Source organism: Perna viridis, chromosome 9 (assembly GCF_037379345.1).
Source record: "Perna viridis isolate PV_CMFRI_1.1 ecotype Kerala chromosome 9, ASM3737934v1, whole genome shotgun sequence".
Taxonomy (NCBI): domain Eukaryota; kingdom Metazoa; phylum Mollusca; class Bivalvia; order Mytilida; family Mytilidae; genus Perna; species Perna viridis.
This window is the reverse complement of record NC_142453.1, coordinates 3,178,240-3,250,328: the sequence shown is the minus strand read 5'-3', so window position 1 is coordinate 3,250,328 and position 72,089 is coordinate 3,178,240. Positions and strand designations below refer to the sequence as shown.

The window sequence follows — 72,089 nt, the reverse complement described above, 5'->3', positions numbered from 1 at the left end:
GAACTGGTAGATGATAAATATGAATGCGGCTTTGAAAATAGAGAAATTAGGAGAGTGGACCGTTCATCCCACGGGACGGCTTTATCACATTTTTGTAACATCTTTTTTATGGTAAAGGATATACATATGATTTAAGTTTATATATTGTAATAATTATGTACTGTACCATCTACCATTTTAAGTTGAAAGTATTAGGTTTCTAAATATCCGCCGCCTGATTTTGTTCGAAAAGTGCAAGCATTGACATGTAGCCCAAAGTAACTTTGTAATTAAGCACGTGATTCAACATAATTCGTTTTATTGTTGTATTTTCCCACCAGTGTCTAAATTAAGAGGAGGTTTGGGCGCTCGCAAACACGCCTAATGTGCCCGTCCCATGCAAGGAACATGCAGTAAAGTTGTTGTTTGAGTTAGGGTAAGAGTTAGGGTTAGTGTTAGGTTTTTTTTTAATGCTCACGGTTATTCATTTTACGTTTTCTTATAGTTAAGGTCAGTTTTCATCTTTTATGAATGGTTTCACATATTTTTTTCTTGGGCCTTTTACAGCTTACTTTATGGTTTTGTCCATCATTGAAGTCCGTGTGGTGACCTGACGATGTTTAGACGTTCGTCGCTTGACATTAAGTGAATGACTAGCTCATTGGTAATATTGTACAGACATAAAAGTAATTATTTATCACCACTTTTCAATAAAAGAGTGTATTTATCGTTTATGATATTTTATTCAATATCTATTCTTATTTATCCAAACAATATTCATGTTTTAGGTGGTTCCTGTTAAGCAATGATACTCGCTTATTGTACATGTATGCAAATAATAGTTACCTGTATAATATACAATGCCAAAAGTAAAATGAATTTGTACATTGTTGCCATTTAAATAAAGGGCATAATACCGTGAACAATATCTGACAGCGAGAGATCGAGGAGTACAACAGTGTAACTTGTACTTGCAAAGTTCAACCGAAATTATTGTTAAAATCCTGTATCTGTCATTAGTTTTATTTCGACCTTAATATGCAGATTATATTATTTATAAATGACACAGAAAAATACAGATGAATATATATCTTTTTAAGTTGACAGTGGAAAGTGGTTCCTACCCATATCATTGCGCACATTCATTCATTTGTACGACACATGCGTTCTTTTTTAAATGTATTGGTTTAAGATGATAGATATTATCTGATATTTGTTCTAGCTGAATATCAATCGCTCAAATTTTAACTAAAGTGATTCCTTTATATTTACCTTTTATAATTATAAACTATACCATATTAAGGACGTAAATGAAAGCACAGTTCAGATGTACAATTCAGCTATAAAGCATATTCTATTCTTATAAAAGAAAAAGATAGTCAATTAATTTTATTTATATCAAACATATATATAGTAAAGGCTTCTACCAATATGACTCTATGCTTCTTATACTAATTTGAACCGTCAATATCAATGCAAATATTCCTTACAGCTAAAATGAGGAAGATAAGTTCCTTCGGATACTTAATCTGAAATAGGTAAAGAAAAAAATGTTATTAATTTATAAATTCATGATTTTGTGTGCAATAAAAATTAAATGAATATGTACTTGTAATATATATGTTGCATTGTATTTCCAGAGACAACATCATTTCCTAATTATGATTTCTAACCTTTATCCATTGCAGTTTAGTCAATTCAATTTAATGGGATACTTTGTGCATAATTTGTGATGTTATAAGTGCATATCTCGAGTGTGTATTCTACAAACCTAGTTATGAGGATACATGATATTAAACAAAAAAGATATCATTTTAATTCTGTCTCTCTTTTATCCTATTTTGTGCTTTTATAGTAAAGGAGTTACCTGACTCGTACTCGTTGTAACATGTTTTCAGGCATGCATCCCTTGTCTTGAAATTATTGTCATTTCCATCACAGCCTCTAAACACAAACTGTTTACATGTTCTTTGTTTAAAGTGATAAAACCATCTAAGGCTATGATACACACATCGCCCTATTCTCAGTGGTTGGTCACATACATCTTAAACCATAACACAATATAAAATTATGACAGAGCACTATTCCGTATACAATCTTACTGCCATGTAATTACAACAATTAAATTTACATTTTTGTCATACTTCAAAAATATGTTATAGGTTTAATTTCAAGTCAGATTAGAAGAAAAATAAACAATCGTGTTTTTGTTCTATTTTGTACAAAACTTCTATCTGCATGATATCTTGTTTTTATTTAATGGGGAATTAAGTGCACAGGGTTAAGCTTGGTAATAAAAATTACAAAATCAAGAGATAACGATTTGACAAGGAAAGAAAACACATACAGCAAGGAACATGAAGTAACCAATAACAAAATATTTCAATTCGGGTTTTGATTTAAATGATTTGGTTTCAAAAGCAAAACTCTTTCAGTAAACGGACTTTTATATCACCTCCCACAAGAACATGTACCAAATGCAAGTCTCACATTATATCTTTTACATTTGCCTTATTCCTACGCGATACTTACAATATCGAGTAACCTTTGCATCAAGTTTACGAACTGACTTCTCCAAAACATGGTATTCTGGGAAGAGTTCAAGGATCGAGTCCTGTTTATGAGGTAGCCCACATATAATTGCAACGGTGCCAACAGTATGATGAGCTTCATTGCGTTTTTCTTGAAAACATGTTTTCGTTAATTCAAGAGGGTTTCATACAGGTAAAATATATACAACCGATATTTTATTTCACTGATAAATACTTAGAAATGTTACGTACAAAACAAGTTTACATGCATTCAGCATGCATTCAGCAGACTTATAATAACAACTGAAAAAAGAACATGCATAAAATCAAAATTTAGATCTGTTTACAGTGTATGTGAATAAGGAAAGAAAATTTGATAATTCAACACTTCACATGCAATATATTAAAAATGTTGAAACAATGTTTTTTTAACAGACACAAAAAAAACCTAATCATATACTCTTTAAAAATATAACTTACCGATTTAAATCACAATAAGTCAACAGTATATGAGATACTGATGTTATATCCCTAAACATATATTTTGAATATTCATATATTAATGTCGTTTTATATGTCCAATCACAGTCGATTCCGACTCAAATATGTATTTTTATAAATAGACTTTTCTATTTTATTTGAAGTTGATAGTTTTTATTTCGATAGGAAACGAAAATGTGTGCATTCAGCAAATCACGACTCATTCATCTTTCGCGTTTTTTCTTAAATGGATTTGAATTCCGTATTTCAGAATAAAAAATTGGGTTTGTCTCATGTTTTACGCGCTTAAGTTAGGAAAAATTGATACAAAAAATAAAGCCATGCAAAACAAAAAATGAATTTTAAAATGTTGTCAAAGAGTAAACGGTTTATTGAAGACAATTTGACATTTCATTCATCTGAGAAGTGCCAAAGTATACAGTGATTACCTTGTTTACATTATCTGATCCTATTTAATAATATTTTAATTTCAATATTTGCTGCCGGCCTATAAAAGTCAAGTACAAATTATATTGGATTGCTGTCCAATGAATATTTAAGGAACTCTTAAACATGTTGTGTTTCAAGGTCCTACACATGATACAGACGGTGAATTTCACATTTTCTACAATTCAATGGGAAAAAATCAGTTTCCTTTTATTTGTTTTGCAGTGTGTTTTAGATATCTTATTTTTATTACCGCTAGTGTTCGACTTTCTGATTTGAAAAATATTGTCACATTCATCTCTGTAAATACCATAATAATATTATATACCACAGATATGTCTGATCTGGCCCTTCTGAACTGTAATGATGGTAACCCTAGATAAAATATGTCTGATTTGGCCCTTCTGTACTGTAATGATGGTAATATTAAATAAAACATGTCTGATCTGGCTCTTCTGTACTGTAATGATTGTAACCCTAGATAAATATAATGATTTATCTCCCCTTAAGATGAAAATACAATTCAATTTATGAAAATCATACCTCGAATTACTGACACTTAAACATATATGTATGTAATTTTTGCATTTTAGATATCTTATGATAAGATTTTATCGACAGCATTTTGTCTTTTGTTCCCTACCATAATTTCTGCATAATATGTGATGCTCTTATTCTGTTATACGGTAATTCTGGGTAATAAATTTCTACCTAGTCTACAATAGTAAGATACATATGACGATACACTGCTTTTACAAATCGGCTGATTTATGTTTCATGTGTAATCTGAAACACACATAATCATGACTAAGTTTTTTTTCAAATTTGATGTACAAAAGCGCGTTTCCGATACAACTTGACCGATTTATTTTCGCTAGAGGCATATTAATTTATAAAATCATATATATATATGTGTGTGTGTGTTGTACATTTTAAAATCGAAAATTTAAAACAATAGAATCTATCAGAATTTTCGATCAAAATTTTATAGACGATTGTTTGTTCTGGATTCATGTACATCCGTGCATTCGTGTACTACTTAACCAACACTTTTCGATTGTTTATCTTGACATTAGCTATGAACAGTGTACCAAGTCGTAACGTTGATATAGGATATAGCTGTGATTTATTCTACGAAATAGCTTCTTTCACCTTTCATATCCGTAAATGTTAGTATTACTTTAATATGTACTAATTTTATATAAACATATTCAGGGACTCTTTTTTAATAGTATAGTACCAAAGGATGAGGGTCCATAAGACCTTATTTCTGCCCACTGAAATAATTGGAAAACAAATTATCAAACATTTTGAAGAACACTAAATAATATAAAATTCATATTGTAAATTGTGTGCATTTAGTTCGTAATTTAAAACGTAACGATAGAGAAACGAATGCACAAAAAAGCCTGGAAGGCTATTCTGTAAACAGAATAGCTTTTTTTCATTATATTGCCACTTATTTTATAGTGAGATCCAGTGTTAACCAAAAAAGTTTGAAACTGAAAGTCTGCATTTATTCAGTCCTACTACAGGGAAAAGAATGTTTTGGTTACAGTGGATCTATATGTGCATTTAACAAACATTTTAATTTCTTCTAGTAGGCACTACAGCGACTTATGTATCTTCATTTCCTATTATATAAAATATTATTGATGTAACTTTTCAAATGCTTGTTGTTCGTGTCTGTTTATTTATGGTTGACCAAGGAGTTGTGTTTTTATCAATGGTACCCCATCCCTGCACAAATTTGTATTTTCTTTTCATAATTTCGTCTATAGGTGAGACATGTTATTCCGTAAATTTATACTTTTTCTTACTTTTGTTCAAAATTAATGATCTATGATTTTTTTTTGGTTTTTGATGATACATTAACGCATTCATTGTTGAATTCAAGTAGCACTTCAGATAAGAATCAGGCAAAATGTGATTCATGATTGAAAAGCCTACATGTTTCTTTTTTGATATTTCGTTTCAAATATTATAGTTAACCGAAATTAAAATGTGATTTTTCATATAAATTTTGTTTTTATGAGATAACAGTTACATATAAGAACTATAGAATTCACAATTAAGGGAGATAGCTCTATAAAGAAAATGAATACAATAAAAACGTTTGGATTTTCAATTTGAATTATCTCCTTAGAACAGACAGATTTTAACGAATTACTAAAATCATTTACATATACAGCAACTTAACAAAAATTCAAAAGAATGTGTATTTTTTTTTTATATAAACATTCGGTTTTTCATAAAACCCGTGTACTAATGAGATCAAAAAAAATATAGAATGCAGTGTAGAATGCAAAATTCCCTCTGTAAATGACACTAGGTTGGAATGATTCAAACAAATTTCATGATAAAGACCCATAAAACAACTGAATTACCAAATTAAAAAAATGTAAACTTTAGGGGGAAATCACTTTTTTTCAGATTTTGAATGAATATTACAAAGACAGCTACTTAACTTAAGAAAAGCTTATAAAGACAGTTTTCATTATCTTTTTGTGGATTTGCAGGTTTCAAACTTTATTCTATACCCTCACTATACTACACTTCCTTTACAAAACAAGTCTTGTCACTCCTGTTTCCAACCCCACCTCATCATTATGCAGACATGTTGCCATCATCTTGGACATTTGTTTCCTCAGACTCTTTTTAACCATTTTTTTTGAAAAGTCAAGATGAAGAAAAACGATCATTGCTTCCACTACCGTTTCCAAACAAAGGTACAAATGCAATTAATTTGACTAACATCCTCCATCACAAAAACATTACCAACAAAATTTTCTTATATTTCAAAGACGAATCTATACCAATTATTTCATGTTCCTATACTTCACCCATTGCATCCAAAATTTTCAATTATAAAAGGCTATTGCAGAACCTCGAGATTGAGGACTTCAAGGTTAAACAAGCAGACTGTTCTTGCGAAAGCTTTCCATTTAAAAATGGTATTTCAAATCACGTCGTTACGAGAGATTAAAAAATCATCGAAAACCAATCTCTGCGTAATATCCCTTTTAAAGGTTCCAAGTACCGTGAACCACGCTCCATAAATTGGAATTACAACTTTAAAGTTCTTATGGATACAGCGGAGGACTATGTAAGAAAATGAAAAAAAAAAGAACAAGAAGGCATTGATTCTCTGTCAGAGTGGGTAAAGGCCTTGAGGTATTTAATTATGAAATGAATGCAAGCTTTAAGTAGGTCAGACAGTGCCAAGGCTACATCAGTTTTTAAAGACCCCGGTGTAGCATAAACATTGTCTACTATACATGACAAATATGTTGTCGTACCAGCAGACAAAGCCCAAAACAACATTGTTTTTGTCTGCAAAACGTTTTCCATCCGGTGTTTATTATCGGAGGGGCGTAGAAATAAATTAGCAGTGATAATACCTTTACTGCTACCGCACTCTCCAAAGAAGAGATTGTAGAAAACCATAAAAACCATAAATCTGTGCTATCCCATTTTGATCTCTCTACCAAGGACGATGATTGTGATTTACCGTCTAAAACTTTTAACTTCTATACTCACAACTGTCAAAGCGGGTATACAGTCCTACAATAACACTTGTTACCCCCGTAGTGGTATTAACTCAATGTGAATCATGGAAAATTTGAAAGATCCTTTGGAAAAAAAAACAGTTCAAGACTATTATCTGAATATAATAGCATTAAAACATATGCTTTTTGTATACTTCTTTTCCCCATCCTCAGTTAAAATCCCGACTAAAAAACATTATGCATCGTTGATACAAAAAAAGATGATACACCTAGATACAAATATATAGTTCTTGGTAGAGATTCCTCTTACTTTGTGAGAAATATATTCCAAATCATCTTCCAAATATACAGAATAATATATTTACACAATGCTGGAATTTGTAATCGACAATATATTTGTCAACAAACGGTCGGCATTCCAATGGGAACAAATTGTACTCTTTTACTTGCTGACCTATTCCTTCACGCTTATAATGCTAACTGTATGGATGATCTGATCCAAAAGAAAAAAAATATCATTTGGCTAGATCCTTTAATATCAGTTTCCGCTATATTGACGATGTATTATTTTTAAACAATCCTAATTTTGGGGATTTGATACATCGCATCTAACCCAAAGAACTTGAGATAATGGATATTACAGACACTGTGAAGTCATACTCATATCTTGACCAACACTTAGAAATCGATGGTAAAGGAAAACTATTGACCGAACTTTACGACAAACGTGATGACTTTTAATTCAGAATTGTCAACCTTCCTTTCATATGAGGCAACATCCCTTCAGCACCTGCGTGTGGAGTGTTCATATCACAACTCAGACGTTATGCCAGAGCATGCCAAAACTATACAGCCTTGTTGTATCGCGCGAGAACTCTAACAAATAGGCTTCTGAAACAGGGTTACGTTGCTACAAGATTGAAGTCATCACTAGAGAAGTTTTATGGTCGTCATTATGAACTCGTGGATAGTTATGGTGTATTCATCTGCATCATGAAAACGGATGTATTCGACGGGTCATAGTTTTCCTTTCCTCGTTTGCGTTACCCGGACTTGACTTTTTATGAGCAACAAGGCGGGTTTTTCTAGAAAAGCAGAGGACGCTTATCCTTCCGGTGCAACTGATCCATGCTCTCAGTATTTAGTGAATCCGAGTTGCTCATTTGCTTTTGTTACTTTGTATGTATGATTTTGGTGACTTTATGTTCTTTGTTGTGTATGTCTATTTTCCATATCTGGTCTTTGTCCCTGGATAACATTCATTTGATTAATGCTTTAACCTTGGTTCCCTTGATTACTTTTGAATTAACGACAAAAGTTTGCAATTGGAAATCTATTTAAATAAACTTTTCAACTAATCCGTAAGGGTTACCTTTGCCGTATCATTGTTAAATCTTTTATGTTTTATTGACTCTTATATTTAATCTTTTGTCAATAAATCAGATATTAATTAACTCTAAACAAAGATACTCTATTCCTAGTGTGCCACTAATGTTCATTTTTTTATAGTTTGTTTTGTTATTATATTTTACCACCACTGTTCCTTGTTCCTGGTTGGGGGAGATTAGTGCTCACAAACTTGATTAACCCTTCAACATACATCATTTGCCTGTACCATACCAGGAATCTGTAATTCCGTGTTTTTTGTTTTTGTTTTTTTTTTAAACATTCCTTGTTATGCATTTCGTGTTTAACTACATAAGTTAGAGTTTCGTTCTTAGTGAATATTTTTTTCTTCATTTGTTTTGTTCTTTTTACAAATTGAGTTTGCCCATCATTGATGACCGGAAGGTGAACTGTAGAAGTGTTATTATTTGTTTCCAGGTATTTGGTGGGTGACTGTATGATTGGCAATCATACCACTTCTCTGAAATTATTTATATAAATTTCGAGTGAAATTACATTGTCAGATTGGTGAGGTTTCGACATGCATGTTTGTGAATTTTCCCATTTTGCACGATTCTTACAAACACGTACACTTAATTCACTTTTTGTTATTTTTGATTTTATAAACGGTACTGCCGACACAATAATTTTCACTGTTTTAAAAAAAATGTGTACTAACATCAGCGGGCTATTGGTGGTAAATAATTTTTTGTATTGTTTTAGTAAACTACTTACCAACAAAGTTTAAAAAAATCGCCTCTTGATTGTTTTGGCATGGGTACAGATCACATTAATTGACAGTTTAAAGATCGTACTATTAAATGACCCTGAGTGCCTGATGTGTGTACACATCAATTAATACCCAACTATTGACAGAATGTGATGTTTGGATTGAATTTGTTGTTTAAACTACTGTCGATAATTATCTGTCCACTGACGGTCGGTGAATGAATTATTAATTACGTAATATTACGTAATCATTTACAGTTGTGTTGACACATTTATTACAGGTGAACAATGACCGGTCGACCGGAATTGAGAAGTTGCTTAACTTGCATTATTTAACTAAAACTGTGAAAACCGGACGATGTACGGTGTTATGGGGTGTCAGGTCTATGAAAGACAAAACGAACAGGTTTTTAGGTATATCGGCTGGGAATTTTGAAAACAGTCGGTTTGAAGGGAAGACCGTTTTTTTCTGAAAGTCCGGTTGCAAGATTCAATGTATATTTGAATTCTGAATATTTATATATAAAGTATTGACATGTACTTATCTAAATGCAAATTTGAATTCAACAGAAATCAAGTGTTTCAGTTTTCAAAATAGTTTATTTTGGCTAAATACTAAATGAAGAAATAAAAGCATTACAGTAGTTACATTGGCTTACAAATCAAATGGCAATATAATATTTGTGCTGCGTTAGGGGTTAAACTTTGTACCCAACATACTGTTCTTGAAATATACAATAAAATAGTAACCAGGAGAATTTGATCATTTGGAAAGAAAAGAAAACAAAAACAAAAAACAAAACAAAACAAGTCATAACTTAATCTATATAGTAGAAAGGTTATGTAAAAGTTTCACCATTTTCAATAAAGGTATGAACCGAGCACAGCTTGGTGCACAGGGGATTTTTACTTTCAAGTTTCGTCATCAGGTACATGAGAAAATGTAAGAAAGATAATATTTTCTCATCATGAACTAGACAGCTTTAATGTCTCTAAATTGAATTAAATATCAAAAATTAAAGCTGGCACTTATTTTTCAATAGTTATTAATGACAAATGCAAATACATAAAAAACATACATTTTTAAGTAATGAAATTCTGCATGCATAGCTATATTTAAAAACAATAATATTACACTGCAAATGTAAACGAGAACTATCGATTTCAGAACAAGCAAGCAATAAAACTTCTGTGAAGAGAAAGAAAAAAACATATAACAAACTAAAAACTACATTGTTGTACATTTTTTTTTTATCAAATCTAATATGCTTTTTTACATTTTTTTATCAAATTTTTAAAAGTAAACGCGTTTTTAATTGTTTTTCTCTACATACATAAAGGGTTCCTCGACAAAAAGACTGGACGTTATATAAAAAAACCGAAAGTTCCACAAACATGTTAACCGGCAGTGGAGGGTTCCTCAAAGAAAAGACTGGATTTTATAAAAATAACCAAATCACCACATACATGCTTACTGGCAGTGAAGGGTTCATCAGAGATAAGACTGGATTTTATACAAAAAAAATAACCAAAGTAGTGCATATATTTGAGTGTAAACATATTGTATAACATCTGATGATTAATTCAAGACGTCTAAGATAAATTATTTGTATATAAATGTTACACATGTTTCAGTGATTCAACCAATGAGCATTAAGAGGTACTCAAAACTAGTCATTGAACAGTTATAATGCGGAAATAAGTAGAAAAGAATCATCGTTGTATTATTTGACTATACATTTTCACGTACGTTTAAGTGTTATTTGAAGGCTTTCGTATGTGGAATGAAGTGAATTTCTCATTCTATTCTAGCACATTGATTTTTTATGACTTGTGTCTCATTGAAAAAAACGACTTTTGGTGATAACATTTAGTGGGTTTTACCAAAAACAAAAGAATACGAAGAAAAAAAAACAAACAAAAGAAAGAAAACATTAGAGAAACATTAGAGAACCAAACAAACAAAGGAGAAGGAGGAACAAATACAAAACTCAACCAACTTCTACAAGGAGTTGAATAATAATTGTGAAGGAAGAATGATATTGATATTAAAAAATTAAAACAGCCCACCCTTTAAAAAACAAAATTAATAATAAAAATAAGGCAAACAAACAACTACACAAAAAAGAAGCAAATTGAGAAACAAGAGAGGTTGTAAATAAAACAAAAGGAAATCAAATTAAAACCGGAAAGCACACAACACAACCCCAGTCGCCAAAAAACGCATAAGCAAACAAACAAAACAAATAAAAAAATAAAAACAAACACAAACAGAAAGAAAAACTCCAAAAAAAAACAACAAAACAACAACCAAAAAAAAAAAAAAAAAAATATACAAAGAAGCATAAGACAAGCAGGAAAAAACTATTAATTTAAAATAATATTGCATGGAGAAAATAAAATATAGATATATGCCAACCAAAGCATTATTTGAATAAATGAAAAAAAAAAGCTAGGAAAACAATTAAAAAAATCTGGAAATCTTCATTATTAATTTCTATTTTATATGCCAACTGAATTATATTCAAAAGCACTTATTTTTTCTTGACTTGCTTGGTTGCAATACGAAGCCATTCTTTTTTCAGAAATAGATTATAAATGAAAAATACTGAATCACTTAAAGAAAAGTACAAATGTCCCAATCCTTATCTATAAAAAGCAAACTATAATCCCTTTAAGCGGTGAATACTGCTTTACAGTGAACAAGTCTAATACCATTTGTCTTTTTGCATTTTTTTTTATTACAATCATTTCTGCTTGTTAGAGAATCAACATTCGAGTCCTGAAGCCAACCACAATCGCATGATTTTTGCCCAAGACTGCGTGCTTCCAGGAGGAGTTGTTTAGATGCAACAGTTGTTCCATGTTGTTGACATATTTGGACTGCATCATTGTATGTAAAGGGACCTTTCATGCTGATGGGGAACCGGATATCGATTACCTCGCCTCCAAAAGAATCAAAGTATAAAATATAAAAATATTTGAATGTGTATGTCACAATTTATGTTAAACAAAGTATATAGCCCTAGAGCTAGTTTTAAATGTTTGAAATCGATAAGACATCGTCTTACAAATTTACGAACGGAGGTGTACACACAGTCCTTAATTGATTTTGTTACGAAATAAATAAATGCTATTGCAATGAAAAAATTATGTGTAATTACAGTTGATAAGTTATTTCAATAGAATGTAAAAGAAAATATAGAGTTATCTACCCTAAAATATTCATTATCAGTTCGCATAAATGAAATATAACTCGATTTACCAAAATGACATGAAAAATCTTGTTTTTAATAGTTTTAATCTGATGATGCAAACAGTCAAATTAAACTTTAAAAAAGGTGGATTTTGTTCATACCCACTGCCTGAGCCTTATAGTGACTGACACTTACAAATACAACGAAACAATCTGTCGGAAGTTAACATGTTGAGTCTTATAAACCCATTTGTAATAAGTTGGTGAGCATGCTCAATGTACACTTCCGCGAGGTAGGGCTTGGGTAGAACAATAGAATTTTTCTCGCGGAAGTGTATATTGAGCATGCTCTACGCATGCTCATTGACTATCCTACATTAGCAAAAAAGGGTCTATTAAATGTATATGATATTAAACACAAATGTATTGAGTGGGAAATAACACTGTAAAAAATACATACCACAAAACAGACTGTTGTAGTAACTTTTTGAACCAACAGGGCACTGTTCACATTTGCGAGTACTTTCAGAAAAGTACTGTTTCTCATTCGGGCAACATTTACTTCCAATACTTCGTCTGGAAGGAAAAACTATATTTTATATTGCGTCTAACAGCCTATACTTTTACAAACAATGACTTGTATATATATTGAGAACATTTCTAACCAGTTTTAACCTCATCTATAATTATCATATCATTATCTCATTGTTTTTGGTTGTTTTTTTTCTAATTTTTGCCATGGTAATTGAGAATATAGTATGAGTGGTTAATAAAAAAAAACCAAAGGATTAGCTGTTAATGAAATCAATCTTTATATATATAAATATTTAAAGCAAATAACAATGTACGTTTTATTTGCCTGACTGTATTTTTTTTTGTTTTAAACTATTTTTTGTATATATTCATTTCTCCTTTTGTCACCACATGGTATTCAAAATGCTTATATTAAATTTGTTTAATATTACATTTCCTCTAATGTATCTTATTTCATAACAGAATATTCATATGTGTATACCCGATTAAAATTACAATACATTTATATACGCAGAGACCTATATATCAAATTCAAATACTATTATGCCCAATAGTTGTTTTTCATACAAGGCCAAATAAATTTGGTGATCTAAATCCTCTCTAACCTCAAAAAGTAAAAACAATGATAAAAGTAAAATCAATTTGGACGGGAAGGGGAAATCAGGATTTTAATGTTTACACGTCAGTTTCTAGAATTGAGATACTATAACTTGCAAATCGTTCATTTCTTTGGGACTAAAATGATATTTCTTCTCTGGAACTGTTGAGGTTATGAATATAATCTTAATAGCTAAAATTAGGCTAGTGAATAAAAGGTAATAAAAATGAAAAATAAAATTTTCCCAGCAGCCCCATATTTTCGGGTACATATCATTTGTCAAGTTTATTCGGCATAAATTAAACAAATGTACCTTCCTGCGTATCCGATAACGTGATTGTAAGAGCTACTCTCAAAAGGATTAACTGTACAAATCCGAATACCAATATGTACAGGAACATCCGTCGTCGGTTTACTGATATGGAGGTTTTCGTAGCCTTCGAGTAGTAGGTGAAACTTGGTATAGACTGAAGGAAGCAATGTTTCATCATATCTTTTTGTACCTGTAAAACATAAAAGAATCTGTATAAAGTATATAACTGTGTGTTGTTTTCATGAATGTTAAACTAATACGTAGTCAATAATAAAACAACTTGCCAAAACAATGTCACCATTTGTGAAAATCTGTAGTCTATAATAATCTTGGTACATAGAGTCTTTTATGCTTAAAAATAAAGGTGTAGCTCAAAGCGTGTATTTTCTACACTTCGTATGGTTTTCAGAAACTGAAAACTCACCCTGTGAAACTGGACATATCTTTGGGAATTCTTGACGTTTATTTCGACCACAAGTAGAGTATGGATTGTCTATCTTTGATTGCATACATCTACTTCCGTACCCCTCAATGTACGATGAATCAAGGCTCTTTAATGGCATTACGATGTAGTTAATGTTGGAATCCTCTCTTAGTTTGTTGTCAACGTTTGTTGGGGTAAGGTGGATTTTGACCTTAGTAATTAATTTAATAAACAATAAACAACCTTGGGGTAATGATTTATGTGTATATTTGTTGACTGATGTCTTCGCCATTTTTGTGATAAATGGAATCTGTGATATGTTTATTTTTATTCATTCATGTCACGTATTTCAACCGTTAATTATAAAGAAAGTATTTTCTGCTTCGTTATAGTTATCTAAGAAAATCAAAAGTGTTTATATCATTATCCATTATCACAAATATATTCAAAAGGTACAAAGAAGTTAACACAATATAGACATATACTTAAATATCTTACATGACGTTCTTTTTCACTTCTAATGGGCATATACATTACGAAGGCTGCAAGAAAAATACTATGATGCATCTGTGAAGGGAAAATGTTGGCATGTTCCATCAGCCATTTACTGTTTGGTACTTGGAAGGGAACAATTTCACCTTTATACAGTCTTTCCATATCTATCCAGGAATAATTTGATGTTTTGCTGGACTTTTTAGTTGTAACAGTCATGTATTTAACTTCGTATCGACATTTATGATTTCTTTGTGCTAGGAGTTTGTCGATGTTTGTTGCCAAACCGTTACATGCTGTTGGCCTTATCCCTTCCAAATACTCCATTTCATTACAAAGATTCTCAACATTGGTGGTCTGAAGTATATCATAAGACATAGAAGAAATGGCCATTAGAATTTTAATGTTATTTATTGATAATTTCTCAGGATATTTTACTTTTGCACCACTACCTAAAATCTTAGCACTTTGTATTTGAGTAAGACTTCCCATTAAGTTGGCCATGGTTTCCATAAGTACAAATTGGAGGCCATATATCTCTTCTTGTGTTGCTACTAGTTGTGACGCTCGTATTTTAGCTTCCCTGCATATCCATGCTGTTTGTGTAGCCCCTCTTATCACATTTGCAATTATGCTAGTTGATGATGCAATTCCATCACATATATCCCCAATAAACAACTCCCAGTATGAATTCAGTTTGACTAAATCTTCCCTGGTGACTTGTGGAAAGTATTCATAATTAAGAAAATACGACTGTTGGGCTTCAAACTGATCCCCGGATGAGTCTACAATACGTTCGGCATTGTCTAGGATGTCTTTAACAGATTTAATAATTTTCTGATTATTGTCAATTTTTTTGCTAATACTTTTACTGTATTTATGAAGTTTGTAAAAATGCACTATACTTCCCAATGCTTCGAATAGACGTCTAGTTGATTCTGCTATTGCAGTTGCGGATTCTAAAACTTCATCAGCATTTCCACTGTCAAACAACCATTTTAAAGGATTTCCTGACATTGCTAATTTAATAACTAGCATTGTTATTGCTTGACGCAGATCTGCAAAAGCTGTCCCGATATATGTACTTATAAGAACGATTAGCTTATATGTTAATTGTTTAATGTTAATTTCAAATCGTCTCTGGTACATTTTGATACGTCCTCTTATGTATTCGACATCGCCTTTAAGTGTTTTCCTTTGATAGTTGGCAACATTTCGGAAGTAGGTCCCTAGTTGCTGGAATCGCTCTTGGACGTTGTTTTGTATATCAGCTGCTACGACCTGCAAGCTGAAAGAATTTTTTTCTGCTAATTCTTTTATTTGTGACGTTTTAATGTTTTTGATATACTCACGGAGATCAATATCAGACCTTAACAATTTTTGACGGCGAGTTTTTCCATTTGTATTAACATACGCTTTTATGTAAAAACGAAGTTCCTCCATTGATTTTGCAGTTGAACAGATCAACCATTCAAAAGATGGAAATTGGGCTGTAAAATCGCAAGGAAGGTCCTTGGAATTCGGCAAAACATCTAACAAATCCTTTGCTAGAGAAAGGTCGTTTGCTTTAAAATCGATATACAGTTTTTCGAAAATCACATGAAGATAGTTCTTTATAGCATCTTTTGACGTGTGCTTTGTGTATAATTTGCTAATCTCTGGGGGCATTTTAGACCTCAAACTGAAGAAATTAATATATACTGCCGATTTTAGATATGTTAATTTTTCCGAACCATCTCTCCAGTCCTTTTCAGTGAACATGGAGCAAAGATTCCCTATCTTGTCAACTAACTCGAAAGTAGACTCTAGGCGACAAATGGGCTCTTTCACTCCATCGTCTTTTTTGTCACAGGTTTCCTTCACTTCTTGTCGCAAGTTTATTGCAATAGTTTTGTGTAAAACTTTTGACCACGTGCAAAAGTTTCGTTTGGATAATAAATGCTTGCTCCATTTAGCCATTGTTTTCCACTGAACAACTGGAAGTGGATTAGTTTTATTCACGGGACCACAATCTAGTTTTAAGAACACTTCATCCATATACCACGTGGAGAGAAGTGTGATATACAAAGAATTAGCATTTTTAAAGTTTGGGTTCATTTTTACATGATTTTCAAGACGTTTTAAGTCTTCAGTTAATTTCTTTCCAATAATTGCTATTCGTTGGTAGGCACATTTTGGTTCTGAACTACTTTGCTTGAAACAAACCTTGTCCGCTTCTTTCATTCTTATTTCATGCTCCTTGATCCCGAAAAGATGCTCCCCCACTTTATCAAGTCCAGTGTTTAACCGATTTATAAACAAACTGATTTTCGGGCCATGCTCTCGCCCTGGCAAGGCAAGAAAAAGACAAAACGACCGAAGGTCGTAATTTTTATCTTTGGAAAGTGTATTCTTCGAACTTTGGGTAACAGCAATAATAGGTATTAAAAGAGCAACCACAATTGTCATTGATATTAACATACCACGAAAAGCCATTTCCTACAACCGATAAAGAAAGAAAAGAATTTGTAATTTAAAAAGCAATGGGGAATGGGAAAATATTTTTAAAATTTAATTTATTTACATAATATTAAAAAAAAGCGATCCGCATGCCATCTAGTGTGTTAAGATAAACTAATATAAAATGATAGGAGATTATGTGGAAAGACAGCCATTCACAAAATGCCAAACACCGAACACGTACAATCCAACAGGTTACAGCACGGCCTTAAACGCTGTAAAAAGGCCCTAAAATACAAATTTCATTAACAATATGTTTACAAGTTTTGCATTATGTTTGAATAGCAATACTTCAGATATTCAAAGAAACGAATAAAGGAGAAGAGTTCCATAATATGAATATGTCTTACCTTTCCGTTTTGTCTGCATGCAATGTATATATTTACTCATTTTTTTCACATAAAATACGAATTTTGAAGTAGCAGTTTCCTTTATTTAGTTTTGTTTCCTTCTTGGACCTTATTGTTATTTTATACAACAATAGGTTTCTGTGTTACTAGCTTTAACTAGTTTTTATTTCCTATGTATTCAATCATTCTTTTATCAAACCTTTAACAGACACACACTCTCACATGTGCGAAAAACTATAATGGTAATATAGAAATATTACTTGGTGTTGTTGAAGTATATATTCATTCACTAAATATATCATACACCTGTTTTTTGTGTGACGAAGTACACACACACACACACACACACATATATACAACGTCTCATAATGTGATGACTCTATTCGCTACACTGCACCATCGGGTCAAATTGATACAGGGAAGATATGTAAACGTACAGAAAGGTCTGAAAAATTCCAAACGATGTTAGAACTGTCAAATTTGCGATGCAAATTTTTGGTCGTTCACTCCGTGGGACTCGAACTTGTACCGCCGTGACATCTATGGCAACACCGTCTGCACAAAGTCCAGCGCACCAGACCCCTCGGCCAGCTAGACTATATAAAAATATAGCTTTCGCTGGCCGGGTCATTCCTCCTCGTAGGATTAATCTAGGGCTGTAACTTAGTAAACGATGTATGGTAGTATTGGAAAGTTCATTTAGGTCTTATTATGTAGGATAGAGGATCAAATTAATGGTGCATGTCACAACAAATCAATATTATACAACGTCTCAGAATGTGACGACTCTATTCGTTACACTACTCCATCGGATCAAATTGATACAGGAAACGTATCACAACAACGTATAGATAGGTCTGAAAAATTCCCAACGATGTGGTCTAGGGCGCTGGACTTCGTGCAGGCGGTGTTGCCATAGATGTCACAGCAGTACAAGTTCGAGTACCGCGGAGGGGACGACCAAAAATTTGACAGTTCTGACATCGTTGGGAATACATATATTGACATCATTGTCACCTCCAATTAAGTTCATAAAAGCTCCAGTAGAAAATTCAAAGCATATTAGCTCTTTCATTTTCGTTGCTGCGGAACAAGCAAACAAACAAAAATATCAAAACACAAAAATACAAAATGGATTACCTGCTTACTTTGAAAATGTTTACCTTATAAAACTGATTACATGAGTTTCTTGATATAGCGACCTCAGTGTAAATGGAGATCATATATTGTTAACTGAATCGTTCAATCAAATGAGCCATTATCCGTAACAAATAATGCTGATGCTTCAGCAACAAAATCATTATGTTGGTACACACAGTTTCGAAATTGAAGGCGTTTCTAAATTATATCAGTATACATGTTTGAAAAAGAAGTGTCATCAGTTGAACAAAAAATGTTTCGATGGTAAAAAATAGTTATAATAGATGAAAATAAAACTAAGTTCTATGAATATACTTTTGATTTAACCAATAAAAATAAAATGAAAATTACATATTGATTAAAATACATTACTAGTATGCAATCCTCTGTATTGTCCTGTTAATTTTAAAAATTGAATTGAAGGTTTTGGTAATAAATGGAAGCAAGGTAATATGTATGTTTTGTGCACGAAAATAATATATTTTTTAAATATATTTGTGTTTCTATTAATGTGCTATTTATAATAATTTTGCGAATGTGTCTGGCAAACAAATCCCTTAAAAAATAGTAATGAACTTACATGGATGGCGTTAGGATATCAAGGTCGTTGTTTGAATGCTATTTGACAAATAGCTCAATCTTGCAAGATCAACACATGATTTTCATTTTAACGTTATCTATATTTAGCTTATTGTTTCGTTATTCTCTCTTAGTACAAGTTTATTCCATTTTGAATTAGCAGTACTAATATGTGACGATTTTTACGTGATGCGAACACTTTTGAAATGTATATTTATTTACTGTCAAATAAATTGACACAACTGTCTCAATATATGTTTGAGTAACGTTGTGGTTATATGGTGTAACTCTTATAATGCCTGTATATCGGTACAATAAAAGAAAGGACTGAAAACAAAACATAGAACGCAATGTACCCCAAATGGCGGGTTGTTTATGCCTTTATAAGTTTCTCATTTCAACCAACAGACATATTTGAAGTGTGAATGAATCTGAAATATTCATATAGAACTATGATAAACCTTTACTGTGCCTTTAAATTTTTTCCAATACATGTATTTTTTTTTTTATAAAAAAGAATAGATTCTTCATAAATTATGTTTAATTTTGCTGAATAAATACGTTATTGTTTAATGTTTCATTTTAAATGACATTTAATATAAAATGGCAAAATGTACCTCTCAACATTACATTTTTTTGAACAATGTCGTGCATCTGGCACGTTTTACAATTTATCTACAAATCTACAATTATTTGATTGTTATCGGAAATAAACAATCTAAATTATATATTGCCAAAGACAATAAAAAGTGTTTGCTTTCGAAAGGACCGATGTCTCTGAAAACCAAAGTCACCATATTGACTGTTGGTTGTTGTGGTAGGCCACTGAAGGGAAATTGATTTATTCCATAGATATATTACAACATGTTTCCTTACTTAATTGTTGATCTCTTGTCACATGATTAATGTGTGATGTGCGGACGTTTCAATATTCAACAAATAGTTCATAATTGGACCGGTTGGGTCCCAAACAAATAACACAGACTAAATTGCAGCTTAGATCTATTGAAACTTTAGGGCCACAAACCGATCCATATATTGCCGTTTGACATAAAGTAATATTATACAGAATTATCGCCTATTTATACTTTATGCTCATTTACTTTTGTTACTTTGTATGAATGATTTTAGTTACTTTATGTTCTTTGTTGTGTATGTCTATTTTCCAAGTCTGGTCTTTGTCCCTGGATTACATTCTATTGATTACCGCTATAACCTTGGTTCCCTTGATTACTCTCTCCTAACGTCTTAGCGCATTAAGGACAGAGCAGAATTTGAAAACAAAATTTATTTTTAACTTGAGTGTATGAACATACATTAAGTAATAATATTAGTTTTTGTATCGTGTACAATTTTATCTATAAATAAACGGTTTGTCTTATTATAAGTCTTGTTATGCCATAGCATGATCCAGAACTTGAATGGAATTAAGAGTCTCAGATGATTTTTGCTTAATTATATACTTTGATAATACAAATTATATTATTTAAACTATATCATTTAAACTATGGTTTTCAATTTTAGCAGATTGATTGTTTTTTCAAATAAATATCTTAAACAACTTTCCCAATTCCACCAATTCAACAAAAATCTTCGTCTTGTTTATATAGCTAATGTTTTAATATTTTGTATGACGTCTTGTTTTTGTCATTTTAGATTTTTGATGCAAATTATTTATTTTGTTAGCTGAACTGTATATAGAGACCGACTTTGTTCCTGTTTTACAATCAGGCCAAGCACTTATTTGAATTATTCCATTATTGACGTTCCGTTGTTTCGTCCCTGATATATGCTATAAACAATAGAATCGGAATTTTATTCATTATAAATACAATAACAGGCTTTTAAAATAAACAAAATATGCATTTACATCTCAGCTTTGCTACAAATTTATTCATGTGCATAAATCTAAAAAAAAGATACGATTTCTCAATCATTGGAAATGGCCTTTAGAGCATGTTTCGCTTTGTACATGTAGTTAAGTCATTCGTCACCAGTACTGATATTCTATAATTCTAAATTGTAGAATTTACGAGCATTGTCTTTATAAAGTTTCCATTTTTCGACTTGCGTCAAAGTAGGGAAAAAGGCATTCGACAGAGTGTAGATATCAGCAAAACTACACCCCGCCTCCATACATACAGGCCAGTCTGAACCAAACATACATCGATCTATTCCAAAGCATCTTAATGCATGCTGAAAGATATTAAATATTATATAATGAAAAATCACTTAAACTATCTGAAACAGTTCAATATTTGGGTAAAGCATTATGTTTAAACCTCTGTTACTCTAACTTTTCATGCTTTATGTCCGATTTAATTTAATACTTTGCATCAACTAAAGTAAGATGTTTCTGGTACAGGAATTGCCCTATTTCGTATCGTATTATTGTATAAGCTGAACAAAGTATTCATGAATTTTTCACTATTTATGCTTGCTGATATGACTCTAATCGATTTTTTAACTGTTTAAAATGACTGCTTTTTCATTTATATAACCGGTGCAATCCATCTTTATCAACTCTGTTTTGTCCTTCATTTTCTCCATAAACTCTGTATCAATTTGTTCAACTGAAACGACATGTGAAAATGTGTTGTCAATTGGTCGAATTGGTACCAATCACTGTCGATGCTCCTTATTGTTTGACAACATATTTGTCCAGTGTGGTGGACGTATTTTTCAACAAACGGTCGGCATTCCAATGGGAACAAATTGTGCTCCTTTACTTGCTGACCTATTCCTTCACTCTTATGAGGCTGACTTTATAGCTGATCTGATCAGAAAGAAAGAATATTGTTTGGCTAGATCCTTCAATTTCAGTTTCCGCTATATAGATGACGTATTATCTTTTAACAATCCTAATTTCGGGGATTTGATATATCGCATCTACCCAAAAGAACTTGAGATAGAGGATACTACAGACACTGTGAAGTCAGCCTCATATCTTGACCTACACTTAGAAATCGATGATAAAGGAAAACTATTGACCAAACTTTACGACAAACGTGATGACTTGTCATTCCGAATTGTCAACTTCCCTTTCATCTGTGGCAACATCCCTTCAGCTCCTGCGTATGGAGTGTTCATTTCACAACTCATACGTTATGCCAGAGCTTGCCGAAACTACGCAGACTTTTTTGTATCACGCTAGAACTCTAACAAATATTCTTCTGGAAAAGGGTTATGTTGCTACAAGATTAAAGTCATCACTATGTTGTTTTAAGTTTTATGGTCGTTATCATGAACTCGTGGAGCGTTATGGTGTATCCATCAGCACCATGAAAACTGATTTATTCAACGGGTCATAGTTTTCCTTCCCTTGTTTGTCTACCCCGGACTTGACTTTATATGAGCAACTCGGCAGGTGTTTCTAGAATAGCAGAGGACGCTTACCCTACCGGTGCACCTGGTCCATGCTCCCAGTTTTTAGTGGAGTCCGAGTTGCTCATTTACTTTTGTTACTTTGTATGTATGATTTTAATTACTTTATGTTCTTTGTTGTGTATGTCTGTTTTCCATGTCTGGTCTTTGTCCCTGGATTACATTATTTTGATTACCGCTATAACGTTGGTTCCCTTGATTACTCTTTCATTTGAATACATTATTTGACTCGCTCATAATTCGATTTTGTGTGTTAAATGAAAAATATAGCTTACATCCACATACGGCTGTATATCTTCTTTTTTCCAATGCTGTAAATCTGCCTCTGTCACTAAACCGGATCTGTGTAAATAATAATTCACAAATGTGGTACGAAACGTGCACAACAATTTGATGCTCTACAAGATACAGAAGTCTGCAACAAGTTACATCTATGTTTAAATCATAACTTATGGTGCAAATTAACACAAAGTAGCAATGGAAAGAGTAATCAAGGGAACCAAGATTATAGGTGCAATATCACTATTTCGAAAACCAGTCGCCTGCACATACAAAAAGTAGTTCGTAATGACACAAAGTAGTCCCAATAATGCACAATATCATTCTCATTGCTTAGTAAAGGTATACACACTTGGTGTCATCTGAAAGCTAAATGAATCAGCAATACTCTAAAAACTTCATTTTCTTTATTCAGTGTATGGTAAAACTATTATGAACAAAAACTCTAGGCCTTTCGATATGGCTAAATTTCAAGACGAAAGTAGTTATTTCTGCATATGTCTACTTTCACTTTAACGTTCTTTCTTAGAAGGCACATTAGGTATATTGATATTTTATGAGAGTTAAGGAAAAGGGTGACCATCATAATGATACCCCTCTAGCACCATCTGTACTGATGTAAAAAAAATGTTTGAGCCATATATAGAAAGCTTAAATTCAAATAGAAAATAATGGAGACACGAAACAGTGGTATGACACCTATAGCAGTAATCAAAAGAATGTAATCCAGGGACAAAGATTAGACATGGAAAACAGACATACACAACAAAAAAGCAAACAGTAACTAAAATCAAACATACAATGTAACGCACGGACTAGGTGCACCGGTAGGGTAAGCTCATCAAAAGTCAAGTCGAGGGTAGACGAAAGAAAAGAAAGGATTACGAACTTAGAAATATGAATGAAGTAGATGGTTTTAAGTATTGGTCTCTGTAAGAATCAGATATTGGTAAATAGATCGAGTTATAATTTGTTGGAAATACATTGTAAATAAACATCAAGGACAGATAGCTGTCAAAAATTTCATTTTTGAGAACAGTTTTTGAGCAAATCCAGTGATGCAGAGAACAAATAATTGTCTTTTCAAATAAGGAAGCAGATCGGTGCGTTTTTGACATGCACGTTTCTACTATCCCAATGCGCCTGATTCTAACAATTAAGCGTATATTTTATGTGAACGACTAACAAATTAAAATATGATAACTTGCATTTTACAATGGACATTTTTAAACTGTGCAATGGTCTGTAATTCTTTATCCCATGGAGAAAAAGCTTTGTCTTTGATACATGGCATGGCGATGTGATCAACAACTATTTTCAAACTGTGAAAAAAAAAAAAACAAAACAAAAAAACAAAAAAAAACAAAAAAACAAAAAAACAAAAAAACAAAAAAAAGCAAAATCATTATAAAGTACTAGTTCCGGCGCAAATGAAGAAAAAAGGAGATTGGCCAACAATTTGGTAAAATGTGCTACATATTTCAGAATATTAATGATACAACTACACGTACCAGTACAAGTAGAATCTAGAATTTGATATAGAAGGTTGTATAATCAGACAACAACAACCCCCCCCCCCAAAAAAAAAAAAAAAAAAAACAAAAACAAAAACAAAAACAAAAACAAAAAACAAAAAAACAAAAACAAAAACAAAAACAAAAAAACAACTACAATAACAACAAGACAAATAAACAAAAGAATACAAAAATAAATCGAAAATAAACGAAAGCTAAAACATAATGACTTCTACTGACAATCCGTTCATGTCATCTGTGTTTCTTGTATTATTGGGATTTTGCCAAATTCGTTACCATCACTGATATACGTTAGACATGGCAAATAGCAAATAGACGTCACTGTCTTTTAAAACACACTGAAACACAAATGATGTCCAGATTTTCATGTCTGTTTTAATATGTTAAGATATGTTTCAAGTCCGTGTACCTGTAGGCAAGTCACAATATATCTTGTCAGTTGTCCTTATTTTCATTAAAGTTAACTATATGATCCTTTAAAACAGAAATACAGAATAAGTACTTCGGATTTCCATGGTAAGCTAAACAAACATAAAGATTTTTTTTTGAATTACCATACTAAATGGGTTACATGTAATAGGAGCTGATATAACACCGTATTTGCGGCATTACTTCGAATACATTTACATTCCTGAATTGCCTGAATTACAATTTAACTGTTTATTGTAATTTGAAGTTCTTGTACAGATACCTGTATTGTTCAATTAATACACAATTTGGGATAAAATTGTTCGATTTTTTTCCCAAGATATATACTAAGAATATATTTCGAATTGCGGATGCTATAGCTGTCTGTATCCAATAAGTCTGAAAGTAAAAACATGTTGTATCATAGGTTTCACAATATTTTGAAACACAGATTACATTTACACGGCGCACGATGTACATTTGTTTTGCAATTTGATTTGGCATTAGATTTCGTTATTCCATTTTAACGTTCGAATGACTCATTAAACAAGCAGTGCCGTAGTTCCAGGAAAAATACAATGAGCTGATCCTGTGTAATAGTATTTTATGAAACGAAAATAACATAAGCAAGCAAAATATAGGGTCATTTTAAATGGTTATAACTAATATCTATTATAAGCATTGAAAAAAAATATCATGGTGGGTGGATACAGCAATGAAGGTTGTTTTTGAGTCCAGGGTATTTATTTTTGACACTTCATTCTTTCATTACGTGCAGTAAAATGTTTTGTTTTTTATTTCTTGTTGAATTATTTCTCCGGCGATCAATTAACATAATTATATTTTTTTCACAATCGGCAGGGTCATAATTGCAACTACTTGAACCGACAATGAACCCCCTGTCATCCATGTTATTCAGTAGCTCTTAGTTAAACATTATCAAATTACTTCTATTATAGTTAGTTTTTTGAGCTACCAAGAACCTATATAGCAATTTTGGGAAAAACACAGGACGGTATCATCTTGAAAATTGGCAGTCACTTTAGGGTCGTAATATGCAGGATCCGTGAATACTTGTAGGCCAGATAACACGAATTCCGTTGTAAGTAGAGTGATTGCAACTTATCAAGAAGATTATTTATTTAATAAAATGTAATGGGAAATAAGTGATAAAAACTGGTTCTAGTTGGAGTGTAAAAGCAAGGAAGCTAACGACAGGAATAGTGTGGCACGTCAATGATCGAATTTGCACCATTTTCTTCAATGCCGTTAAAGTCGTCCATATTTACCGCTTTGCTGCGTTCACAAGCTGAAACTAGATCACAGTTACTTTATAACAAACAAAACAGAAACGCATAAGCATTTAACTTGCTTATATTCCTTATTAGGGTTTTCAACGACCTTCAGCTTGCTAGAATTAACGTAAAAGACACACATGTATCTTGATTTATAATATGCAGTGTAGACAACCGAACAGACAAACAGACAGTGGTGCACCATATTTAACTTTTCAGATGGCAACAGTATAATTAAGCAGATATCGAGTATTGGACATTGTGCAGGTGCGTGCACTATAGTGTATGATTGATTTGTATATTGGTTCATTATGGTTTAACATCAATTAGCAGATATTTCATGCATTTCATGAAGAAATTATTCTTCTATTCAACCTTTGATCATGTTATGTACTACTCTAACACGCTAAGCGGGGCCTTTTTGTGCTAGTTTACAGACACAACGCTGGTAGGCTATCTATCCCACTTGGATACCTTTTTTCAAACTCCGAATTATCTGATCGTCACTATTACTCCTAAATATCAAATGATTTGCGGGAAATGGGTAATTTTCAGTTTTGTAATCTTCTTGAAAACGAAGCGGTTGATATCAATAATGACAAATAACTTACTTTGGTAATTGTCTAATAACATCCGGGACATACTTCATCAAATGTGGCCTGCAAAACACAAAATATAACGAAAATACAACTACAAAAGTCTTTGGAGTTTTGTCACCTGTCTCTCATGAAACTTCAAATATTAAATCTTAATTAATTCTAGTACTTTGTTACAAGGTCGTCATAGCTGGCACTTAATTCAAACACAAATACGTTCTTGTAAAGTTATGTATTTATCAATACTTTTGAAGTTCACACTTCCATCGTCTATAAATAAGTTTTAATAACTATAAATACTACTATACTTATAGAGTATACTGATACCTATTCAATAGATGATTTACTTGGATAGGTGGTTTATTTTTTAATTAATTCAACTTCCATACAGGGGATGTTAAACCGAACAGCTGATTTTTGGCTACGCCTAGGGAAATTTTTTTTTCACAAAAATTACCGTATTTGTCATATTATCTTGGTTCCCTTGATTACTCTTTAATAACATGTCAAACCCATAAAACACTTCTTATTTTACCATAAGGTTTACGAGTCTTATACATATTCTTAGAAGTAATATCTAAACCATTTCTGTGATAGCATTTTATCCATTATATAATTTTAATTTAATTTTATCGACAATTCTGTTTACATGTAGGCTGCAACAATATTTTTTTTCTGAGAATATTTGTTTAAAAAGTAACACCTCAATAGTAGATCAAAAGTAAGTCCTCTAGATTCTAAGAGTTGTAGACCACGAAACACATCTTTTCTGGTAAAAAATATGTCATCCTCGACCTCCAGTACGTGGCGACAGCCTTTGAATAATTTGCTTTTCTGTAAGTCATCCAAAATAGAAGGTAGCTGCAGAAAAGTATCACAAAACTTTGCAAAACCAGATTAAAAAATTAATGTAATGGCTTGTGAAATATGCACTTGTCTATCACATTAGCTTATTTTATGAACTTTTAAAATTGTGTTTTACATTATTACTTTTTTATGAGTTATCTACCTTTTGGACGGCTAGATAGTAGCGATATCACGCCATGGACGATTTGATATGAACTCAGGGTATGGAAAATTCGCCGTTGCGTTTGCTTGTTGTGTTATTGAGCATCAGTTTTGTTATAAAAAGTTGAGTGCCCAAAATTGTCAAACGCCCAAAATATTCCAAACGAATCATAGCGAAATGGTTAGATAACTCGTGGAAGTTGGATACAAACTGTATGATAGCAAAATATCAGCTCTCTGTATTCTGTTATTTAATTCCAATATCACAACAACCTTACCAGGGCTCGTACGCGTTTGTAATGATGAAGAAATTCAATAACTCGAGTTAATACTTTGCAATAGTCAACTTTCACTCATCATGAATCTTAAACCTTTATTTTTATACATACTTGTCTGAAGTGACTTTTTATGTATAATTTTAGTTATTTTATAGTCTTTGTTGTGTTTGTCTGTTTTCCATGTCTCGTTTTTGCCCTTGGATTACATTATTTTGTTTTCCATAGAATCTGTGTTCCCTTGATTACTCTTTCATCTAAAAAACGCTTGTCTTAAGTTTAAGAAAACATATGATACAAGAGACGAACATAAGCGTGTATAATACAGTTCACAATTTAAAAAAAAATATACGTGTTGGCGATTATATTAACCCCTCTCTATTTACCTCATGGCTTGTTAAATCTACACCAGCTATGATTCCCTTTATAAATGGGTGTTTCTGTGCTATCTGTATAACCCATTCTGAAATGCATGAACCCATCAAAGAGTTAGTAAAATGCCGATTTCATTGGAAACGGTGTGTAGTTGAAACCTATTTGTACGTATGTTTTGAAAGGTACATTTGTATCTGCAGCATTTGAACTAAATGCATTAAAAGATCGCAATCCGTCTATAAAAAATTGACATAAAGGTTATCATGACGATAAATCACTAGTTAACAGCTGTTATATAAGTCAAATATCTTGAAGTACATATTACAGTTTATTATTTGCGAAATGTCTAAAAATAGACAGTATGAAATCACAAATAACAGAGCACTAATTCATGAAATTATAAAATTGTCTTAACCACTCACTTGCTTCATCAGGATTGCCATTTAAGATTTGTATAAAAACTGCATGTTTCACCGGCGTCTCCCTTATTTCTAGTTCGTACTCTTCGATACTTATATCTCTGAAGAGTTTTGGAGATTCAGCATCGGGCCAGTCATACTGAAACTTCTCTAAATCCCAAATATCTGATAAAAAAGAGATTGCAATCACTAATGATCAGTTTAGTGTTAATTTCTATATTTATTTTAATTGAACGAGTAGTTTCATATGTTGCATTTACAACATATTTAAGGAAGATTATGCAACGTAATGCATGGCATCCATTTCAATATCAATTTAAATAATATATTAGCATTTAATTGCATTTCTTAGAGTTCTTTGCTGTTTGAAATTTAGTTGATAAAATTCCAATGTGTGTTTTTAATTTGCACCTAGTTTTGTGAATACTTATGTAAATTGGATTAAGATTTAAGAACCTTACAACTCAATATACACAATTGCCAACAAATTTTGTGTGGATGGAACATATGAAGTATCTACATGTACTAACCACGTTTGATGTAAACGAAAAAATCTCATAAAATATGAACAACAAGCTCCATAAATAGAAAATAATGATCAAATGTATTCACCTTGAAACAATTGAATAAGGAGTACACAGGCGAATGTGCCACACATGAGAATCAGATGGTTTGCATCATATGATTATCATATGAATCGAGCACCATACGATAATCATATATTTCAATTAACATATAATAATCGCATGGTTATCATATGATAATCACATGGTTATCATATGATAATCACGTTTTTTTTTCACAAACCTGTGATACCATACGTTTTCAAGCCCTTATTATCATATGATTATCATATGTGGCACATTTGGCTGTGTAATTGAAGGATACGGGATCATTAAAAACTGGAAATGGTGAGCATTTTTACATTTGAAAAAACCTTTTTTATATTTTATAACTAATATGCGAAAAAAAAACACAACTGATAACGTAAAAGTACAAAATCACCTATGTACAGAACGAATATACTAATTAAATAACTAACCAACCATTCTTTACAAGTAGTATGTATTACTGACGGATTAAATATCTCTACTTACGAAAATGTGTATCGACGTGGTTCATAATGTTTATAGAATAGTACACTCAAGCTGGGTCTGTAATAAGTTATAGACAAAAAGAAATAAAATGGATTGATCATATATATATGAACAAAGGCGTCAGAGATGTCAATGCCTACAACCCAGAACAAAATCAGGGTGTTCTATTTTGACATTATGCTATTCAAAACACACCTAGATTTAAGCCCAAATTTACGTTAGAAACAATATAATTAAGAGTTTACAGCTAATTGGATTGATTTTAGCGCAATGCTATTAGCCGCATGTATGTTTCTTTAAATGAATCGTACGTAGTACGTTCATGTTGTAAGAAAGCAATAGTGTCGATTATGTTTAATGATTTTTTAGTATATACATTCTTATAAGTCAGTTTTGAAAGCTCTAGGTTACGATAAACTATATAAGATGTCATGTTTAAACAGTGCATATAATGTGAAAGTACTATTTTTTCGTAGGGTACCAATTTTCGTGGTTTTCATTGGTAGACCAGATAAAAAAATATGGTTCCCAACGAAAAAGAGCATGTCATCGATTTGAATACTGAAACCTCAAAACCACGAATTCAAGAATCCACAAACTTGTGTTTTTTCCATAATCCACCAAATTGGTATCTACGAATTAAAGTACTTTCACGGTATTTAACTGTTAATATTCAATTAAAAATAAAGTTCACATAATAGTAAATTATTAAGGACGGTTGCTGTTGTTTTGTGTGTAACATCTGAAATCTTTCTTCAAATATCATATCTCATATTTTGTTTGGGTTCATGAAGTTTACGACTAAATAAGAAACACAAATATGGAATGACATGAGAAAACCAGTAGAAAATCTATTCCGGAAGCATGGAAGTCAACAACAAAGAGCTAATAATTTGTTGAAATACTCGTTCTAATCATAACCTTCTTAATAAACAAAAACAGATGACATACGAATAATTAAAAAAAAATATATCTACTTTTTTATGTGTTTAATAAAACCTACATCTACCTGAAGAAAGATGAACTCCATGAGGACAAAAAAAAGATACCTGGAGGCATACCACCAGATCTTAAATCATAGAAAGGGGCTCAATACGTGAACTACAGAAAACGAAAGAATTAAAAAGGAAATCTGGTACATCTGGTCCATGCCATGTGTCCGATGTGACAAACTCCCTTCCAAAATATATTTCGTAACACGTATATTGAAAGATTATAATATCGACCTTCCATGATCGAGACATATATATAAAAAAGTGTTTTCATTGGTTTGATCCACAGAAGTTGTCATTAGTACTGGCGCTGCGTGTTAGCATATATAAAAAAAGTTATAGTGGAATGACGACGATCAATTTTCGTTACCTTCTGATGTGTTTGTTTGTTTTTTCATAGTGCCAAATGAAAGCCGCCCATTATCACAGTGGGCATGATTGTTCTTCGATAAGCCGTTTTTGTACGATGACTTGTTTTGTTTTTGTCCGATAATTTTTTTTTTCGCGAAAGTTGTCTACAAAGGTGATTTGTAGACAAATGTTTTTTTTTTTTATTCTGAATTAACTACAATATATTTGAAAGAAGGACAAGGTAGGTTTCAAAGATTTATTTTTAGCATGAACAGAAACGAAACTTGAATTCATCATTATAATTGATATTTGTCTATAATGATATGAATTCAATTGTTTTTATTTAATCATCCATTAGTTTTTGTGTTTATCCGACTGGTTCTTGTTTTAGATCGATAATTAACAACGATTCTGAATGTTTAAAACTGATATTATGCATGAAAAAGATGATTGTTCATTGGGCCAATCGTAAGACCATGTCAATCGTGTATTTGTTTTAAGCAATCTTTTCATTTCATTTCATACACCTACCTGTCCTTGTCAAGAATTATGCGTGTATGAACCGGTTTCATTGAATTTGTCCATGTTTTATGGATTAAAAAAGGTAGTAAAAATCGAATTTTAAGCGAATAGAATTTGATTCTCTTTATATGCCCATATTTGATAATAAAGTGTGGTAAATTGTTGTCAAGTTTGTACGCGAATGCATATTGACGTTATAAGGAAAAACTATACATTATTAGTCAATTGATATATACTTTTGTGACTTTTTTGTAATTTTTTTATCATGCACAAATATAAACCATCGCCTAGTTGGTGTAAATATCCAATACGTTTCTCCAAAAATTAACATATCAATGGATGAGTCATGTACTGTCGCGTCAATCTATATCTGACTGAGGAAGGGAGAGGGGAGCTAATAACCTATAAATTATTTTTAAAAAAACATGAAAATGAAACTCTCTTTCGATAAAACAGTTAAAACGTAATATAAAGACCTAGAGAGTTTCACGCTATGAAATAATTTAAATAGAACAAACTGGTAGGGTCGACCTGATGGCACAATAAAGAAACCCGAGGAAAACATAGAATGAAAGCAGGAATTGATATGGCAAACGCTACAAAATGGACATGCGCATGGCTGCCTTAACCATCCTGTGAAATATATGATCATAAATGGATTTTCATGTATAATCAAATGATAGAGTTTACTCAATAATGCATCTCATCCACTCTATGGAACGTCTTAAAATAAACCATAAAGACAAAACGAAACTTCTAGAACACTCGCAGTGACTGAGAAACTTGCTAAGAACAACTTAAAAATAAAAATACTATTAAAACCTCCAGCATGAGAGATTGTCAGTCACTACAATTCAAATTGGAAATAATTCATGTAGTACAATAACAATGGGCAGAACTAGAAAAGCAGTTATAGTATGAAATGCCGAATGAAGCGAGTAAAACAAATTTTTGAGACATCATTATTTGTGAAAAAGCATGATCATGAAAACAAAGTCTTTGTTCCAAATTGGTACATACGCCCGACACGCCGGCCCAAAAAGTCTGCGTAGTGAAGGCAAGCTCTTGCATAACGTTTGAGTTGTGGTATGAAAACTCGATAAGCAAGAGCTGAAGCGTTGTTGCCACAGATGGAAAGAAAGTTAACAATACGGAATGAAAAGTCATCGCGTTTGTTAAATACTTTGGTTTACAGTTTTTCTTCATCATTGATCTCTAAATGTAAGTTTAGATATGAGGATGACTTCATAGTACTTGTATTATCCTTTATCTCAAGTTCTTTTTGGTTGATACGATGTATCAAATCCCCGAAACAAGGATTATTTAACGACAATACGTCATCTATATAGAAGAAACCGAGAATTAAAGGATCTAGTTAAACTATATTCTTTCTTTTGGATCAGATTAGCTATCAAGTCAGCCTCATTAGAGTGAAGGAATAAGTCAGCCAGTAGAGGAGCACAATTTGTGCCAATTGGAAAGCCGGCCGTTTGTTGAAAAACGTTTCCACCATACTGGACAATATGTTGACCATCAAGAATTCCAGCATTTGAAAACAGCTTCTTTGGTATATTCGGTATAGCCTTTTACAAAGAATAAGGAAACTCTTCCAAGAACTACATATTTGTATCTAGGTGTATCGTCTTTTTTTAAGAAACAAAGATGTATAAAATTTTTGAGTCGGGATAAAGAAAAAGTCCTAGGTTTTAATGCTATTGTATTCTGATAATATTCTTGAATTGAGTGTTTGGAGAAGATCTTTCGAATTTTTCCACATTTAATTGATACAACTACAATACTTTAAAGTGTCGTGGTAGGACTGGAGACCTCCTTTGACAGCTGTGTTTATAATTTGAAAGTTTTGAAAAAGGTTTTGTGGTACATGTTACATATCCAGCATTAAACTTTGTTTGTCTTGATTCTTGAGAAGTTTAGGAATCCAGTAAATAGACGGTAGATCACAATTATCGTCTTTAGACCAAAAGACAATATCATAGATTAATGGTTTTTCATTCTCCCTTCTTTGGGGAGTGTGGTAGCAGTATAGGTCTTATTACTGCTATATTTTCTACGTCTACTTCTGGAATTAAACACTGGATGTAACACGTTTTGGAGACAAAAACAATTTTGTTTTGAGTTTTGTGTGCTAGTACAATAACATATTTGTCATGTATAGTAAACAATGTTTTGCTACATCGGGATCTTTGAAAATGGATATAGCATTGATACTCATTGACCATAATTAAAACGTTCATACATTTCAAAATTAAAGACCTCACAGCATTTACCCACTCTGACAGAGAACCAATGTTTCCTTGTTCTCGTTTTATCCATTTTCTCGCGTAGTAATCCACGGCATCCATAAGAACTTTAAAGTTATAATTCTAATTTATGGAGTGTGGTTCGCGGTACTTGGGACCTTTACACAGAAACTTACAGAGAGATTAGTTTTCGATGGTATTTAAATCTCCCGTAATAACGTCACCGAAGGATCATATTTAAATGGAGAGGTTATACAAGAACAGTCAGGTGGTTTGGTCTCAATCTCGAGGTCCTACAACAACCTATTTTAATTGAAAATTTTGGATGCAAAAGGTGAGGTATAAGAATATGAAATAATCGGTATTGATTTGTCTTTGAAATACAGGGAAATTTTGTACGTGACGTTTTTGTGTTGAAGGATGTTAATCAAATTAATTGCATCTATACCTTTGTTGACAAACGATAGTTGAAAAAATAATTTTCTTTCATTTTGATCCTTAACACAAACTAATTTTAAGAGTCTGTGGAAAACAATATTAAAAAAGATGGCCACAAAAGTCTGTATAATGATGAGGAAGGTTTAGAAACAGGAGTTTCAAAACCTGTTTTGCAGAGAGAGTGTAATCTATTACGTGTAGCTGAAAACCCCATCAGATTTTGTTCGGAAAAAATGAGCTTCATAGAATATACAAGAACCTCCTGCAAGTGCTATCATTTGTACAAAAGTTACCTGACATCAAATGCCATTGTGCAATGCATGCATCGATCTTTATCATTTGAATGTTGTTGTTTTCAGTAGTAATTACATTGTATAACACAGTTGAATAAGAAAAGCAAGAATATTTGATGTTTAGAGCAAACATTTTTTTAGTAAGAATATTTTCTAAATACGCAAAGTTGTTGCCATATGACAGTTCAACGATAAATGAATCAATGATAAGGCCGGTATGGATATTTCATATATTTGGAAAGGAATGTTTATATGTTTATGAATGAAAATATATATCATTGCTTACATGTGTTTACGATTAGCATGACTAAATAATTTGAACAAATACACTTCGAAATATTTATTTGTAGTGTGTTGTGTTGTTATAAAAACATCGAGAAAAAAAACGACTGATCGAAGAACAATCATAACCACTGTGAATATATTCTATGCTATCAATCATGTTGGCATCTTTTTGTATATGAGTCATTATGCATGGTTTAAGAATGCCGTGATAGTTAAATAAGACATCCTATTCACAATGCACGAACTAGATAACGAATTCCTACCTGAGTCATTTAGGCAAAGTTATATCGGATGAGAAGCAATTACATGAAAAACACAAAACTACCAGCACACACACACACACACACACACAGAAGTAAAAAAATGAAATTAAATTTTGATTTATACGAAAGAGAAAAAAGGACCCACAGATAGTTATAAGTATAGTACTTAGAATTGGGAATTGTAATGGGAAAGGGCGCGGCGGATGTCGTGTATGGGATGGAAATTTAGAATTAGGATAGCGAAAAAAAGTTCAATTTTTGTAGCGTATCGTGACATTCCGACACCCTCCATTATATTTTGATTAGGTACTTACTGTCCGAAATATCATCCAATTATAAACTCTTGTGTTTCATTCAGATTTAATTGTGCAGAATTGGTTGTTGCCTTAATAGTGTTTAACACATTACAGAGCTTTATATATAGGTTTTCAACACACCCATTCCAAAATAATTAAAAGAAAATTAAGAGCAAACATTATTGACACAAAAAATAAATAAATTCGTGTCAGTCTCAATGGTAATAATCAATTTACCGAATTAATAAACAATGAAAGTCTGGCAGTGAGTGGAACATGAAATAACCCACTATAACAGATGAATTTGGCTTAGTACCACAAGAATTACAGAATGACGGAAAAATAACTGCATTACACTTCAAATAGGTTTGGCTTCGCTAATTGAAATTATACAATAAGACTGGTGGTGTTTTAAATGTTTTACCAATTTACCTGATTCAATCACTAAACATATGCACTAAGATTATTAAGATACAACAGGTATTCAGACATATATCATGATCCAGATGATGAAAAGATGTGCGGTGGTTTATAAATTGGCATTTTGGTTAGTTTATAAACATATATCTACTTTGTTTATATTGAAAAAAAATCAAATGCTAACAAATATTATGATGCGCCTTAAAGAAATTAGTTTAAATCAAGATATAAATACTAGTAATTCCGTGAATTTACAGATGTGAATTTAATTATAAAATCCAAGAATGAAAACAGTTTAGCTAAATTAAATTTGATTCTTCTCCTCTGGCTCCCGGTAACGCATATTTACACATAATAACATCAAAATATATGCATGAAATAAGAATTGATCTGATTGATACCAACTGAAACAGAGCACATATTGAATACTCGGATATTTCTACTGGCCACAGACGTTCAGACTAACTATATGTTAAAAGCCTATGGATGTATCGAAACAGCAGGTATGTTGATGTAAACACTTTATCATTGTAATATTACATATAATTGATGGTATATCATCATAAACTATATTGTCAATGGATTTTGGTTGCTCAAGTAGAACGATTACAGTTAACATGTAAATAAATTTAAGAGATACATGAACGATTTAGTTGGTAGTTTGTGTAATACTAAAATCTGGAGTACTTAAACTTTCAAAGTGTAAATTGTAAAGTTACCATCTTAATTGTTTTCTTAAAATGATGATAATATTCGCCTGGCTTTTAAAAAAAAAATTGTACAAGAGCCGCAAAATTATTAGCACTTAACCTACATCAAAATAACTTTAATATTTTTGATAATTCTTTTAGTCGTTAAATAAAATTAATACAGTTGTTGCATTCACCCCACTATCCTTTTTACAATTTTACATGTCTCCGTAAAACTTGTAACAACAGGTTTTTGATAGAGAACTAATGCATTTTGACATTACCCAACGTGTCTCTACTTATCAACTGACGACTACCTATCCCCAAATTACGCACTCTCACATGACGCAAAATGGATCTTATGTGGTGTATTATTATAGAAAAAGCAGGGAATGGACTTCTCACAACTAAAGTAGTATTTTCAAATGCATGTTCGTGTAATGGTTACTTCAAAATAATAACTAAATACGAAATTAGTTGTGCTGATGAAAACAAACAATTACGACACTACGCCCCGAAATAGACGGGTATAAACCAATATTGGTAGGGAATTATTTCACTTCACACTGTTTAGATACACATAGCAATGTAAGAAGAACACGTGAACTTTTGTGAACTTATGCCAGAGTACACTTTTTTAGAAACTATTTTTATTGTTATATTTTTATACATAAAAAAGAACTACGGTCAATAAACTAAAAGTATCAAGCTAGCCTTATGGAATAACGTAAATCTTCTAAATTACTTTCTTAATGGCAAATATTACTCTTAAGATAAAAGGATGCCTTATTTTCTACGGCATCATTATAACCACTCCTTCCCAATGAAAAATAGACAATGAAAATCTCAATACATTTTTTCCTCCTTGAGTATGGTGGTACAACACATGTCATAACTCTGACTTGAATGGGTTGTATGTTGGTTACAATATCAATGACGTAGGAATGTCGTCAAACAGTATATTTCGGTACAATCCCACGTGTAGCACTGTTTCTTTTCTTTCGCTGTCGCTTTGAGACAAAACACACATTTAGAAACGTTTACGCGATGAATTAACGACTGAGAGGTTATCTAATTGAAATCAATTATATAAATACACACATTTAAAACATACGATGACTTAAATATACAAATTTAATGCAACTTCAATGCAGGGGAAGTTAAACGAACAGTCGTTATTTTGGCTACGCCTAGGGAATTTTTTTTCACAAAAATTACTGTATTTTTCATATTAGAAAAGAAATAATTCATTCCGGGGGTAGATTTGTACTCTTTCTAACATGGGTTTGCATTTATATTCTATTTTGATACCTTGCTGTCGCCCGGTGTTAAATAATCGAATATAAATACCGTACCCATGTTAAAATGAATACAATTCTACCCCTCTACCACTTACTTCTTAAACAACAAACATTAAAATTAGTATATTATGTTGAACTTTACCACAGCTACAAATACCAGTCATTCTCTGCCCTGTACAAGTCTCCGGTTTCCAATCAAACAAAAATGGAGACGAAATCTTTGGTTGAAATGAAAAATGGTTTCAGTGCACGTATAGGTCATTGGTGGGACAAATTCGTAACATAGTGACCTCGTGCGGAAATTACCCTGGTCAGTAGGGATTATACCTGCCTCGACAACGCATAGTCAGGTATAAACGGTACAGCCCAGGATAAATTCTGTACACGTCACCAAATGACTATGTAACTGATGATACATGTCACCGTTTTTTAATAGAATACGCCATACCTTTAAACAAAAGATGAATATTTGAGAAAAGATCACCCGAAGCTTTAAATTGAAGGACTCATAGAGAAGTCAAAACATCGTATATTTACAAGGCCAAAAACAAAGGAAAAAAAGAAAGCAATGACAAGCAATAAAAAATGAAAAAAAAAATAAAACATGACTGTCAGTGACATCAGATGATCCAACTTGTATGTTAAAGCCAATAAGAATCGACAACTGACATAAACAAAACTTACGTGAATTGATCCAAATTTATCGGTTTGATACACTATACTGAATAACTATTTAAGTTCCCAGTGATATAAAGAGGTATATTACGCATTTCATTTCTACTTCATTGGTAATTAAGATTTGTCTAGTGACTTAATTTACATAGGCAATAACGACTTATAAAAATGACGTGTCTACAAAGTAAAGTAATGCATTTATGTTCAGATAATCTGCACCGTAAAACATACATTTATATTTTCATTTTAAAATTTACCATTTTTGTAATATATATTACGTAAAAAGTATACGATGTGTTTGAACTGGTTTTATAAGGCATTAACCAACTCCTTTAATGTTAGATCAACAATGAACCGAAACAACAAACGAACAAACTATGGAATACCTCCATATACAGCAAGTCAGCATGCCGTCCACTCTATTTCTTTTACATGGCGTTTTCTTGTGAAAACGCTGTGACGACCAAATAAAGAGTCTTTTGGTGTGATTTCCCTGGGGTCAAACCCGTTAAAACCCTTCTCAGTATACCATTACTCCACCGGGTTTGGCACACATCCTAAGAAGAAACAACTAAAGCGTTTCTTTGAAAGCATTTTGTCAATTTTATAAACTTAATCTAATTTTATCGACAATGCGGTTGACATGTAGGCTACAACAATATTTTTTTTCTGTAACTTTTCGCTTAAAAACAAACACCTTAAATATTAGATGAAAAACAAGTCTTCTAGATTCTAAGAGTTGAAGACTACGAAGAACATTTTCTCCCGTAAAAAATATGTCATCTTTTTCCATTAGTACTATGTAATAATCTTTGAATAACCTACTTTTCTGTAAGTCATCCAAAACTGTAGGTAGTTACCAAACGAGATAAAGAAAGTAATGTAATAACTAAAAAATGTGATTGCTTAACATATCAGCTTATTTTAAGAGCTTTCTTTTGCATAATTTGATTTCTATGATTTTGGATGGCTTGATAATGCCATATAGACTGAGTGAAAATTGAATGTGATCGCAAAATCTCAACTTTCTTTATTATCTATATATTATTTCGATATCACAACAAACTCGGCAGGGTTCGTACGCGTTTCATGTAGAAATTGAATAAGTCAAGTTGATATTTTGCGATATTCAATTTTCACTCATTATGAAACCTATGATTTTATCTTTACTTGTCTGAAATTGTTTTATCAGGCAAATATCTGTCCTATACATGAAAAAAAGATGGTGCAAGAGACAAAAATAAGCGTTATACATATTGTTCACAAGCCGTACAAAACTAAAACGTATTGGCCAGTATATTAACTTCTCAATATGTTTACCGCTGGACTTGTTCAATCTACGCCAGCTACAACCCCTTTTATAAATGGGTGTTTATTCGCTATCTGTATAATCCATTCTGAAATGCATGAACCAATCAAAGAGTTAGTTAAAAGATGACAGTAATTAATTCAAACCTTTATTTTATAGTTTAACTTTTGTTTATCAATTGTTTCATGTTATTTTTACTATCAAATATGAACTCTTTTTGTTAATGCCATGTAAATAATTCATTTTGCATTTTGATATAATACATGTACGTTTGATTAGATTTTCTACTAGTACATTTTTATCAGCCGCATTTTAACTAAATACATAGGAAGATCGAGATTCATATATAAACACTATATAAAAAAGTACTTATAACCAAACCAGTTAACAGTTTTAAGACGATTCCAGATTTATAAAATTTATGCAAAACATGTAGGAAAAAGGTCTCTAAAAAGGTATTTAATGTTCGGCGCTGTAACATAATAGTTGTGTTGCCGTTGATTATATGATTACATTCGATTGTTACCGACTGTTATTACATGTACAATAGTTACATTTGCATTTTGTAAATAAGATTCTCAGGTATGTGACCCGAACTTGGTTTTTTTTTATTAAATGATCATAAAAAATACCAATATGATAGGCAACATTTAGGCAATGATTCAAAAGAAAAATAAAAGGAAGGGCAGTACATATACCAACCGACAATAGCAAGGCAAAATTGTCAACTTTGTCATCAGTCATTTTAAAAGGAAACGGTGGTTGAAACATCTATGTATTTATGTGTCAAACTTTTTATCTACAGCATTTGATAGAGTAATCAAGAGAAGAAAGATTCTGGCAGAAATCAAAAGAATGTTATTCAGGAAAAAAACAGACTTGGAAAACAGACAGGCACAACAAAGGACATAAAATAACCATAGTTAAAATTTTCGTTTCCATGAAACGTCTAGAAGTCGCCCTCTCTTTCTGGATCTATTTTTGATATACATTTACATATTGTCAATTGAACTTTATATCTGTAATCGGGATTGCCTAAAGAACCTAGATATTAATTGTCATTTTAATAATGGCGGCTGATGTATAGTTAAAATTATCGATTGACTTGTAGATTCTGAATTGGTACACCTTTAAGCACGTATATATTAATTTTCATCAAAATAATGAAAAAATGAGATCATTCAACGGGTCATAGGTTTTCTTTCCTCGTTTGTCTACCCCGGACTTGACCTTTTATGAGAAACTCGGCGGGTGTCTCTAGAAAAGCAGAGAACGCTTACCCTACCGGTGCACCTGGTCCATGCTCCCAGTTTTAGTGGAGTCCGAGTGGCTCATTTGCTTTTGTTACATTGTATGTATGACTTAAGTTACTTTTTGTTCTTTGTTGTGCATGTCTGTTTTCCATGTCTGGTCTTTGTCCCTGGATTACATTCTTTTATTACCGCTATAACCTTGGTTCCCTTGATTACTCTTTGAAGAATCGCGACCTCCACATAGTCCAAATCGTCAATTGAGCTCTAGATTATAAATCAGAAACGCTTAAATATCCAAGATACCAAATCATTGAAATCCGTTAATTTTGATTTTTTACCGCGATGGAAATGGCTGTCGAGATACACGCAATTTTTTTCGCGATTTTGTTTGGAGTCTTGTGCCGAATATGCATACCAAGTTTTCTTAAATTCTGATCAGCAGTTTCAGAGAAATATGAGTTGAACGTTTTTACGTAAAACTTTGGGTACTGTCATTCTGGCGGCCATTTTGAAAAAATGGCGGCAACCGGAAAATGTTCCTGGGGGGGGGGGGTAGATCTAAATTCCTGTCATGTTTCATTTTAATCGGATGAGGCACTTTTGAGAAAACGCGCGTACAACTTCAAGATAGGAGAAATAAAATAATAACAAGTGCTTCTTTGCAAACAAAACACAAAATTCGTCCAAAACGTCAAATGGTCGAATTTAGTCTAGTTATGAAGCCGTCATTGACTTACGAAAGCTGCGATAACCTTAGAAATTAATTTCCACTGAAATTGAACAGTGTTGAAATTTTGCCGATTTCAGCGGCCACATAAAAAAATCAATGGTTTCGCCGATTTAGTAATATTTATATACATGTATTTACAGATAATTTTTTTATGAATGAAAATATCCCTTTAACTAATCGGACTAAAATAAAAAAAAACACATCGGATGCAATGAAGAACCAAATATTGCTTCATCGGAGAAGACCAAGGACCAATGCAAATTTCGTCAAAAGTGCAGAATTTCGGAAATCTTTCCCTTCGTTTACACACAGAAGAACATGTAAAGATAAGCACATTGTATCACCTAAATTAACAACTTGGAAGACACAAATCATAATCAGACCTAATAAAAATATGTACAATTCCAATTGCGTTTCATATTTTTATTTGTTGTGTGTACGATGACCAGTGTATAAAAATGATTTCTACTTGACACTCTCAAAATCTTACCGCGCAATATACCCCAACATATCAATGGTTAATAAAAACCGAAACAACATCATTAAACAAAATGGACACAGTGTAAAAAACATATAAAACAAATTCGTAAGTTCTAAAAAGTGAGGAATGAAAGGTCGCCAGGAAAAGTACAATTAATGCTTGTATCAAGTGAAAGGGTCAAATACTGGAAAACAGTTAACGAATAGACAAAAAACAAAACGAATAATAATAAATAAAAAAAATAATGAAACCTAGTCATTTTTCTTCGTTCCTTTAAATTGAAAAAAGGAGATTAACCATTTTCACCTAACTAAAATGCGTCACATGTATAATGAATGGATGTTAAATATTTCGATGTATGCAATATAATAAGTGTTTTCTGTTACTTTGCACGCCATTCAGTCATTAAATCCGAGAAGCTTATGAATCCAAATCCAAATATTCCCTCGCCTAATTCACATTAACTTTCTGATTGATTCATCCTTACGCGAATTATTGATGAATTCAATCGGGAAACGGATATCTACTATGTATCTGTCCCTTCTGATGTATTTAACTTTTGCTTTGGAAACAGATGCTAGTCCTGTAATTGTATTTGATCCTATCAAACAAGGTCAGTGGCTTATGATATCAAAACGCACTTTGTATGTTTCAAATATACAAGAGATCATTACTGTAGCATAAAATTATACTGACACATGTATGGCTTGTTATTATTGTATCAATGCATGTCAAAGTAGGTTCATTTATGTAAAAATAAATTATTTTCAGTATTAATAAGGCATATATCAACAAATGCGTCTCGCTAAACAAAAGTCAAGTACTCAAAAACAATGATATTTTTGTATAACCTGGTTACAAGTTAGACATATTACAAAATAAAATAGAATCAATCAAGGATTGTTTCCAGTTGTTGGTTAGAATATTTGATATAAAAGACTTTGGATAAGTTTACGTTGAATCCTGGCGGTTCATGTTACAGCATACACCGACCAAAGTAATTTATATCCAATAATTGAAAACGCTTCCTTTATTCTAAGTCCGGAATTTGTATACTAGAAGTACATGTACTCACAACCAAATATATTGAAATAAAGAGACAAATCATCAACAGTGTAATCATGGCCCTTTCAATAAACCTTGACATTTGTATATGATGTCAATCGCCAATTCAACTTGACCAAACATTGAAATTTTCTTTAATCATTTGCATTTGACTATACTATTATCACATGTAAACAGATAAAAATTGTATAATTGTTTTTTCAGAAATCTGCTTCTACGGAAAGAATACACAGTTTATTATTAAAAAGGTGTTCAGTATAGCATCAGACAAGTCATCGTGCCCATCAGCCCCAGAATGTCCTAAATGTCCTTTATGTCCTAAGTGCCGAGAATCTCTGAAACTTAAAAGTGAGTACATATTTTCTCGAAACGATCACGTTTTTTTTCATTTTTTTGCCTGATTTGATAAGAATGTGCTGTTAACCGATGCAGTGTACTTTCACGTGATAAACTATAGTTCACTTAACTTACCCTTTTTATTTGTTTGTCTGTTTGGCCTTAGTCTCTGCTCCATAGTATCCTTACACAGAAATTCAGTGTTTCTAAAATGTTTTCTATATACATTATACTAAATAAATGAGAACCAAGCCAAGCTTTTTGAGAAGGAACTAATTGTTGCTGTTGAGACGATTTTTTCAAGTGAAAAGTGTTTATTTAGATGTCAAGAAATATTAGCTGATCAATATACGAAAAGTCTGTTTTGTATTTTTTCAGTTTTCGTTTCCTTTTCTTTCTTGCTTTGTTTCCTTAAATAGTAATGTAGATTTTAATTATGCTGTATTTGAATAAATATCTGGTAACATGTACAATACGCTTTCAATTTGTTTTAGTGAAAATTCCGAAGGAATGTCCCGATTTTGTTGGCCAAAAAAAGGCAGTGGTGTATATAAGGTGTATCCAAAGAAAGGTTTAACTCTTGAGGTGTACTGTGATATGGACACCGATGGGGGCGGTTGGACGGTAAAACTACTATATAACTTCCGCTTATTTAGCAAGGGATTCAATGAAATGAAGTTTTGTTAACAGTAGGCTAGACTAAAACACTCACAGGAAGAAGACTATACTTTATTATGAGTATTATGTTTGTTTGCATATTTCCTCATTTTGCCATACACAACCCTTTCTTTGTCGAACACACAATGCTTGCTTATCGTAACAAGAAAAAGATCCTGTACTTGGTACTCTACACGACTGGTTAGGACTTGGTACTCTACATGACTGGTTAGGACTTGGATTTTTATAAAACTCATCTTTGATCTGAAATAACATATACAGAAGTTCGTTTATTATTTAACACGTATAAAGAGATCTATGTGTTTTTTTCAGCTGTTGTCTTTCTTTTTTCTTCTGTGGCGTTTCCAATTGTGTTTGTAATGCTGATAATAATTTCGGAAGGGTGACAATACCGATTTATATTCAGAAGTGTACCGTAATTATACATAAAAACAGGACTTCAGACAAAATATCCTTAAAATGCCATGGTCTGAATAACAATCATGGAAATATTCAAAAAGATACATCAATAACAGAATGTTAACAGTATGACACGATACAACACACTGACAATATTCGTTAAATATGATCAGAACAAACCTGACATTTTACAATTTCGCCGATATGAAAATTTTCTTCTAGAAAATAAATACATCCATTGTGCATGGGTTGATGGAAATCTCATATGGTAATCACAAAGTTGAATTTTCTTGTCTTTGTCTGAAAGATATCGATTCAAAACAATTTCAGAGATTCGTAAATTGTTCTTTACTGTATAATTGGCATGAAAAACCGAAATTAATGAAAATACGATAAAATGTACGTTCACATTTTATCGAATGACCAACACGATGTTATTAAATTTCTTTTCGATTCAATCCTAGAGTGGCTTTACTAATAGGAAGCTACAAACTGCATAAATACAGCGAAAATAAAATCCAAATCCAAAAGAATTTCGGTCCGCAAATATACCACTAATACTGTATCGCCATACCCATCATTAGTAACTGAACTGATCCGATCTTGTAATGTATAGCACAGGAATCAAATTGTCAACCTGTGAAAAAGTTGAATGTAGAACCAAATCTTAAACGACCCTGAAAATAAAAAAAAAGAGAAGTTGAATCTTATTTCAGGTTTTTTCTAGAAAAGCAGAGGACGCCTACCCTACCGGTGCACCTGGTCCATGCTCCCAGTTTTTAGTGGAGTCCCAGTTGCTCATTTACTTTTGTTACTTTGTATGTATGATTTTAGTTACTTTATGTTCTTTGTTATGTATGTCTGTTTTCCATGTCTGGTCTTTGTCCCTGGATTACATTATTTTGATTACCGCTATAACCTTGGTTCCCTTGATTACTCTTTAACAATTTTGTCTGTGATCAACAAGAGATGCATTATATCAACTATTTTCTCACTCATCTAATAGTGGATGTTATGTTGTGATCAGAATGAACCAATTCATAAGAGTGAACGGGAAAACAAAACAACAATAAAAAACCAAGACAAAACAGGCAGAACAACAAAAAACGAACAATAATAAAAAATAACCGAACAAAACAATCTCTGTTTGAACATGATATCTTGAACCCTTTATTTTTTTAAACTTATCCTCCAATGACAAACTCTTCATCCTTAGTTAAAAAGAACAACTAATGTGGCAAAAGCAACAGAAATACAATTGGTATAACTTCACATTACATATTAATAATATCTGGCAATTGATTTTTTCACAGATAACTTTAGAATTCACGAAAACTATAATTGAATCATTCATAAACCATATCCCTAATCTCCGCCAATCGACCAATTCATACTCTCTATCCAAAATTTCACACTCTTTAGCTCCATCGATCATTCCCTATGCACCATATACCTCACCTCAATCATTCTCAAGACACAATCCGAATCTCCATCGATCATTCTCTAGACACCATTCCAAAATCGTATGCTTCACCTATACCGATCATTCCCTGAACAGTATCCAAAACAGTATCCAAATCTTCTTCAAAATTTCCATAGACACCATTCCAAACCCACGCCTTCAACTCTGTCCATCATTTCCAAGACACTATCTGATAAATGAATATTCCTCGTCTTCATCGATCATTCAATGAACACCATTATGAATTTTTACCACTTCTCCTCCATCGATTATTTTCTCGACACAACCATAAATCCATATCCCATATCTAACTCCCCTCTATCAATTATCCCAAAGACATTATTCCAAACCTATACCCGAAATCCACATCAATCTTTAGGTTACAGACCACCAATTCAACCAATGAGCATTTGGAACGTACAAAAAAATAGTCCTACGCAGAAATTACCCGTGTTCCTCATAGTGCTGTGAAAGAAAATCTCATTTTATTTAAAAAAAAAAACTAAACAGTTTCTGAAAGGAAAAACATTTCTGTACATTTTATAGGTGTATTTTGCTTCTTGTGATGTGACGTCTTCACTTCCAGTGACCAGTACTGCACCGCAAGTCTTGCTAACCAACATGCCATTCTTAGGATCGTGAGTTGACATATGTATAATCATGCTGATATATGCAGGTCCTCTGCAGGTTAAAGTTAAGGTAAAGTCAAGAGAAACCATTGAATATTGTGAAATTAGCATAGAAGCCTATGGGAAGTGGAATTAGTGGTTTCTAGCCTCAATTTTTCTTGAAATTGTCACAAATCCGTATCCCACATTGATAATTCCCTAGACACCAGCCAAAATCGAAATCTCTCATCGCCATCGACAATTCACTATTCCAAACCTATATCCTTCACCTCAATTGATTATTCCCTGAACACCATCACAATACATATCCACAGCTCCATTGATGATCACAAAATAATATCCTTCACCTATATCGATCATTCCCTAGACCCCATTTGAAATCAACATTGATATCCCTCACCTCTGTCGATTATCCTCTAGACAACATCCCAAATCAATACCACTCATCCCTTTGTTATTCCCAAGCCAAAACCCTTATTTCATTTTGCTTATTGCATTCGATCATTCCATTCTCATGAAACTTTTTTTCAAACCTACATCTCTAATCTCCATCGATCATTCCATAGACACCATCGTAAAAACAGACTCCGCCACCATGGATCCTCCCTGCCTCAATCAATCACCAAAACACCATAAAAAAATCAACAGTCCTTTTCTACTTCAATTATTCTCTAGAAACCATAAAAAATCCATATCCCTCACCTTCATTTTAAAGTTTATTCAGCTTTTAATATTTCGTTGTCAATTGAGTTATCAACTGATAACTCTTCAAACCATTACAGTGAACATTTCGTTGAAAATCTGCTGTCGTTTTTTAAAGAAACCCAAACCAGGAAAATTGGCAGTCACAATATACAATAGAATGGGAAATTAATCTCATTTACAGACTATATATAGCTATGGCCTACATGTGTGAAAATAACAAAATAAAACATTTATAGCTTACTTTGAACAATATAATGAGGAAGACTTGAGGTCCTTGTGCATACTACAGCTTTTTATATGATGTTCAAATGGTTGTCCCCTAGCTTATGTAATCTAATAATTTGAACAACATGAGCATGAACATTTTGTGGTTTTGTCATTGCATGTTCGTTATACTGAAGGTGTCGTTCCATAATGAATTTCAAATTTAAAATAATGTATCCCCTAAACCTAATTATGATTACATTTTGTCATGTCAACTACACATGATGCCTAACAAACCTAAAAATTACCTCAAAATATTTTACGTAAGCATTGGACAATTATCACCAGCCATCACATGTCTTTTTATATGATACTTAACTGTTGAATATAATTTTATAAAAATCCATGAAGGAGATAAAGAGGGCTCAAGCTTACAAAATATGTGGACTGACAAATTCACAAACAAACCAACGGACAGAATGATTCCAATATATCTCTTTAACTTTTAAAATTAAAAATAATGATATTGTGTGTGCAATAATCAATAAATTTACTATATGAAAATAAATTGCTGTATGCAGAGACAATAAAGATACACTTTATTCATTTCATTCTTGCTTTTCTATCTTGTAAAAGCTATATATATATATATATAAATACATCAAAAGTTATGAGTCAGGATATTACAAATTCTTGTCAACTAGTTGCTTCAATGGGGTCAGTGTTGTGGCCTTGGCCTTTGACCTCTACATTTTACAGTTAACACCATAGTGTTTTGTTTTGTGTCTACAATTTGACGAGCCCAGTATCAGGGGCACTCTTCATGATTAGACCCTGTATAGCTTTAAACTGTGGATGGTCTTTATCCCCTATCAGCTGTAATAAAACAGCTTCACTTGTTGTTACTGCTGCTCCCATCTGGCGAAATCTCTGGAAATATAAAGTAGAATAATTAAATTGGATTTGTAATATTCCTAATGTTTGTATATATCTCTTTCTGCTTTCAGTCCATTGGTCTGCAGTTTGAAATTAAAAGCAATCTTATCGAAAACTTTTTTTTTTAATTAGAACTGGAAACCATTAGAAATAAACCTGTATCACAGACATCAAATGTCTCGCTTGTGACACATGGACGCTATTATTAACAACTTGATCGATGGTGACATTTCATAACTTTATTTATCATAGACAGTTTATTATATCAATACAACTATTTGACAACATCGAAGAATCTACATTGTTTATTCTTCAGATATAGTTTATTGTTTGCATATATGGAACTGTGACGAACTGATGTTTCAGTAATGTGAAATTTCGAAGTCATTAGACTGTGACTGTAGGAAAAACACATTAATGAGATATAGGCCAGAAAAGTAGTGATGCTAATGCTACAACACACCAAATACAATTAGAACAGGTATATCATGTTAAATGACCATATCAAACAGAAAACTTGACATTAAAATCTTAACACAAAATTTCTAGGTAAATAAATGGTGACTGCAGAGGCATATGCATGAAATGGATAAAGAACTGAGAAAAAGTGATGTTAATGAAAATGCATACCAAATATAACCAACTTTTTATGTGGCTCATATTCAACAGACCTAATAAGAATACGTAAAATAAAAATCTTAACTTGAAAATTGAAATTTAAAACTCAACAAAATGTGACCTGAACTGATACAGAATTGTCATTGATAGATGCTAATGCAACAGCATACAGTCCTTGAACCGATCCGTGCAACAATTTGACGGATCAATGACCATTGACTGATTGATCACTGACGGATCGATGACCAATGACCGATCTGATTGCAATTTTGTTATGTAAAATGACGTAAGATGTGTTTGAAATAAAATAAATGTAAAATAAAAGTATAAATTGATGTTTAAATCTATTGCATTATGTAAATATGTGTAAAATTGACAAAGAAAACAATAAAAACCCTAAATTACAGTGACCACTCTGTGGACACGAGATGCAATCACTAGTTTAATGGATCGGTTTAACGGATCGATGAATGACCGGAAACTGATTGGTGATCGATGACCGATCACGATTTTTATAGCATGGATCGCAGGTATTGTACCTAATATGATTGACCTAGCATAACTGGTATTAATCTGACAACATTCCACACAGGAACGACAATAATAGTAGAGGCTCTAAAAAGTCTGAATCAGTCACCAAGGCAATTTTAAATTATGTGATCGAGCATACAGTATCTGAACTGAAAATTTGCTTACTTTCTGTGCAACTGAAATTGTAATCGGTCATTGATAAAATTTGCTTACTTTCTGTGCAACTGAAATTGTAATCGGTCATTGATCACGGAATGGTTTCTGATCATTTGTTAATCCTTCAAACAGATCCATTAAACTGGTGATTACATCAGGTGACCACTAAGCAGTCTATATATTTTACAGATTCCTTTGCTTCATTTGTCAATTTTAACCCATATTTATATAATACATGATTAAAACATCAATTAATTACTGTTACTTTACATCTGTTTTGTTTTCAAAAAGAAAAGAATATATGGATTTGATATCTTAAAATTAAGGAAAAGTCAATATGGTAGTCTATTGGATTTGTTCCAGTAGAAATTCTTAAATTTACATAAACCAATCATCTGTCATTTTATATAACAAAACTGCAATCAGATCAGTCACCGGTTATCGATCCGTCTTCGATGAATCAGTCAGCGGACATCAGTCCATCAAATAGTTGCATGGATCAGTTCAGGGACTGTATCATTTGATTTTTTTTAAAACAAACCAGTAAAAAATGTGAGCATACTCACTAACTTGATACCCCACTTCCCAACTGAATAACATACACCTTATATTATAATCTCAGTATCGATTTGACCATGCATTATTTCTGTTAAGGTTTGTTATAATTAGTCAAGGGGTATTTATATAGTTGAGCAAAATTTGAAAAGCTTACAGATGACAGGTAAAGGACACAAGTGATGGCAGCAGCTCACTTAGACCTTTGAGCTAAATATAATAATGTGTCCAATTTTAGAACAGATTATACACTCACATAATCCCTGGTTATCATTTCTGACCATTAAATAAGAAATGGGCTGGAATTCTAAAAATCAGGATTTTTTTCATGTAAGTTTCTCGTATTAAGGTACTATAACACACAAATCTTCCATTTCTTGTAACTAAAATAATGTTTCTTCTCTGAAACTAGTGTGGCTATGGATTTAGAACATATCTATACTTCTAATTACCAAAATTAAGCTAGCAAATATCTGGTAAGGATAAAAAAAACTAGACAAAGGGATGCCCTGCACTCCATTTTAACACAGCTATTGCATAATGTTTGGTTGTCAAAATTCATTTATGAGAAGATTGTTGTGTCCGTGAGACACATTTGATGCCCCAACATGTATTTTTTGACTTATATAAAAGTCAATGTACTGTATACTTACAAGCTTTAATTCTTTAGAATGGCAACAATTTTATGATCAGAGAAAGAAGCTGAAAATGTTCTGATTAGATAGTATTGTTCTACAGGAACAAACACTAAATATAATGTTGATCCACTCTTGTGTGTAGGATCTTCCACTCATTGCTTATAACCTTAATGATTATTCAAAATTATTTACTATTTATCTTAAATACTGTAAAAGAAGACATCCATAATAGAGATGTACCTATACACTCAAAATGGTGACGAAAAAAATGTCAAAAATTGAAAGAAATCAAAACCCTGATAATATGCATATCTTCAAGCCATATATAATCTTTCTGCAAAGTATCAACTTTCTAACCTAAATACTGTAGGAGGAGTGAAGCAGAATAACTTTATACTCTGAATGGGACGGACCGACAGGGGTAAAACAATATGCCCAAAACTGAACGTTGTGGGGGCATAAAAATAAAAATAAAATAAGTGAAACCTGATTTTTTTAGGGGGAGGGGGGTGGTAAACATTCCCATACATATTAACCCTTCCACACTAAGGGGAGACTCTCACAAAATCAATGAAATCTTTGGAATCTCCGTCTTTTAATAAACATTACAGATTTTTTGTTAAAATTTATATACTTTCTGTGAAAAGTACTAAATAATTGAATTTTTACATCAAAAATTTGCTATTACGTAAAAATCTCCCACATGAGACAGTATTAATGAGAGAATCTGCTAAATGAACCGTTGCAAAGGTCAACAGCTATGTCTAATCCTTTCTGATCTCCTGTAAACCAGCCACTAGTAAATACATGTATATAGAACAGCTGAACTGTACCTCTAAGGCAAACAATCTATCTGTCTGTGATCGTGAAGAACATGCATCAGCTACAATGTGTACTTCATAATTTCTGCTAAGTAGGTCTATTACTGTCTGTTGAATACATACATGTGTCTAAAAATAGAACATTGTTTTATAATAAATGTCTAAAACTAGAACACCATCATAACATGTACACCTGCAGTCTCTACACTAAACATTTTTTAAGTCACAGGCCATTGAAGCCTGTATTTACAGAATATTACAGGCCAAAAGAAACTTTTAAAGCTCAAATTTTTCAATAAAAAATGGTTACAAAATTCCTTGTACTAATGGGACCACATTACATTGTAGTGTTAAACATTTTATTCTGTTTGTTTTTTTTTTTCCAAGTAAAAAAATGGCGAGCAAAAATAAATTTTATGCAAACAAAAGTTGGAACTATTAGAATGAAGTAACACCTTACTTTTGTCACAAGCTAGTCTGACCTCCATTGTTCAATGTTTTAAAGGCCAAGAATTGATTCTACATGTCTGGGCATTGATCTACTGCTTAAATTTGATGACTGCATGTGCAACATACTTACAGTGTAAATTGGATTCTCATAATTACTTATCATATTTCTTCATGAAAATGATCAAACATTCTTAACAAATTTCATCAAAATCCTATAAGAAGAGATTTAGAGGGATTTCACCAAACGCTTAGGGAGTTTTTGGCGTCATAATAATCTTAGACAATTATACATGATTATAGGCATGGCCTGAAAATACAGGGAAAAAAGATGTACATGTACAGAAATTAAATGCAGTACAACTGTATTCAAAACCTTTTATTTGTATAAGAAGACAATGACAGCTGGACAAAATCTTGTAAAACCCTCTATTTGATTATCCTTCCTTGTACATCTAAAATAAGATGCCTAGCCTACCTTTCTTTAAATTTATATCAAAATTCATCGGGCTTTGATAAGGAGCTTTCAAGGAGTACACTTACAAAACATGAAAAATTCTGCATTTGGATTTTATCCCCTAATTCTTTCGTAAATATCTATATAAAAATACATAATAGGTCTTTTTTTATATTAAACTTCACAAACATATGTTGAGAAGTTTAGGAGGAACTGCACTTCCAGATGTCAACATACAATAAGTTGAGAAGTTTAAGAGGAACTGCACTTCCAGGTGTATACATACAATAAGTTGCAATGTTTAGGAGGATCTGCACTTTGAAATGTCAACATACAATATGTTGAGAGGTTTAGGAGGAACTGCACTTCCAGATGTGAACATACAATAAGTTGCTCTTAAATTGGACCAAATTTACATTGCACTTCAGAAATAAATCATGGAAACTACACTTTATTGTTGTTTTACTACCGGCTGGCCATTTATGTTGCACTGTTCTATTCCAAGCCATAGTGATGGGTTAAATAATGACATACGTGGACAGCCCATGAGAAAACAATGATAAAATGGAGTTTCTGTAATTTGTTTCGATTCTTAGACTAGTTTCGTCATATATTTGAGAAGACACAGTCTATGAGTTGTAAACAATATTGGTCATGTGTTTATCACTTTTTTACCATGGCTGTGGTCAAAACAGCTTTGAAGGACATCATATTAGAATCTTACAGTAAATATTATTTAGTAAATTCTGTTCCAGGCATGTCAAGTTTTACATATTTTGAAGCTGATATTAGTGGCATTTGTATTTTGACTTTTTTTAAAACTTTTGCTAGATCTCAGGCATTGGAATCTTGAAAGCTCAGCCGCCATGCTATTCTTACCTCTATTCCAAATAAAACAATATGTTGTACATCATTTGAACACAGACATTCCAGTTGCTTTTCAACATCAGGGATAACCATACTGAATTTAGTCTTAGCAAACTTTCCAACTGCATGCTCTACATTCAATTCTTCAACAGTACTCCCTAAACCTTTTGGATACTGAAAAATAATTGAGTGTGATTAAAAGCAATTTTGATGAATTTATATCAATTCAAAACTATCATAATTTGAATGAATTTAGTGTCTGCATATAAAGACTAAATTGACAAACTCACCAAAAACCAATACTAATGTTTATGTATAATATGGCATAAAATTGCAATGGCTGCCATTAAATCTTTAGAACTAAAAATATAACCAAATAAATTCTCAATAAAAGTCACCCATTCTACAGAGGTTAGTCTTAGGTTAGCATGGCTTAAGGGGTTAAGTAAGTTGGATAAGAAAAGGCAAAGAAAACTTCCTAACCCTTCCCCCAACCTTGCCATGACAGCATGACTAACCTTCTTAGAAGGGGTAAGTCTTATATTTTTTTTTGTGTTTATTTTCTTAAACCCAAAATAATTCCATATTCAAATAAAACCTTGTTTCAAGCACTTGTATTTCTATGGTTCTTCATTTCTGTAACTAGAAAGGCTAAGGAGTTCTGATTGGATTGTTACTGTGAAAGTACTTTAATTGGTGGATACCAATTTTCGTGGACAAGAGAAGAAACACAAGTTCTTGGATTCTAAAATTCGTGGTTTTAAGGTTCAGTATACACATCAATGGGATTCTCCTTTTCATTGGGAAATAAATTTCGTGGTTTGGCCTACAGACAAAAACCACGAAAATTGGTACCCCACGAACAATAGTACTTTCACAGTAATTACCTGTTGTGTAACTAGAAAGGCTGAGGAGATCTGATTGGATCATTAATTACCTATTCTGTATCTAGAAAGGCAGAGGAGTTCCGATTTGATGGTTTATTTAATTACCTGTTCTGTAACTACCAGAGGAATGTTTAAAATCTTTGATGCCTGAACCTGGAGAAAAAAAAAAAATTCAAAAACAATTAAGTTTAAGACATACCATTAAACCATCAATTTAATATAGTCACTAAACTGCTTTAGCAACTATTACTTGAAAGCTGATTCCTAACATATTTTTCTTGTGTGTGCATGCAATCAGTAGAATTAGATAATAACCAAGTTTATTGCTAAAAACAGTGCAAACACATAAACAAAAACTTTAAGTAGCACTCCAGCTAAGAATCATGCAAAATGTGATTCATGGGTAAAAAGCCTACATATTTTTATTTTTGATATTTTGTTTGAATTGCCATAGTAAACAGAAATAAACATTCAAATTTTTTCATATAACCTGTGTTCTTAGGAGATAAAAATTATATAGAATGCACTGTATATTTCAAAATTAAGAGAGATAACTCTGTAAATGACACTCAAATGCAATAAAATCTACTGGATTTTCAATGCTGATTATCTCCTAAGAGCAGGCAGATTTGAAAGAATATTTTACACATTTCATAGTATAGACCCATAAAACAACTCAATTACAAAAATAAAAATATGTAGCCTTTTTTGGGGTGTATCACATTTTTCAGTTTTTGCATCATTCTTACAAAGACAGCTACTTAATAGGATCTTATTTTCATTAACATGTTGTCAACTGTCAGTATATCCACAATAGTGAACAGTAGTAATTAAAGATATTGGTCATTCAGCAACATGTGAAAAGAATATGTCATTTTACTACATATTGTAAATGTTTAACTAATTTCCCCTATTTTTGCAGTAGACAGGAAAGTGCAAAAAAGAGTACCAGCGAAATGGATTTCTTAACACTATATATCACTTATCATTTTTTTTATACCACAAAAATATATACCCTTGAATATGTTCATTTAACCCGCAAAAAATATATACCCTTGAATACGTTCATTTAACATAATGCATGGAAATATGTTAACAGTATTCAATCATCAAAACTCTAGTGGCCTTGACCTATTAAAAATTCGCACAAAATAAATCCCAAGGAATCCTACTTCAAAAAGTGCTCTGGAAGGATTAGCAGACCCAGCATCTAGCAAGACACCCACTGTGCTGAGCATTAGTAAAAGATCACGTCTGATGAAACCTGTAATCTTGTAAAAGAACTTCAAATATGACACTTTGATCTATGGGCAACATATTTGTGTCCAAAAAAGTTTTTGCATAAATTGTCAAGTCTTATACCTGTGCTAGAAAATCAATAAAATGGCCAAAACTACTCATTAGCACATGACCAAAAAGTATGTTTTCAACAGAAAAATTTCCTCTTCTGTATAAGACTCACATGGGTAAGTCAAGAATGTCAAAACCCCCTAAGCTAAGTAGAAGTTTGCTGATTCCTTTTGATATGCTGTGCTGGAGGTTATTTTGAGTTTTGACCACCAGCAATGAATCTCAAAAGGGATTAGAAAATTGCCAATCTATAGTAATTCATTATGTAATGGCCGAAAATCTGCATACACAGATTCTGAATATGTTTTTAAAATATTCAATTATGTAAAATAATAAAGGCAGTGGTACATGTAACTAGAAGTGCTGAGCATAAGCTAACATAGAGAATACCCCCTACTACAAATTAATGTAAAAATACAACTCTTAATTCAATTATCTCCCTTCTGCTTCAAATTCCTTTATGGGCAACCTTCCTAAAAATGTCATCAAATTCCCTTGAACAGTTTAGGAGGAGTTGCACTTAAGTTAGATTTCCTCCCTTTAGAGTCCTCCCACAGTACAGAACCTGCACTGGTCTGTGCAACAAAAATTATGATCGTTCATTGATCATTCATCGATCCATCAAACTGATCCATTAAACCTCTGATCATGTCATTTGACCACAGAATGGTCATTATATTTTACAGGTCCTGTTGATTTATCTGTCAATTTTACACATATGAACATAATGAGACAGGGTTCTAAATACGTTTAAAAGTAGGTGAAAGGAAAATAAAAGTAGGTGGCACCATTGAGGGCCTTAGGCCCGAACCTAGCAACAAAGGCGCGAGGGGGAAGAGCCTGAGGGGGGGTATCCTCTGGAAAATTTAGAAAATGTAGAGTTCAGGAGGTGGCATCTGGGCTGTTCTGAGCAGGTTTCGATCACTTATTCTTGATTAAAATATTCCCATTTTCTGGAGCTCATTTTGCTCAAATTTGAAAATTCATGTTATTTTTTTTTTGGAGTGAAGCAAAAGTGTTCCGCCTGATCACACCTATAAGATAACGTAAAGTCATCGAAAGATGTTGTTATTTGTTTATACACAACATCTATCACTATTTTAGTAAAATAAGATGATATTTTTCTGTACTTGCACTATGACATGCTTTGGTCAATGATGGCCGGAAATGATGAATTGATTCGAAAACTTCCCATGTACGGAATCTGTGATATGGAATCAGTACTGTATTTGAAAAAAAAGTAACACATCCATTAGAAAAGTGTTGAATTAACCATGATTAAAGTTTGTTTATATTCAGATTATTGGTACTGCGGATCATGACAAAAAATGATTTTATCAAAGAAACTAATCTGCATTACAATAAACACCACGATCAAAGGTTTCTGAAGCAATTTTTTAGGTATGAAACGTGAAATAACCAAACATTTTTATTTTAATTTAACATTTTTTAGCAACAAAATAGACAGCACTAATGTCAAAGTAGACGGTGAAATCGCTGGTTGCCGGCACTTATCGAGGAACCCTGATGAGGTAGACTTAAACATCAATAAATACTTTTATTTTACATTTATTTTATTTTTATCAGACTCATTTTCACATAACAAAACTGTGATCAGATCAGTTACCTGTCATTGGTTATCGATCTGTCAGTGATAACTGATCCTTCAAATCATTGCGCGGATCTGTTAAGGGACTGTAATTATATTCCTTCTAGAACATCTACATATGATGCCCAACCATACCATAAAGTTTTGTCATAATCCTATGAGCAGTTTGGGAGGAGTTGGACAAACCCGGGTTTTAGCATGTAAAACCCTTCAGTAGGGTTATCTCCCTTTAGGGTCTTCAGGGAGTGACTATAATCCGTCACTAATTTCTATATATGATGCCCAAACTTCCAATGAAATTTTATCAAAACCCCTTCAGCGGTTTAGGAGGAGTATGTGGAAAGATGGATGCCAGATGGCAGGCATACAGTACTTGAACCAATCCCTGCAATTTAATTATATTTGCGATTGGTCATCTTCAATCACTTACCAATTTCCAATCAGTCACTGATAATTCAAACTAACCTGTTAACCTATGAACAGATCATATGACCACTGAGCTTTAAATATATATTTTACAGATTTCATTGCTTCATAAGTGTGGAAAAAAAAAACAAAACAAAAAACAACATAAAACAGTAATTTAGTGGCGGATTTAGAAAGTGTCATGTTATCTCACGCACAAGTCTAGATGCAACTTCTGTTATCTCTGGAAAAAAATTGATCGCATTTCGAAATCTTTCTTGCATATCACACAAAAAGAAAACAGTTTTGTCGGCAGAAATGTTTCCCAACCTCCTGGCCGCCATTTTGCTACTTCGTACAAGTCACATGATCAAACAACATCTAACTACCTTAACTCATTCATAATTAAAGACTCGTACTTTCATGTTTCGCAGGCTATTAAAATAAACTTCATTGATAAAAGCTATTCAGTTGATGCAACAGCCGGCGGTATTTGTTGATTTGAAGATAGTTTATTTCTACTAAAACTGCACTAGAAGTCACATCTGGTTATCAGACAAACTTGCTGAGAAAAAGAAAGTAGATGGTGAAAATGAAAGTATGGCTAACGCCATAGCTGTTTTGAATCCACTGAATTTAAGACCAGAGGAATGCGTATACACTAAATGTTATTGGTAACAATACTTGTATTATACTTTATATTGTGTAAAACTCGTGGAGGGCCCCTTCACAGACACAGTGAATAAGACTGTAGTAAACTTCAAAAAGGGATTAACTCGTCTTAGTAGGGCTTCGGTCATAGTAAAGTTAAAGTCATAAAGACACCAGATAATTGTAATTTACCGAATAAAAAGAATGTTGCAATTATCGATTGATTTGTATAATCTCAAAGAACCTTACAATTGAATTATCAGAGACCTATGCAAACTAGAACAAAGTTTTAAGTCCTTTTAGATATATTTATAAGGCTTTTAATTGTTGGATGTTTTAGATTAAGATGTTTATATATTTGTTTGTTTGTTTGTTTGTTGGGGTTTAACACCCGAGCAGCAATATTTCAGCTATATTCAGACAATGAACTTGAAGTGGATGATAAAATGAACATGAAATGATGATGAAATGAAAAATGGGACGGGACACAAGGACAATGGGGTCAAGAAATTTTGATTGCCATTGGAAATAGGGAGAGGTGGGTAGGGTCAGGCAATTTAGCCTCCTGTGGCTGGAGCCTTATAGTTCCTATTTCGGAAGAATACCACAGTAGGGTTTTTTAACGTGCGAAGAACGTGGTGTCTTTCCCAACACAGTGCACCACTATGGTTTGTGGTCAGGTTTTCCGTATTATAGGCTGACAACCCCAGCGTGTAACACGCCAGGGGTACCCCATTCCACCACCTGGGGCACACAACCCAGTTGCTCTGTGGGCAGAGTGCCCTAGCCCCCTGGCTAGGGTTATGAGCACTATTTAGTCGCCTTTTACGACAAGCTTAGTGCTGCTGCAGGCCTATTCTTTTGACACCTGGACCTGCACAGGTAAGTTGTTTATATGCCCAACACTTGTTGTGCATGTAAATATCCCAATATATAATATTATACTTATTACAAAAATCACACATTTCTAATGGAAAAATATTATGTTTTTTCAGTCTATCCCTTTTAAGCTCCTAATGATTGGTTAGTCACAATATATATATATATATATATATATATATATATATATCACCCTCATCAGATATATCTCCCGCTTCACCAGAAGTGCCTTTCCTTGTCCGTACGTATAGCCTTTTCATTTTCTTTTAAGATTAGAAAAATTAATAGTGGAATGGATTCCAGTATTTATTTTTCTGATTAGTGTTCATTTTTGTTATTTTGCTATTGTTTATTTATTGAAATGTTGAAATACTTGTAAATTTCAATCCAGTTTGACATTCACTATATTTGAAGTATTGCAACAATTACTCTTGAGTTTTCTTAAAGTTTATATGTATGTGTAATGAAATAAAAAAGATATTCAGTTTAATATAACACATATTGCCTGCAGCAGAAGGTGATACACTGAGTAACATACTAAGAAAATATATCATCCTTGACTACATCTCGGGTGACATATCAACCTTGTGTGTTACTTCGGCGTATCACCCTTTTCTGCAGGCAACATACTCTCCAAAACTTAGTTCTTATGTTGTACAGGACAGGAAAGTAGTTGGCAATTACTTAATTTTATGTACAGGGGCTTGCTCACACTATCAAATATGCAGCCCCACTAGTAAGTATATAACTTATATAAGGGTTATCCCATATTTGGGGGTGCTATGCTTCAACTCTTTCTTTTTTTCAAATAAAATTGAATATATCACTATTTACTGCTCAGCAATCACTTGACAAATGATGAATTTGATGAATAAATACAGGTTTTACCATCAAACACTTCTAATTAAATCAACACAATGATTTGAACATTCATACTTTCTTAAATGAGAAAGGTTTATTTGCAGATCTATTGTTTTATGTTTGATTGTACTAAACCTTATAAATGTTTGAAATGGCACTAAAATGACATGTACAAAAACCAGAAACATTTCTGATATACCTAATTAACAATTCACAACATGGTTTTCATAAGAAAGAAACCCAGAGTTATATTAACAGTGAGTTGTGTCCCCATTAGTAAGCCCTTATTTTTTCACTACTGCTACCCAGGTCACAGGGTATATATGAAAGTGTTTTCTTTTTTTGTCATATTTATAACTAAAAAAAAAAAAAAAAAAAAAAAAAAAATGAATAATTGGATAATTGAGAAATAGAGAAATATAATCTTTAAGTATTTAATCATGCTAATATTGAGCATGCATGTATTGCTATATAAAATAATTTGTTTTTATATCAGAGGGCTGTAAGGAATAAATTAACTTTTTTTTGGATTCAAAGAGTGGGGCATGTAACATCTCCCTCTTATGATATTTAACCTCATTATGCATTAAATCAAACCCCTCTAGGGGGTCAAAATGTAGATGGGGTTAAATTGAAATAATGCAGGTCAATACTTCATACTATATATTGACCCCAGGGTTAAGATGTTGAATTTCACACATGTCACAGGGGTTAAAACATATAACACCGGGACACCTTTCCCCAAGGATCTGTGCCTTATACCATAGATTAACTTTTTACATTTCTTAATTTGAAACAAGTGTATGTTTATTCTTACAGTGAGGAGAATGTGTGGAAGCTTTGTCAGTATGTCAAGGATCATCAACCAACAGAAGTTAACAAATGTTACTGTGTCTTCATATCAAATACTGACAGAACTGTAAGTTAGTGTCTTCATATCAAATACTGACAGAACTGTAAGTTACTGTGTCTTCATATCAAATAGACAAATACTGACAGAAATGTAAGTTACTGTCTCTTCATATCAAATAGACAAATACTGACAGAAATGTAAGTTACTGTCTCTTCATATCAAACACTGACAGAACTGAAAGTTACTGTGTCTTCGCATTTGCATTTGTGTTGGATATTCACAAGGTATCATTAGAAAACTATCATTGATGTTATAAAAAGCCCAGAATATGAATTTAAAAAAAATAGATGTAAAAATATTTTTAGTTCAACATAATATTGAGCTATTTCTCTTTGCAAAGGTGTAAATAGGAAAACTTATGGCTTCTGTATGTTGAAAGGTATGAAAAAAACATGTTTTCAAGGACTGAAGGGATTCACATATGAATGTTGTTTATTACAATATGTATGATTGTATAATAAAAGTAGGTATTTTTATGCTTTATGCAGTAATGCTTAAAAACAGTTGGTAAATTATACAAACTCAGCCTTTATATTCTGTCTAACAATATCATGAATATGTCCAGATTCTAGTCCTACATGTGACTGGATTAAGCAATTATTAATGTTTTGAGGTGTAAGAATAAGTCTTATGTTAGATTTTATGTTTTGTAATCTTTACTTGTTGCTTTGTAAGTTTACCAATCCTTGTTTCAGATACCACTATGGCAACAAAAGGCCAGTCAGAGAGATGATACCTTAGTTGTGTGGGTATGTATATTTGTATACCCTGCTACGGAAAGCGGCAAGGTATAATGTGATACCATCCAAAAATGTGTGCATTACTCTGTCCCTCCATTTGTCCCTTTTACCTATGGTTTTCAGATGATAACAAGATAATGGATTAATGAATTTAAAAAAAATGCATTGTTGCTAATGACCAAAAATTACAGGTTATATATACACTGATATATATAAAGTCAATTTCAGCAAAATCCAAAATGTAGTTTTCAAGTTAGGCCTTTTTAAACATTTTGCCATCCCCTTTTTTTCACTATTATGTGGCAGAGTATCACATAACTTTTGCAAAATATTTGCTTAAAAAGATCAAATTTAGGAAAAAAATTGCAGTTCTCCAATGCTAATTTTGTTATTTTCATAGGAGTTTGTCAAATCTTAACTGCTTTGGGCTCTTATCAAAGAGGTACTAGAAATTATAGCAATAATTTTTTATCAAGTTGATGCACTAAAAAAATTACAAAAATGATCCAAATAGTGTCCAATTTCAGCACATTTGATAGAAAATTTGCAGATTTGCCAAATTTGGGACGTCATGTATTTTCAATTGTTTAAAGATGATATGCATACATATGTGGATGAACATGCAAAATCATTCATTTGATGTTCTAATTATATATAAACAAAAGATAAAAACTCTCTGCACCCAGTTTCAAATTTCCAGCCATGCAGGGGGCCAAATGTGGACTTATCTTTTGTTGTCCTTTGTGGTTAAAGGAGATGTTCTTTTGAAAAGTAAATATTGTCAGAGAGAAAAGAGAACTGTGAATGTTTGTATAATGAAGTGTTGCCTACGGTTGTTTACACAGGTCAAATGATTTGATTACTTTACTTCTATTTTTCACATTAATTTATCGATTAACTTTCTAAACCACACATCTTATAGTCTCTTCATAACAGTTTCCTTTTTACCCTGTTTAAATCAAACACTTTCCTTAACTGAACAAAATCTTTAGCCCAATATGGGTAAGGATAGGACAGATTTCAATATTCATGTTTAGTTTAAATTTTATGCTTACTAGACTACATATATTTTTGTACATGCAGTAGACTGTCTCTAAAATATGTATGCTGATTAGAAATCATTCTCTGAGTTTAAAATATGATAAATTTTCATTGGATGCATTCAGCATGTTGAGAAAAGGTGAGAATCAGAGAGAGAGACTGAATTATTATAGTGACTGAATGTCAGCTACATTGGTCTGAAATATGAATGACTTACAAATACTATGTTAGAAGTGACATGTTTCTGAAATGGTGTATATATACAGTTAGGAAATAATTGTTAGAGTTTTGAATGCAGATGCAGAGAGTGTTAGTCTGTCCTATTTCCATTGATGGAAAGATCAGCTATACACGCTCCTTGAGACATTTATGTTTCCTTCACATAGGATCACTAAACGCACGCTAAACACATGCTAAATGCTCACCAAACACATGATAAATGAATGCTTCCATGGTGCTATTAAATGCATGATAATAGAACGCTCCATGCGCGCATTTAAATGTTCAATAAACAGATACTGATAGAATGCATTACACACAATAGATGAACAATGAAAAATCCAATTTAAAAAAAGTCAATGCGGAAAGAAAAAATAAAAATAGATCTAATGAAAAAACAAAACAATAATAATAGCAAAAAAAAAAAACATAAATGTTGAATAAAGAAAAAAATGAATGTACAAAAATAAACGAACCCCTCTCTCTTGCTTTTAAGCAAATGCTATCATGCATTTAGCACGCATTTAAAGGAACATAAAATGATGTGCAAACACTTGTTAAAAACATCTCAAGGAGTGTTACAACATAGTAGTATATTTGTAAATAATGTTATTTGAATAAAAATTGCTATGTCCCTCATGGGCAAAGCCTAAAATTATATTAAAATTAACATATATTGAACAACAAACACAAAAGTTAGGTCTAATAAAGAAATAAGTGATTTTTTACCTCTATATTATAGGATTACCATGTGATATTTATATACAAACCAGGAGAAGTAGAAACTCAGGTTTATGATTTAGACACACTACTACCCTTCCCATCAGGGTTTCTCAGTTACGTTGTGAAAAGCATTCGTCCAAATGATGGCCTTCAACCATCATTTCATAGGTAAATATAATTATTTGATGTAAATTGATGATATGTAAAAGCAAATTAGAATTATACAACAATTTTTTCGAATCACACACATGAATTCAAGTCCATTTGTATTTGTGATAATGATAATTTAAGGCTTTGAATGTGTTATCCCATAGACAAAAAGAGGGTTGCTTCCATTAAGAGTATAATGTAGGCCTTTATAACATGTAGTCATATCAACATCTTTATAATGAGGGTAATCTTAATTCAGGGGCCTTGCTGGTGTGTCGACTCCTTAATAAAGAGAGTCTTCTTAATTCAAGGGCTTTGCTGGTGTATCGCCTCGTGTATGGTGAGGGTTGCCTTAATTCAGGGGCCTTGCTGGTGTATCGTCTCCTTTATGAAGAGGGTTGCCTTAATTCAGGGATCTTGCTGGTGTATCGACTCCTGCATAAAGAGAGTTTCCTTAATTCAGTTCATTGATTGATTATTGGGGTTTAACACCCAAGCAGTAATATTTCAGCTATATTCAGGTGATGAACATGAAATGGATGATAATATGAAAATGAAATGATGATAATGATGAAATGAAAAATAGGGATAGGACACAAGGATAATATGGTCAACAAATTTTGATTGCCACGACAAAAAGGGGAGAGGTGGGTAGGGTCGGGCAATTTAGCTTCCTGTGGCGGAGCGCAAAGGTTCCTACTCCTATTGAATACCATAGCAGGGTTCTTTAACTTGCGAGGGACATGGCATCTTTTTCCCAACATGGTGCACCATTATTGTTTGCGGTCAGGTCATTATAGCCTGACAACCCCAGCATGTAACATGCTGGGGGTACCCCAATCTTAAGTGTGACTTTCATTTTGTTTTGTTTTTTCTACTCACATGTTCTCAATGAACACAAAAAAAGAAGTATCTAAACAATTTCAGAGATCAACACTTTATGATTGATGTGCCTCTGTGAATAATTTTGTTGAATGTATTTTAGGTCATTCCGTGTTATTCCAGCAGCTTTATATTTACTGAAGTTTGCATCTGATAGATCTCATATGTTGGATGAGCATAAAAAATACATGTCTTCCCCACCATCTTATCCTTGTATACAGACTGATGGTAAGAATTGATTATACAGTGAAAATTGTCTAAACTGAATCACTATATTTATTTTAAATGGATGTTCAGTTTACCAAGGTTAAAGATACATTTCAGTTTATATGTAGGACTTTAAAATGTTTGGCTAAGACAGGTTTTGGGTTTATTTAGTGTTTTATTTAGTGTTTTACTTTCTGTTCTGGTGACCTTTTAAGAATCCTCAGATGTTTGCCATTGAATAATGCTTTCAGAATTATAAAAGATCAAATTTGGTTGGCTGATTAGAAAGGTAATCAGAATCAGAAGTAATATGAAGATCCTATACGTAGTAACTGAATGAAACAATTTATAGGTCTTATTTTAATCAGATTATGTTTGGTTTAGACAGGTTCTATTTTGAAGTTTAGTTTTTTGAAAGGATTTATATCAATTTATGCATACCAACTTTTTAGCTCACCTGGCCATCGCTTGGCATCTGTCGTCATCGTTGTTGTCATTGTCGTTGTAAACAATTTCTTCAAACATCTTCTCCTCTTAAACTACTGAATGGATTTGGAAAAAACGTAAGATGATTGTTTGTTAGAGTATCTTGCACAAAATGGCTGTTTGGAGTTTTGATCTGATAAAAACATGGCTGCTGTTACTTAAAATAGAACATAGGGGTCAGACAGCAGATATTTTCATATATTAAAAAAAAACCTTAGATTTAACCAAATTTGCATAGGGTAAAAGTATTAAGCATGATGAGATCTATCTGTGGTCAAATTTTGGTGACAATCTGTTGACCATGTTGGAGTTATTGACATTTTTGTACATTTTCTGCTGTTTTTGATGTTATTACTTTCAAAAATCATCTCCTCAGAAACTACCAAACAGAATTCAATGAAAATTTGTATTTTTTGTTTTGTTATTAAGGATATGCTTGACAAAATGACCATTTGGATTTTTGATCAGTTAAATAACATGACCGCCAGTTCTAAAAATAGAACATGGGGCTAGACTGCAGATTTTTGCATATATCTCCAAATCCGTTACGTTTAACCAACTCTGACGTAGGGTAAAAGTATTCCACATGATGAGATCTATCTAAGGTCAAACTGTTTCTGAGGAGATGATTTTTTAAAGTTATAACACCAAAAACAGCAGAAAATGTACACACATGTCAATAACTCCAACATGGGTCAACAGATTTTCACCACAGTTTGACCATAGATAGATCTCATCATGTGGAATACTTTTACCCTATGTCAGAGTTAGTTATTACTTTCAAAAATCATCTCCTCAGAAACTACCCTCTAGAATTCAATGAGAGTTAGTAATTTTGTTTTTAGGGTATCCTAAACAAAATGAAATTTGGATTTTTGATCGGTTAAAAAACATGGCTGCTGTTACTTAAAATAGAACATAGGGTGAGATAGCAGATTTTTACATATATCTCCAAAACGGTTAGGTTTTAAGCCAGTATCTTTCAATTGCTGAAATGATCCTTATTTTTAGGCCTACAAAAGTCTCTCAGGGATTGTAGTTGTCAGTTGACTCCATGTAAGAGTTATTGCCCTTGAGAGGTGAAAAATGACAGTTTTCAGCCAATATCTTGAAAACTATGATAGATTGAAACTATCAATAGCTGGAATTATTCTTATTATAAGGTGTACAAAAGTCCTCAGGGATCAAAATATTAGACGACTCCAAGTAAGAGTTATTGCCCTTAAAAGGCAAACAATTATGTATTTAGCAGTTTTCAGCCAATATCTTGAAAACTATGAACGTTTTAGTTGATGAAATGATCCTTATGATAAGTCATACTATTATGTCTTCATGGAGTCAAAATTGTTGGAGTTATTGCCCTTGAAAGGCAAAAATTTAACCAGGAGAGCAATTCAGGTTCCTTGGAGCCTTGTGTTTTGTTTTGTTTTATTTTATTTTATTTTTTTTTGGGGGGGGGAGGGGGGGTAGGGATTACCAAAATCTATAAATTAAATTTTTAACGATACACTTTTATGTGGTTTCAGTTTTGTATATTGGTAATACAATGTATTGAATAGAGGTTTAACAGCTTCTGAATATTTGGTATGAATTAAAATATAACTGTATTGTATTTGAAGATATTGAGGTGTCAGTAGTGACTAATTAAGATCACTGATGAGGTATAAATGAGGGCAGTATTGAGCACGCTGTCAAATCTAGAATGACAAAGTCAAATCTTCAAAATACAGTTTCAGTGAAAGTACTATTGCATGTGGGGTACCAGTTTTCATGGTTTTCGTGGGTAGGTCAAACCACAAAATTTGGTTCCCAACAATTAGTAGATTCCCATTGATGTGTGTACTGAAAACTTCAAAACCACAAATTCAGTAATTCACAAACTTGTGTTCCTTTCCTGATCCACGAATATTGGTATCCAAGAATCAAAGTACTTTCATAGTATCTCAATTCTAATGCAACTGTCAATTCTGTGCAAATAATAATGCCATATCTTTATTCTATTCGATACTTAAAAATTTTGACACCCGGATAGTCATGGTGTTATGTAATGAAGTTCCAGTTTACAATAAATTTTTCATTAGAATAGAGTATAGAAATTAAAAAAAGACAATTTGTGGTTGTATAGTGGTATCATGATGTTATTGCCCTCAGTTAACACAGCTTGTCTTGTCAGTAATGAGAGTATAAGTGTATAGTGAGTTCATGCTGCCATCAAACTCAGTAAACACATCTGGTCTGGTCAATAATATGAGTATAAGTGTATAGTAAGTTCATGCTGCCATCAAACTCTGTAAGCACATCTGGTCTGGTCAATAATATGAGTATAAATGTATAGTGAGTTCATGCTGCCATCAAACTCAGTAAGCACATCTTGTCTGGTCAATAATATGAGTATAAGTGTATAGTGAAATCATGCTGCCATCAAACTCTGTAAGCACATCTGGTCTGGTCAATAATATGAGTATAAATGTATAGTGAGTTCATGCTGCCATCAAACTCTGTAAAGACGTCTGGTCTGGTCAATAATATGAGTATAAATGTATAGTGAGTTCATGCTGCCATCAAACTCAGTAAGCACGTCTGGTCTGGTCAATAATATGAGTATAAGTGTATAGTGAGTTCATGCTGCCATCAGACTCAGTAAACACATCTGGTCTGGTCAATAATATAAGTGTATAGATCTTTATGAAACTATACCACAACGTACCATACCACAAAAAGAAGTTGGGTATTGATTTTTGGAGTTGTAATGAAACGATTAAGGGATTAGGGGCCAAAAAGAGGCCAGAAACAAGATTGGGCATGATGTCTGGACATCAACATTATGCTCTTTGAAATTTAAGTACAATAGGGTCAAGGACTGTACTTGCATCAACTGTTCAGGGTTTGACATTTGTGGTTGTATCAAGCTGCGCCCTGTGAAGAATTTTATTGTCAGTATGGGACAAAGCAGATTTTCATTTGTCATTGATTATTTCAGTTTTTTTTTTTAATTAGTTATCTGGTACTTTGAACTATTTAAAAAGGGGGGTTAGAAATATCTCTGATTAAACATATCCATCTATTAAGGTAAAATATTTTAAACTAAAGAGAAGAAGAATATCAGAGTGTGCCAATTTTGATAGATAAATGACTGCATATTGACTGATTACAGATGAAATCAATAACCAATGACAGATGACCAATCTGATAGTAATTTTGTTATGCACAATAACAGAAGATATGAGTTAATAAAAATTTCATAATTTTTTTCTGAAACAATATTGTAATTTTGCTTTGAATTTAAACTATTTAAGAAAGAAAGTTGTTTTTTGATTAACTTCACTCATTAAAGAGAAAAAAAACATTGATATTTGTTGAAGAAAGGAAGATAACTCTTGTTATTTGACTAAAATTTGGTTGCTTTGTCAGGGAAATTTTAATTCATTATCTGAGGTATACCTTGTCAGTTTTAAAAAACAATCATACTATTTGACATGCATATGATGTATACATAACATTGGAACAAAACATTCAGTGGAATAAAATTTACGCTGTGTCATCAATACCATGGGATCTGCCTGGTTAACATGGACAGGTTCGTAAGAACAAGTTAAATTCATGTTTTGTATTTCATTTGAAATTGTAAGCAAGCCTACAAATCAACTAGATGAATTTATGTATAAATTTATTTTATTTTGTTAATATGCATAGTATGAAAAAAAAAACAAAAAACAGCCATTCTGTGAAAGACATGAACTTATCCTGCGTCCTGTGATGTAAAACAGAAAGAATAACCTGTCTTATGGATAGATTAGTAGGATCAATGACTGATCTGAAACTGATCAATCAATGATCAATGACTTATACCAAATTAGTAACACAGATCTGTTCAGGTACAGTAGCTAAATATTGTTTTTTTTTCAGAGTCAAAGAACAATATTCAGGACTTTATCAGCATGGACCAAAATAATGGATATGGATCTGTGAAATCTTTTCAAGAATTTGTTAACTTTTTTATAAACAAGAGTGATTAGATCGTTTGTATTTTGCTGTAATTTTAAACTGTTATTTATTTTAAATGTTTTTTTAGACAGTTTTAATGCATTGACCAATTTTTAGGTTTAATTTGTCTTAATTAAATATACTAATACAATCCATTCTGTAGATAATAGGAGAGGAAGATCCAACAATTATAAAGAGTGGAAGAATTCCTATTCAGAAATTTGGAAAACAGGGGGTTTTAAGATATCATTTGCTCTTATTTGGACAAGTCAACAAAGTTAACAATCAAAAGGAGGTGTTATTACTCTCCACTTTAAATCCAATACTCTGACCACTATACAGTCTGATAACATTATTTTTGGCTTTGTAAAGTTTAGAGAACTACTATCTGAACACCTTGATCTCTATTTCTATAAAATCCAAAGCAAGGCTCTGGAAATCTTTTCAGTCAATTAGATTTTTTTTCAGTCTTCATATTTGTATCAGTCATGATTTATATCCCTACAGAATGGCAGTCTGTCTGTCTGTCTGTCTGCCAGTTGATCCATATATCATGCAACAACTCAAACCTATTTTTAGGAATTTGCTTTGTATAATCTTTGTCTTAATAGAAGGCAGGTATATTAGTACTTCATTGGTATTTTGGGGGTTTGTTTTAAAATTATGGGACTTAAAACACCAAAAGGGGGTGAATTGGCATATGCTGAATCTAAACTATTCTTAACTGTTCATCAGTTACATTAGTAAGTACAGTTTGTAACTTTTTTTTGACAAATTAATAGCATTTTGCTGCAATTAAAACAGGCCTGGTGAATATTGTTCTTACATGTATCTTACTGAATTATGACTTTTGTCCTTCTTTATTTTAATGATGGTTCATATAATACATAATAACCCTCTGTATACACCAAACAAATATGGAGAGAAAACACATCAGGGGTAGAACTAGGATTTTATGTTAGTTAGGCATTAATAGAAAGCAAGACATGAAAATCTTTGGGGTTGAATATTTGAAAACTCTAGTTTTATGCCAGAAGAAAGTTTTCTCCCAGCCTTTTGGAGGAAGCCAGGGGAGGGTTAAATTACATAATGTTACACCAGGTTTTCTTCATATTAATCCATGTCTTAACATTAAATTCTTTTCTGAATAGAAGATTTCAATGTGATAACTGATGCGAAATATATTTTAGAAATTGGAACATATAAACTCTTTATGTTGCCTGTGATAATGAAGTAGCTTTCCAACTAGGAATCATGCAAAGGAGTGATTCATTTGTGTTGAAAAGAGGATGGAGCATTGAAAGTGCTTGTCTACATTTACATGTTTTGAATAGATGGAATTTATTGTTGTGAGGTCACATGATCACTCAGAGTTAGCAAGTGTACCTGCTTATAAACTACTCACTGGATATTGATCATATTTGCAGGAGAATATGGTATCCAAATTGCAACCAATTGTGTTCTAAGGTAAATATTTATTAGCGCTCCTCTCAAAAAGTGGCACGTGACCTTACCCACCATTCTGTCTGTCTTAACAAGTGATGTACAGGCTGTGGAAGGGGAAACACCGATTTTCAACATGTTCCTTTGATTGGGTCCATAAATTTATGAAAGGAAGGGCTTCAATCCAAGAAATCAGAAAGATGGGGTCCCAAGATAGACTATATAGAGTGGTCTAGGGCGCTGGACTTTATAGCCTAAAAGACGGGGTCCCAAGCTTTAATTTACTCATTTGTGCCCATATTTTGTTTTACAAATTACAACTAATAAAAATTTAAAAAATACAGGACCCTTGGTTCAAACGAACCACTTAATTTACATTATACATGATCCTTGAAAAGACTGCTACTTTCGTGTAATATTTTGCTGTTTTTTTTTAATAAAAATATGCAAACGTTTTGTAACATTGTTTTGTATCTACTGATGTTTTACGGGTAACACCCAGATCTATCTTGCGTGAAGTTTTATAGACGGATATGTTCCTATTCTATGCGATTGTCCATGTGAAGACTAATGACCCGTTGCACTTTGAACATCTCTCTAAATACTTTCTGTATGATATTGCAGCATCAAAAATCAGAATTACGGTTATCACAGATTTAAGTACTTCTCCGTCTAAGAATCGGGCAGAATGTGTATTAGGTGTTGTACGTGGAAGCACAAACACAGATATTTCATGCAT

At 32.4% G+C, this 72,089-nt stretch overlaps 4 protein-coding genes and 2 long non-coding RNA genes across 7 annotated transcripts; 2 read left to right on the top strand and 4 right to left on the bottom strand.

Annotated features, from left to right (window-relative positions):
* Positions 1–1,355: 1,355 nt before the first annotated feature.
* On the bottom strand, positions 1,356–3,106 carry LOC148606131 (uncharacterized). The gene is made up of 4 exons (XR_015915225.1): positions 2,991–3,106; positions 2,512–2,661; positions 1,847–2,023; positions 1,356–1,508 (listed from the first exon to the last, which is right to left on the bottom strand). It is a non-coding gene; the product is annotated as an uncharacterized LOC148606131 (long non-coding RNA).
* A 6,533-nt stretch (positions 3,107–9,639) lies between these two features.
* On the bottom strand, positions 9,640–17,525 carry LOC148606130 (uncharacterized). 2 transcript variants are annotated; one of them, XM_088546094.1, is made up of 6 exons: positions 17,468–17,525; positions 14,625–17,096; positions 14,127–14,337; positions 13,703–13,892; positions 12,718–12,833; positions 9,640–12,007 (listed from the first exon to the last, which is right to left on the bottom strand). In XM_088546094.1, the coding sequence occupies exons 2-6, from the start codon at positions 17,091–17,093 to the stop codon at positions 11,736–11,738; spliced, it is 3,258 nt and encodes a 1,085-aa protein (XP_088402220.1). In that variant the 5' UTR covers positions 17,094–17,096; positions 17,468–17,525; the 3' UTR covers positions 9,640–11,735. The 2 variants fall into 2 exon arrangements, with proteins under 2 accessions (XP_088402220.1, XP_088402221.1); XM_088546095.1 differs by lacking the exon at positions 14,127–14,337 and having other exon boundaries at positions 11,866–12,007.
* A 3,474-nt stretch (positions 17,526–20,999) lies between these two features.
* LOC148606129 (uncharacterized) lies at positions 21,000–38,685 on the bottom strand. The gene is made up of 9 exons (XM_088543767.1): positions 38,653–38,685; positions 29,858–29,914; positions 28,764–28,925; positions 28,353–28,429; positions 27,387–27,544; positions 26,699–26,746; positions 24,058–24,171; positions 22,846–22,912; positions 21,000–21,382 (listed from the first exon to the last, which is right to left on the bottom strand). Exons 2-9 carry the CDS (start codon positions 29,880–29,882, stop codon positions 21,194–21,196), a joined length of 840 nt encoding a protein of 279 aa, XP_088399893.1. The 5' UTR covers positions 29,883–29,914; positions 38,653–38,685; the 3' UTR covers positions 21,000–21,193.
* LOC148606128 (uncharacterized) lies at positions 36,299–44,806 on the top strand. Its single transcript, XR_015914910.1, has 3 exons — positions 36,299–36,481; positions 43,686–43,829; positions 44,312–44,806. It is a non-coding gene; the product is annotated as an uncharacterized LOC148606128 (long non-coding RNA).
* Positions 44,807–48,470: 3,664 nt separating this feature from the next.
* LOC148606127 (isochorismatase domain-containing protein 2-like) lies at positions 48,471–58,547 on the bottom strand. The gene is made up of 5 exons (XM_088543769.1): positions 58,390–58,547; positions 54,913–54,960; positions 53,933–54,094; positions 52,162–52,278; positions 48,471–48,824 (listed from the first exon to the last, which is right to left on the bottom strand). Exons 1-5 carry the CDS (start codon positions 58,513–58,515, stop codon positions 48,681–48,683), a joined length of 597 nt encoding a protein of 198 aa, XP_088399895.1. The 5' UTR covers positions 58,516–58,547; the 3' UTR covers positions 48,471–48,680.
* On the top strand, positions 58,529–71,811 carry LOC148606126 (protein N-terminal glutamine amidohydrolase-like). Its single transcript, XM_088543768.1, has 6 exons — positions 58,529–58,845; positions 61,382–61,481; positions 62,171–62,224; positions 64,218–64,366; positions 65,334–65,458; positions 69,830–71,811. Exons 1-6 carry the CDS (start codon positions 58,772–58,774, stop codon positions 69,937–69,939), a joined length of 612 nt encoding a protein of 203 aa, XP_088399894.1. The 5' UTR covers positions 58,529–58,771; the 3' UTR covers positions 69,940–71,811.
* Positions 71,812–72,089: the final 278 nt, after the last annotated feature.

Excerpts from the sequence above, each read along its gene's own strand:
- LOC148606127 (XM_088543769.1), bottom strand. The coding sequence starts at position 58,515 with ATGGCGGCCAGGAGGTTGGGAAACATTTCTGCCGACAAAACTGTTTTC. Across the intron at positions 52,279-53,932 it reads TTGTTTTATTTGGAATAGAG|ACACATGTATGTATTCAACA; the intron begins GTAAGAATAGCA and ends TTCTATTTTTAG. Across the intron at positions 48,825-52,161 it reads ATAGATTGTTTGCCTTAGAG|AGATTTCGCCAGATGGGAGC; the intron begins GTACAGTTCAGC and ends TTATATTTCCAG.
- LOC148606129 (XM_088543767.1), bottom strand. The coding sequence starts at position 29,882 with ATGAACCACGTCGATACACATTTTC. Across the intron at positions 26,747-27,386 it reads ACTTTTGATCTACTATTGAG|GCCACATTTGATGAAGTATG; the intron begins GTGTTACTTTTT and ends TGTGTTTTGCAG. Across the intron at positions 24,172-26,698 it reads GTTATTAGACAATTACCAAA|TTTGAAAATAGTTGTTGATC; the intron begins GTAAGTTATTTG and ends TTTTTTTCACAG.
- LOC148606126 (XM_088543768.1), top strand. The coding sequence starts at position 58,772 with ATGGCTAACGCCATAGCTGTTTTGAATCCACTGAATTTAAGACCAGAG. Across the intron at positions 64,367-65,333 it reads CTTCAACCATCATTTCATAG|GTCATTCCGTGTTATTCCAG; the intron begins GTAAATATAATT and ends AATGTATTTTAG. Across the intron at positions 65,459-69,829 it reads TCCTTGTATACAGACTGATG|AGTCAAAGAACAATATTCAG; the intron begins GTAAGAATTGAT and ends TTTTTTTTTCAG.
- LOC148606130 (XM_088546094.1), bottom strand. The coding sequence starts at position 17,093 with ATGGCTTTTCGTGGTATGTTAATATCAATGACAATTGTGGTTGCTCTT. Across the intron at positions 14,338-14,624 it reads GAAGTGAAAAAGAACGTCAT|GTCAAAATCCACCTTACCCC; the intron begins GTAAGATATTTA and ends TTAATTACTAAG. Across the intron at positions 12,008-12,717 it reads CTACAACAGTCTGTTTTGTG|GCGAGGTAATCGATATCCGG; the intron begins GTATGTATTTTT and ends ATTCTTTTGGAG.